At 44.3% G+C, this 72,089-nt stretch overlaps 1 protein-coding gene across 1 annotated transcript; it reads right to left on the bottom strand.

Annotated features, from left to right (window-relative positions):
* Positions 1-14,393: 14,393 nt before the first annotated feature.
* Positions 14,394-40,907, bottom strand: LOC141098322 (uncharacterized). Its single transcript, XM_073585987.1, has 2 exons — positions 39,901-40,907; positions 14,394-14,815 (listed from the first exon to the last, which is right to left on the bottom strand). The coding sequence occupies exons 1-2, from the start codon at positions 40,667-40,669 to the stop codon at positions 14,721-14,723; spliced, it is 864 nt and encodes a 287-aa protein (XP_073442088.1). The 5' UTR covers positions 40,670-40,907; the 3' UTR covers positions 14,394-14,720.
* Between the last annotated feature and the right edge of the window lie 31,182 nt (positions 40,908-72,089).

The following is a 72,089-nucleotide window of genomic DNA, read 5'->3' as shown; positions in this document are numbered from 1 at the left end:
GATTACAATCTATACTTCCCAATATCCTCACCACATCCCAAACGGGCTTTGTCCATGGCCGATTCATCACCTACAATATTAGAACGGCATTAGCCGCTGTTATTCATAGTCATCAAACCAGAGCTAAACAAAAGATCTTGGTTAGCCTTGACGCCGATAAGGCTTTTGACCGGGTATCTTGGTCACACCTCATCCGAACTCTTAAATACAGAATGTTTGGATTTTCCTTTTTCAATTTTATCCAGACAATTTACACCACTCCTCAGTCCTCAATATGGCTCCATGGTATTCAGTCATCCCTTTCTCAATTTTCAGAGGTACAAGGCAGGGATGTCCTTTATCCCCCTTATTGTTTAATATTGCCCTAGACCCTCTACTTAGATATCTGGAGATGATTCCTTCCTTTGAGGGAATTGGGATAGGCCACCTTACACTCAAGTCCTTGGCCTTCACTGACAACATACTACTCATGATAGCCAATTCTAAGGAGTCCATTCCTTTCATAATGGAGGCTTTCCATGAGTTTGGAGAAATCTCGGGATTCCGCATAAATTTTAACAAATCCAAGGCTTTGGCTATCTTCAGGGATGCTCGACAAAAGTGGCCCTTCCCTTTTCCATTTCAGTAGGGGCATGGTTCTTTACGATATCTTGGTATTCTTCTACCTTCCAACCCACATACTATTTACCAACTTAATATCTGCCAATACTCGGGAAATACAATCTTGGATATCTTTTAAAGTATCTTTCGCGGGTAAAGCTCACCTTATTAAAATGGTTTCCTTTTCTAAAATACTCTTCCCTTTACAAACGCTACCTATTCTATTATCTAAAGCTGACGATCAACTCCTAAGATTTTTCTACAATTTATATAGGGCTCAAGGGGGAGATCTAGGATAAGTATTTTTAAATTGCAACAGGCTAAATCTTTGGGGGAGCCTGAATTATCCAAATTTAAGATTGTATAGTCTTGCAGCCATTTTCAGACATTCTCTTGATTGGATGTGGGCCCATAATAAATCTACCAACACCCCATTAGATGAAGCAATGTCTGGACCGATCAGTCTTCCTGCCTTACTCCATTTACTTTTTTTTTTATCCAATACATTTTTATTGAAATTTTCAAAGACAGAAATGATCTTACAGAAAGAAAACCAAAGATCATAATATAGACAGACAAAAATGCAAACAACAATAACAATATCAGACAATGAGACCGTAGGAAAAGGAAGGGAGGGGGGGGGATCCGGTAAGATTCAAGAAATCCTAATCCGATCCGATGTATAGACTAAGTACTAAACTTTATGGGAGATGCCAAGGGGTGGGAAACCCAACCCGCCCAGTTCTTCATTACCCTGTCTCTGACCCCTGCATCTAGTGAAAGAAAGTACTCATGATAAAATGTTGAGTTAAGTCTGACCACCAACTCCGCGAGGGTAGGCGGGAGCGGGGCCTTCCATTTAGCAGCGAGGCTAATCCTAGCAGCCATCAATATATTCGAGACCAAGGGTACGAATTCTAGGGGAAGTGTTTCGATCCCAATGTTTAGAACTGCCAGTTGAGGAGATAGAGGGAAATCAATACCCGTCACAGATTTAAGTAAGTTTGAGACACCTAACCAAAAGGGAGTCAAACTAGGACATTTCCACCACATGTGAGCCAAAGTACCTCTTCCTCCACACTGTCTCCAGCACAAAGGGGAGAAATTCTTTCCAAATTTAGATAAAGTAATCGGGGGATAGTACCATCTAAGATGAATCTTTTTTAGTGTCTCAAGGTGGTTGATACATTTAGATGCCCGCTGTATTGCTTTTATTCCCGCTCTCCACTCTTCATCCGAGGCGTGAAAAGATAAATCCTCCTCCCAAAGCGACATATAAGTTGGTCTTATAGGAAATAAAAGGTTATTACAAGCTTTATATATAGCAGATAAGCCCTTGTACTGGTGAGGGCTGGATAGGAGAAATTTTTGAAAAGAAGAGGGGCATACAGGTAATAAGGGGAAGGAGAGGCGGTGTATTGATGATAATAAATGTTTCACTTGGAAGTGTTGGAAAACCGTTTTCTCTATACCAGAGAAGTTCGAGCATAATTTGGAAAAGGACGAGAAGGTACCCTCCCACAACATATCTCCCAGTGAGTGGATACCAGCCTTCATCCATGGAAGGAGATCAATATAGGGTATGTGAAAGGACAGGGCCTTGATATTTATCAGGCTCGGCGGCAGTGAGATCCAATCTCCCACCACTCGCCTCCAACCTACAAGGGTGGCCTGCATTGTAATTAGCGGAGGGGAATAAGGCGTCGGCCGGAGCGATTCTGCCTCTAGTAGGCACCGTAATGAGGACCCTTCGACAAAGCTCGATTCTATCTGTATCCAGCCCAAATTCTCAAGCGGGGTTGACCACCACTTTTTCACCGCTTCTAAAACAGCAGCCTTATAATACCCGGCTATGTAGGGAACTCCCATGCCACCTTCCGTATATGGAAGATACATAATTTTACCCGCTACTCTAGGTTTTTTATTAGCCCAGATATATCGGTTAGTAATATTTTGGAGTTTAGTGAGGAATTTGGAAGGAATTACAATAGGGAGGGAACTAAAATAATAAAGAATTTTAGGGAGAAGAAACATTTTAAAGGCTTGGACTCGGGCTATCCACGAAAAACCATGTAAAGGGTGTCTAGAGATTTCGGAATTTAGAGCTGAGATCAAGTTTCCCATGTTAGTTGAGGTGATATATTTTGAGCGGGTAAGGGTTATACCTAAGTATGGAATTCCGTCATCCCGCCATGTAAAGGGGAGTTCTGTTTTCAGTCTCTCTTGAAGCGGCGAAGGGACTGCTATGGGAAAAATAAGAGACTTAGTCGCATTAAGTTTATAAGAGGAAATTGCTGAGAATAAGGACAGAGAAGTCATAACAGCCGGTAAAGATTTATGCAAGTCAGTACAAGTGATAATAATGTCATCTGCATATAAGCCAATCAAATGGTGGTGTGAACCTATATGATAACCTGAAATATTTTTGTTAGATCTTATGGACTCAGCCAGGGGTTCTATAGCCAAAGAAAATATAATCGGTGACAGGGGGCAACCCTGACGGGTTCCGTTAGTGATCCGGAAGGGGGAGGACAAAAAACCTGAAGATAGCACCCTAGCATTAGGGTTAGAGTATAACGACAGAATAGCCGAAAATATTGGGCCATCAAAACCGAACTTTTTAAGGACAGAGCTAAGGTATCCCCAATGTACCCTGTCAAAAGCCTTCTCTGCGTCCAATGAGAGAAGCACACCGGGGACACCCATCTTTTCAGCCACATCAATAACGTCAATAATACGTCTAGTGCCATCTCCAGCCCCCCTACCGGCCACAAAACCCACCTGGTCTGGATGAACCAGGGACGGGGTAATTACATTCAATCTAGATGCCAATAATTTAGAAAAAATTTTTACATCACAGTTCAGTAATGAGATGGGACGATAATTTCCCGGGTCCTCTGTAGATTTACCTGGCTTGGGTATAGTGACAATGGTAGCCTGAAGGGAGATAGCAGAGACCGACCCAGACCTTTGCCACGAGGAGAAAGTACGGAGGAGGTATGGGGCAAGAACAGAAGAAAAACGTCTATAATAATCGTTAGGAAGTCCATCTGGACCTGGGGCGGAATGAAGTTTAGTAGTTTTTATAACCTGCTTTATTTCAGATAAAGAGAAAGGAGAGTTAAGGGCCTCAAGTTGGGTCTGCGACAATTTTGGGAGAGAGATGGAATCTAGATAGGTTTGGATATCTGTCTGTGATGGAAGCGGGGTATTCACATCTCCCTCTAAGTTATATAATTTAGAATAAAATTGTGCAAATACCTCAGCTATAGCGATGGGGTTACGTATAAGGGTTCCGGAATGATCTCGCAAGGCCTCAATATGAGCTAACCTTTCCCTCTTTTTGATACGTTTAGCAAGTAATGAACCCGCTCTGTCCCCCATTGCATAAAAAGAATTTTTCATTTTCCTCAAATACTTCTCATGCTGATCTAATAGAAAGGACCTGAGTTGTGAACGGGTTAAGGCCAGTTGTTTAGAGACCAAAGGGGACGGGTTAAGCTTGTTAATGCGTTCCAACCGTTGCAAATCAGCCACTAAGGTCGCTCTAGTGTGCTCGCGCTCTCTTTTAAGTTGGGATGCTCTTTGTATAAAAAGGCCTCTAACAAAAGCCTTGTGGGCTTCCCATATAGTTTCATCAGAAACTGACTGATTATCATTGATGGAGAAGTATTCCGCCAGCTGCGCCTCCACATCCGTCCCCACCTCCTGCCTAGTTAAAACAGCAGGATTTAGTTTCCATTGCCAGGGAGTCCGTGGCCGAAACCCCACAGATATTTCCAAACTGACAGGAGCATGGTCTGACCAGGAGATTGTTCCCACCTCCGCCGAAACACATGCCGGGAGAGTTCCGCTGTCAACTAGGAAGTAGTCAATTCTGGAGTAAGAGCTGTGTCTATGGGAAAAGAAAGAAAAATCCCTCTCTGTAGCATGTAAGTATCTCCAGACATCATGTAAATGTTTTTCCAAACAGAGCTCAGTTCACCTCGACCCACTTTTGAGCGCGGTGAACAGTCTAAATCCCTTGAAGGGACAACATTAAAGTCACCACATATAATAACTCCGCCTCTAGCCTCCACCTCCACAACTTTTAACAATTCTCTCATAAATTTCACAGGGGAGAGGTTAGGGGCATACACATTAACAATAGAATATGCTGAACCATCTATAACACAATTCAGAATAATAAATCTCCCTCCCGGGTCCGCAATCTCATTGAGGAGTTGAAAAGGAGTATCCTTTTTAACAAAGATACAGACACCAGCTTTTTTTGAAGTATTATTGGCAAAGAAGGCCGTGGGATACATGAGACTACGGACACGGTGGTTGTCCCCTTCGAGCATATGGGACTCCTGTATACACAATACATCTGCTTTATTTCGGCGAGCCTCCTCCCACAACATAGAGCGTTTAAACGGCGAGTTAAGCCCCCTGACATTTAAAGAAACAAGTTTCACTGTCATGTGTAAAAAAGGTTTCGAAACTGTGGAGAACACGTCTCACTAGACACACCCAGGGACGACAAAAAGGGATACACATCAAAATGAGGGAAACAAGTAAACAGACAATAAAAAGAACATCTATGTAAACGTAACAGGCAGTATGAATACTGCAATGGGGCAGATAAACAGCATCAGGAGAGGGAAAAAAGGGAAAACCAGGTCCCTTTGAATACACCATTCTCCCACGCTGCATCAGGGAAAGAAAAGCCATCTGCAGACAGAGGCCACAAGAAGAATTTAAGGCTGTGTGCCACCTAGAGTAGTTTTAGGAAGGTCAACCTGCCGTCTCCCAGTCCGCTCTTACTCTTCTCGAAGGCTGTACTCGGCCAGGTTGTGGACTACCCCTCTTTGGGGAGACCAGTAGGTTCCAATCATGAAGCGCTTGTTCCAGCTTTTTAGGTGAGTGAAAAACATATCTTGTCTCCATATGCACAAATCGGATCTTCACCGGAAAACCCCAGTTATAAGGAATGCTATTTTCTCTTAACACCTTACACAGGGGCGCAAACTCTCTTCTTCTGGCTAAGGTCCCTGCCGAGAGATCCGGAAAAACAGCAATTTTTGAAAAGGGCTCCGGAAGGGTTCTCTGATCTCTCATTGCATGCATGAAATCTTCCTTTACCCTAAAAGAGTGGAGACAGGCAAGCACATCCCTGGGAAGAGATTGATTAATGTGGGAGGGTTTGGGCACCCGGTGAATCCTTTCTATTCCCAGGGGCCTGGATTGAGCATCAGGGAGAACCTCTTTGAGAAAGGCCGTAAAGTGATCAGACAGATCAGCCTCTTTAACAGTCTCAGGAATACCACGAAGTCTTATGTTACATCTGCGGGATCTGTCCTCCAAATCCCATAGTTTAAGTTGCTGGGTCGAAAAACGTTCCTCTAGGGCAGAGTAATCATCAGCCAGGACATTATGAGCAGTCGCATATTCCACCATTTTCTGCTCAATATGGTCTGTGCGGTCACCCATGGAAACAATGTCTTGCCTAAGCTCCCCAATCATACCTTTCATATTGTCATGGAGAGCCTTCCTGAGGGAGGACAAGAGGCGCTGCATTGTGGCCTGGGTAAGAGGAATATCTTCTGTTTCCATCGCCACTGTCTCTCTGATGTCCCTAGAGGAGGGATGGGAGGATGCAGAGCCTGAGTGAGATGCCGGTGCCATCTTGGATTGCTGCAGCCCTTCCCTGCTGTAGAAATCTGTAAGCTTTGCCGGGTTACTGCGCAGTTTCGGGGGTCCTCGCGGCATGCTATGTGCTCCCTGGGTCCTCTAGTAGACAAAGGTGACAAAATCAGCCTGCTTGAGCCGCTTGAAGCCGAGTGGTAGCTCGTGTCTGCAGGAGCTCCCTGACTATGCAGCCTGCACCATGAGCTTCCAGGCCACGCCCCTGCCTTACTCTATTTACAACAAAATAGAGTTCCCACTGCAATCAGGGATAATCCTCTGCTATGGTCTGTGGTATTGGCATGGCATCATGCTAGGAGGATCAGCGGACTAGACCCTTATGCCTCAGTTTTCCTTCCCTTTCAAGGTAACCCTTTCTTTTTAGAAGGCAAACCACCCCCAATTTACCGAGTGCTGGGGGAGAGCGGGTGCAGACTGGTCTGTGATCTTCCGACAACTGCTCAATGTCCTATTTCTCTGGAGAGTATTTTCTCCAAAAATTCAATCTTAGTGGATAATATTTTTATTACTAATTCAGCATTACGTTGACTCAGTCTTCCGAGGCATACCAGACAGTGTCAGAATCTGTCCTCTCCATCTCATCTCCCTTGGCGCTCATGCAGGAGTTTATTCGCTAAGTCTTATCTATAAATCAATCAAACCTTCTATTTCATGGTCTTATTCTTCACCAGGCCCGGGCAGATGGGTATCACAACTATCTAATTATAGACTGATCTTTTGAAAGCCACTTTACGTTTAAACTCTTTATTGCCATATGACAGCTACTCAACTATGGCCCTCGTGATTTTCCATAGGGCTTACATCTCCCCGGAGGTCAAATCTAGGAAGATGTCCTGAGGAGATAATTTGCATATTCCCAGTGCCTTCTGGGATAAGTGAAGTCTCTGCGAGCTCAACGATCACTGGATTTTGGCCGTTGCAGCTGAAAAGAGGAAATCGGTAAGCCGCGCGCCGAATTTTGACTCATTTTGTCATTGCTTTGAAATCTCTTTAATAATAACAATATGGAAGAGGCCAGGAGCCATTTGGTGAGCAGCATTTCTTGCTACATGTTCACAGACTTACCAGTGGAAAAGCCAAACTTCACATGCCACAAATGCAAGATTGTATCCCTGTTGGAGGAAAAGTTGCAAAATCTCGAAGAGAGGTTAGCTACATTGAAAATCATTAAGGAAGGTGAAGAGTTCTTAGACAGAGCAGAATTATCTCTTCATGTTACAGAAAGAGAAGAAATTCGAAGTGCACCTGAAGAAACAGAGGAATGGAAAAATGTGACCCAGAGAAGCAGGAGGATCGGGAGGCAGTCAGCACCCATACTGCTCAGGAACAAGTACCAGGCTCTTACACAGGAGAACGATGAAGAAATACATCAGGATCAGACTTTGCCCACAAACAGCAACCTTGTACACCCTCAGAGTCGTCCTGGATGGAGAAAGAAAAATGTGAAGAAGAAACGGAGAGTGGTGGTCATGGGGGATTCCCTGTTGAGAGGAACAGAGACCGCTATCTGCAGACCGGATATAACCTCAAGAGAAATGTGCTGTCTTCCAGGTGCAAAAATTAAAGATGTGTCTGACAGGATATCAGGACTCTTCAGACCTACAGATGACTACCCATTCCTGCTAATACATGTGGGGTCAAATGACACAGCAAGAAACGACCTGGAAACCATCTGCAGAGACTTTGAAAACTTAGGTAAGAAAGTGAAAGAACTGGGAGCGCAGTTGGTCTTCTCTTCCATCCTCCCAGTGGATGGCCATGGAACAAGGAGGTGGAATAAGATTCTGCAAGTGAACAACTGGCCATGTCGATGGTGCCGTCAGCAAGGATTTGGATTTCTGGATCACGGAGTGAATTACCTATACGATGGACTACTTGCGAGAGATGGGGTGCACCTTACGAAGACTGGAAAACATGTATTTGGAAGTCGCCTTGCTACACTCATCAGGAGAGCTTTAAACTAGAACAATGTGGGAAGGGAAGCAAAAGGCCAGAAAAAGCCATACACTTGACGAATGCTATTGAGAACTCTGCTATTAGAAGTGGAAGAACAGTAACCAAACCATGAACTTTCTAGACATTACTTTTTATGTCAAGAATAGTAAGATTTGCACCAAGACTTATTTTAAACAGGTAGATACAAATAGCTATGTCCATTTTAGTAGTAGCCACTACCAGAAATGGCTTTTTAATATCCCTCACAACCAGTTCCAAAGGATCTGCAAGAACTGTACTAGTGATGATGATTTTACTAGCCAGGCTAACATTTTAAAGGAGAGGTTTTTAAGTCAGAAATATCCTAGAAAATTAGTTTCTTCCACATGTGAGAATGTTTTTAAAAATTCTAATCAAGATCTTTTACTGTCCAGAAAACCCACTCCCAAACCCTCAGGTGATAAATTCTGTACCAACTTTATCACCACCTACAGTTCACAACACAAATCTATCAGGAACATCATGGAGGGTCTGTGGCATATTGTCAAAAGAGACCCCATTTTAAACAAAATCATTCCAGTGAAACCTGCTATAACCTTCAGGAAGGCTAAATCCTTAAAAAAACACATTGGCATCCAGCAGGCTCACTATTCCATCTCACAAGCAGAACAATTTCTTATCTCCTGGCATCTATAAATGTCATCACTCTAAATGTAGTTGCTGACACAATATTCCACATCAGACTATCACTTTCTCACATCCCATCACTCAAGAAAAATTCCCCATCAAATACCACCTCACTTGTCTATCCTCACATGTCATCTATATCATTACATGCACTTGTCCCAAAATCTATGTTGGACGTACCACCCAGGCACTTCATTGTCGGTTAAATTCCCACCGACATAATATTAAAATTGGCTTTCAGAAGCATGGTCTGTCACGTCACTTTGACCTTATACATGGTCGTGACATCAAGAAACTGACTATTTACCCCATTGAACAGATACCAGACAATACACCAAACCGAATCCAGACACTTAATAGGAAAGAGGTGTACTGGATTTACAAATTAAAATCTCTGGAACCCTTTGAACTAAATATTGTTTCTGATGTCTTTTATTAAAAGTCCATTTTGTTTTTTGGAGTTTTTTGTCCCTGCCTCCCATGCATACTGAACCCTCCATTGGGATGTTTAGCCTGACCACCTTGTTTTATCCTTCCATTCCACACATTGGTTTCACACAGAAAGCTCTCTCTTTTAACTGTAGTATTCTCTTCAAGCTTCTGACACTTCCTTGAAGCTCATGTTAGCGCCATCTAGTATCTCTTTATAATACTACAACCCCCCTTTTTTTACATTGTAACCATGTTTTGATGATTTAATATATTTAATATTAAAACATTACAGCACTTTATTCCATCAATTTTTTCTTTTTTGCAATCAGTATTTTTTTTATTTTTATTTTTTTTATATAAGTGCCCTTAATCTTCTTTTCTTTTTTTTTTTTTATCCGTTATTCAGGGTACATCTCTTTGGATTTACTCTTTATTCTGGAAGATAATAGATTGATCTTAACATTGATCCAAAAAATCATACCCCATTCCTCACTAGTCACCATGGTCATGTGGATTAAAACACCATACACTCTCAACTTTGGAACAGTGTTCTAGACTCCTTGAGGATGGTTTTATTTCGTTTTAAACATCTTTTTATTGGTTTAACAAAGAGAAATAACATTACATGTGACTGATATGATCAAGCATTATTAGTTTCTTACATTTCCAGTTTGATCTTACTAATCGTATATTCACATCTCATGTATTACTGCTTGATACTTGTTGCTATGCAGTAAATCAGGTAGTATCCGCCTAAGTTTTATTGCTTAAACTCATGAGTCACAGACAAAATCTTTGACGTAGATCCCTGGAAAAGATGTACACATCAGATCAGTAGTAACAAAATAAAAACTTTTAACTGAGTAGAAAGAATAAAAGTTAGATAGAGAAGTAGAGTGGATAGAAGGGGGAGTAATTAAGGGTGGGATGGAGTAGGAATTCCAGTCAGGGGGTGATGTCCATTCGGCAGGGGGTTTTGCCCTATTGTCTGAATGGACAACCAATGTTGCTCCAAGTTTAGTTGGTCTTAGGGCAATTTGATAAATTTTACTAAGGGTTTAGTAGTTTTAAGTATTCATCTGTTTCTCTAAAGAGTGTCCACGGCACCCAGGTCAATCTGAATTTACCTATCTTAAAGGTCGTGCTGGCTATTATTTCTTCTATGTAATATAATTGGTTCACCTTGTGCAACCATTCTGCCAGGGTAGGACAGTCCTGTTATAACCAATGTAAGGGGATAAGCATTTTGGCTGCTGCTAACAAATACATAAGAAATTTTTTATGTTTGTATTGTGCAAGATTGCTTGACCAGTTTAGAAAAATCAATTTCAAGGATGGGGGGTTTGGAAGCTGACAAAGTCTTGTTGCAATTTTAAGCACTTTCCTCCGGAATGGTTGAATATTTTCGCACTGCCACCATATGTGTAAATAAGATCCCCTCTCCCCAAAACATCTCCAACAATTAGAGGGTGCATCAGGCTGCCACTTCTTTCTGGTGTCAGGGGTGGTGTACCTCCTAGTAAGGACTTTGTAAGAATTTTCTTGGACCCTCACACAGCCAGAAGGACCATGCAAGTTTTTATATATCTTTTCAACCTCCCAATCTTGCAATACAACCTCAAGGTCCCTTTCCCATTTCATTATAAATGCTCGTTTAACCGAGGTTGAGTGGGCCAGGAGCATCTGGTAAAGCTTACCCAACACGCCCCTTGGTTTATTTCTCTGAGTCAGCAACTTTTCAAAAGCGGTCAACTCTCTGTGCGGAAGTCCAGATTGTAAATACGATCTGATCGAGTTTTTGAGCCTGTTGTAATGAAGGAAGTTAATATGATAGTGTGGAAATCTCATTTGTAAATCTTGCAGAGGGAGGATCACACCATCCTCCATGAAAGCATCTAGACTTTCGTTTATTTTATGTAGAGAATCTGTGTCCTTAAGAAAAGGGCGATCTAAATAGAGGCCAGGTAGGTCCCCTACTTTTATCAGGGGTGATGGAAGTGGCATTAGTGAGGATGAGAATCTGGCCCAGGTACTGATTAAATTTTTTGTTATTGCATTTGGGGAGAGAACCTTCTTTATAAAACCCGTTGGTGAATGAAGGACAGTAGAGATTGGTACTGACAGTGACTCGCTAGCAATCCCTGTCCAATGTTTGTGATTACTCTCTCTCGTCCAATCGATTAATAGCGACAAAGTTGCTGCTGCGTGGTATTTTTGTGGGTCCGGTAATCCTATACCCCCGTTATGTTTAGGTAGGGAGAGAGTATTATAGCTTATTCTAGGTCTTAAGCCCCCCCATATATACTTCCCAAAAAGAGATTGGACCTTCTGAATAAACGTGTCAGGGACTTTAATTGGTAGCATTCTGGATATATAACTATACTTGGGTAAAATAAATCCTTTGATGAGATTTTTTTCTTCCTATCCAGAAAATATAGGGTGCTCTCCACGACTTAATGGCTTCAAGAGTATCATCGAGAAGGGGTACAAAGTTGAGTGAGAAAAGGGAGTTCCAGTGAGGACTCAGTTTAATACCTAAATACTTACAGTAATATATTTAGAGTTCCATTTTATTGGAAATTTAGCTTTCAAATTTTGGATTGTTGTATGTCGAATATTTATCCCCATCGCCTCAGACTTCTCTAGATTAATCTTAAAGTTCAATAACTCTCCAAATGCCTCAAACCTCTTCAACACCGCCGGAATTTCTTTTTCAGGGTCCGATAGGAGCAAGAGAAGGTCGTCTGCGAACGCTGCTACTACATGTGAGGAGTCAGAGATCTCGATACCCCCTATTGCTGGATGCTGTCTAATACACTGAATTAACGTCTCATTGGTTAGGACAAATAAAGCTGGTGAAAGGGGGCTGCCCCGACATGTGCCGTTTTTGATCTCAAAGGGTGGAGAAAAATCCCCGTTTACACTTACTTTCGCAGACGGTGACTTATACATTTGAAAAATGGCGTCTATAACTGTGGGAGGAAAACCAAACCACGCGAGAGTCTCACGCAAGAATGTCCAGTCCACCCTGTCAAACGCTTTCTCTGCGTCGGTGCCCATTAAGACTAGGGGTTTGTGGTGGCTGTGTGCATGTTGCATCAGGTACAGTACTCTAAGGGAGTTGTCTCTTCCCTCCCTACCCCTGACAAAACCTACTTGCTCAGGTGAGATGAGTGTGTCGAGGATCAGGCCTATCCTTGTGGCTAACATCTTTGCAAATATTTTTAGGTCATTAATAGCGAGATCGGCCTGTAATTACTGCATAGTTCGGGGTCTCTACCTCCTTTGTATATTAAGGATATGTGTGCTTCCAGTGTCTGTCCTGCAAAGGCCGCACCCCCCAGTACATCATTGCACAGCTTCAATAAAAACGGACTCAATGTGTCCTGAAAAGTCTTATAATAGGATGCCGGGAGGCCATCTGGACCAGGGCTCTTGCCCATAGGACAGTCCGACAGGGTAGACTAGAGTTCCCCTATCGTGAAAGGGGCTGTCAGTTCCTGTTGTTGTGTTTCAGATAAGGTAGGGAGGTTTATAGATTGTAGGAATTCCTTTATATTCATTCGCCTTTTTGCTAACTGTTCTACATTCTCTCCCGGTCGCAAATCATACAAGGTGGAATAGTACTCCCTGAAAGCTGAAGCTATCCCATCTGGGTTTGTAATTTTGGCTCCATCCGACCCCTTTACCGTATATATAAGAGACCTAGCCTTACGCTTTTTAATCAAGGTTGTCATAAATTTTGACATTTTGTCTCCATGAGCAAATACCCTGTGTTTCCAACTAGTATAAATTTTTATTGAGTCTTTGTTTAGTAAGTCTGTAAGAGATTGTCTCTTCTGAGACAAGAGCTAAGGCATCAGGGTCCAGTGTCATTCTATGATCTCGTTCTAGTGTTTGGATCTCTTTATAAAGAGTGTCGTTTTTTTCTTTTCTGCTTTTATCCTTATGCGAGGCCATATAAATCAATTCTTCTTTAGGATGGTTTTAGCTACTTTTTTATTGGACCCCGTGTCTATTTAAAAAGAAATATTTATAATTTCTTTTTTATTGTTCTTGAGTATGTATTCTTATAATATTCGGTTTTAATATATTCTATTAAAATACAATTATTTTAATGTGTTTTATACCATTGCCTTGCTGATGTGGCAGTTACTTGTCCTGCCCCTTTTTTTTTTTTTCCACTTTGGATTGTATATAAACTCCTGCATTGCATGCTTGTATCATGCCCTGATGAAGTGAGCTGGGACAGCTCAGGAAACGCGTAGGCACCAATAAAGTTCCTTGAATTATACCTACAGCAGCGCAGTGTATCATTGCACCTTAAAGCCATCTTCACTTACAAGTCTTTGGACCCTGTGCAGACTGCAGCAGCTGTTTCATGCGTTTGTAGGTGTGACTGAAGTTTCACAACCCTATCAGGTGAGTCTCTCCTTGCCTCACCCTTACAATTGTGTTTTAAAAGTTTCACACAGTGGATGTGCCCTGTTTTGTTTCTTTTATTAGAAGTGGAAAGGAAGAACAAAGACAAAAGAATCTAAATAATAAAAATATTGGAGAAAGAGAAACCAATCACAAACTAAAATGTTTCTATACTAATGTACAAAGCATGGGCAACAAACAAGGAGAATTGGAACTACTAACACAGGAAAAGAAATATGTCATTGGAATCACTGAAACTTGGTGGTACAATACACATGATTGGAATACAAGACTAGAAGGATACAACTTATTTGCAAGAAACAGACTTGATAAACGAGGAGGAGGTGTCGCATTGAATGTTAGAAACACGTATATCTGCACAGAGATTGAAGCTTCAAAGGAAAAAGAAAATAGGTCCAGCTTTGCAAATTCAAGTCCAATTTATTGTTAAAAACAAGTCCAAAACAGAGCAAAAAATGGTGTGTTCACATGAGTAACAAGTAGTAGATTACGCGTTTCGAACAATAGCTTGTTCTTTCTCAAAACTACTTCCCCTGGGTGTTACTGCAATATATACTCTTTACACCCAGTAAATTACAAACACATGGTGTGAAGGGAGAGAAAAAAAAAAAAAAAAAAAAAAAAGGGAGAGGGAAACATGTGAGATATAAAAAATAATGTTACAAAGAAAAACACAATTTTTGTGAAAAGAGGGGGGAGCCAAGAAAGAAAAAAAAAAAAATTAAAAACAAAAAAATATAAAAAAATTTTAAAAGTTTTTTTGTGCATAATATATATATATATATATATATATATATACACACACACACACAATTATAATAATAACATCAATCCGGCATTCAATCCATTTGGAAAGCATGTATTTAGACAGAAAATCCAATGTGCTTCGCGTGTTAGAAGACGTTTTTTCAGATCTCCACCTCTTATATGTGGTGTTATTCTCTCAATGCCCATGACACGAAAAAATTCAGTACTTCTTTGGTGTTCATTAATGAAGTGTCTGGATGCAGATGAGATGGAGCGATTAATACTGGAAGGAGATAAGATATCAGTTATATGTTCAGATATGCGAGTCTTGAGCATGCGAGATGTGCAGCCCACATATCTCAAGTTGCATTTGGAGCAAGCAATCACATATACTACATTTTTACTATTGCAATTGATATATTGTTTTATTTTATGTTCATTACACTTAGTACCATCAAAAAAGGAATGAACATTATTAGAATGTGCACATGTTCTGCATCTGGATGTACCGCAGCGGTAAAAACCGCAGCAGTGTAGCCATGTCCGAGATCCAGTTTTAGAGCTATAAAAAACTAGGAGACACTATGTCTGATAAGGTGTTGGCTTTTTTAGCAACCACTCTGCAGCCGTTAGATAAAATGCTAGACAAGACGTCATCTTCAAACAGAATAGGTAGATGTTTTAAGATGAGTGCTTTAATGGTGTTAAACTGAGAACTATATTGGATAGAGCAAACCATCTTATCTGAATTTTTATCATTATTGTATACCTTTGGTAATAACAAATCATGTCTTTTTTTTTTTTGTACAATTTTCTTTGCTCTATCAAGACACCAATTAAAGTAACTCCTCTTGCTCAGCTTGCTGCAGCATGACTCAATTTCTCCTTTCGGGGCATTGTCATCACTGCAATTTCTAGTGATTCTAGTGAGCTCCCCCACTGGTATAGATTTAATAGTGTGCCCGGGGTGGCTGCTAGATGCATGTAAGATGGTGTTACCAGAAAGTGGCTTGCAGAATGTAGCAGTGCTGATGACAGCACCTGCAATACCTTTTAGTTTAAGATCCAGAAACGAAATTACATGTGGATCCGTCATAAATGTAAATTTGAGATTGAAATCATTAAAGTTGAAATATTCTATTAGTTCTGGTATGTCAGATACATCACCACTCCAAATAAGGAGTGTATCATCAATGAATCGGCCATACCAAAAAATGCTAGACAAAAATGGATTATTATCAGAATACAAAATTACCTCCTCCCTGTGCGACATAACAAGATTAGCCACCGATGGCGAATGTTTGCTGCCCATTGATACTCCTCTGCATTGTAGAAAAAAATCTCCATCAAAAAAGAAATAATTGTGAAGCATTAGGAAAAAAATAACCTGCATGATATAATCACACAATTCATTAGTATAGTTACTATATTTATGCAGGTGAAATTCCAATGCTCTGATTGCAACATCTTGAGGAATAGAGGTGTAAAGAGCAGTAACGTCACAGATAATCCACTGAAAATCACTATTCCAAACTACATTAGAAAATTGATGCAATACGTCTTTTGAGTCTCTCAGGAACCCCGGCACTCGTGTAACCAGAGGCTGTAGCAAAGAATCTACCCACTGGCTGAGGTGTTCCGTGAGAGACCCAATGCCTGAAACAATTGGGCGCATAGAGGGTGGTGATATATTTTTATGAACCTTAGGAAGCCCATAGATTGTAGGAATAGTTGGAGAATCAATTTTTAAAAAATCTACCTGAGCCTTTGTCAGAACACCCAATGCTGCCCCCTCTTCAATTAATTTGAAAATTTTTCTTTGAAAATCCTTTGTAGGATCATGAGGCAATTTTCTATATGTAGAACTGTCACTCAGTAGAACATTCATTTGATCTCTATATTGCGCAGTGTCCATGATCACAATCAAGCCACCCTTATCTGCACTTTTGACTGTTATTTCAGTAGTTTTCTTAATTTCATCAATAGCTTTTCGTTGTTTGTAGCTCAAGTTGTTATTTTGTTGTTGAGTTTTGATTGAAGCATCCAATTTTCTAAGTTCACGTTCCATAACGCTCTGAAACTTGTCCATGAATTCTGCTCTGGATTGGATAGGATAAAAACTCGGATTTTTTATGCATAAATGTTCTGCTTGAAAAACATCCTTAGACACAATGTTAGTAGAGTCTAGTTCATTCAAATTTTTCAATGCCATTTGCTCAGAAAAATTAAGACCATTGTATTCATTTTGTGCAGGGATTTTCATAGCAATAGAGTCAGATTCATGTGCAAAAAAATGCTTTTTAACAGTTAGATTTCGTACAAATTTATTTATGTCCAAAAGTGTATTAAAAAGGTTGAAATGTTGATCTGGAGCAAAACTTAATCCCAATGTCAATACCTGAAGTTTTTTTTTTTTTTTTTTTTCTTCTCTTTTTCCTTGGTTACTGCGTGAAGACTGCATGTGGTCCGGGCTATCCACTACACATGCCTTCAGGTGAGCTGGCTTCTTTTTCTCTTTTTGATTGAAGCTTCAGAGACTGGGAGTTCTGTGGAAACTGGGTAAGAATACAAGGACAGAACAATGGGAAGGACACCATTGTAGGCATTTACTACAGACCACCTGTGCAAGCTGAAGATATGGATGAACTCTTTATGCATCAAATGGCCAAGTTCTCCAAAAAATATGTCATGGGAGATTCCAACTATCCAGACCTTTGTTGGGAATCTCTCTCAGGCAAAACTAACAGGTCAAGGAAATTCTTATCCTCTCTTGCTGACAAGTTTATCTTCCAAAAGGTAGGGGAGAAAACAAGGGGATCTGCTACCTTGGATCTAATCCTTATAAACAGGGAGGAAATGGTTGAGGAGGTAAAAGTGGCTGGGACCCTAGGATGTAGCAACCATGCTATTTTAGAATTTTGGATAACTAGAGGAGGAAGACCTGTGAAGACTCAGACGTCAAGGTTAGATTTCAGGCAGATTTTAAGGGATTCAGAAAGAGAATTGGAGAGATCCATTGGCTGGATATCCTTAAGGACAAAAATGTCCAGGAAGGATAGGAAATCTTGAAAAATGAAATTCTCAAAGCACAATTGTTAACAATTCCGAAAAGAGGGAAGAATAGGAAGCTTTTAAGGAAACCAGGATGGATGAACACAGATCTTAAGCACATGCTAAAAAGGAAGAAAATGTTTATAAAATGGAAAGAGGGAGGCATATCTAAATAAGAATATAATGCGGTCTGCAGAACCTGCAGGGCACGAATCAGATTATCTAAAGCTGACAATGAATTGAGGCTTGTTAGAGACGTGAAAAGCAATAATAAAGGATTTTAGGGATATGTCAAAAGTAAAAGAAAAGTCAAACATGCTATAGGATTTTTACAGGATGAAAATGATGAAATGGTAAGACAGGATGTTGAGAAGGCCGAACTTTTAAATTCCTATTTTGCATCTGTTTTCTCTCAGAAAGGAAATGTAACATCAACTATTCTTCACTGTCCTATTAAGGGAATAGAAGCATCCAGGATAACTATAAACAGAAATATAGTGAGAAAACACTTAGCTAACCTAAATGAATTCAAGTCTCCAGGTCCAGATAAATTACACCCCATAGTACTGAAGGAGATAGCAGAAGAAATTTTTGAACCCCTCTCCATAATCTTTGAAAATTCATGGAGAACAGGAGAAGTCCCAGAAGACTGGAGAAGAGCAAATGTTGTTCCTATCTTCAAAAAGGGGAAGAAGGTGGACCCAGGCAACTATAGGCCTGAGTCTGACTTCTATACCAGGAAAGATCTTTGAACAAATTATTAAACAACATGTATGTCAGTACCTGGATAAGAATGAAGTGAATAAACAGAGTCAGCATGGGTTTGTAACTAATAAGTCATGTCAGACTAACTTAATTTCCTTCTATGACAGAATCACTGATTGGGTGGATCAGGGAAATGCTGTAGATATTGTATATCTTGACTTCAGCAAAGAATTTGACAAAGTATCTCACACAATCCTTATTGAAAAAATGACTACGTATGGAATGGACAAGGCAACTGTTAGGTGGATTCATAACTGGCTTCGTGATCGTACCCAAAGAGTGGTCGTAAATGGCTGCACATCCAGTTGGAAGAATGTCTAAAGTGGCGTACCACAGGGCTCTACCCTGGGCCCTGTATTGTTCAACATCTTTATCAACGATTTAGATGAAGGAATTGAGGGTAAACTGATTAAATTTGCTGATGACACAAAGCTAGGAGGGATAGCTAATACTAGAGAAGAGAGAGAGAAGATTCAAAAAGATATAAATAAACTGGAGCAGTGGGTAGCAACTAACAGAATGGTTTTTAACAGGTAAAAATGCAAAGTACTACATCTGGGCAATAAAAATGAAAAAAGCATATACAGAATGGGAGGAATAGGGCTAAGCAACAGCACATGTGAAAAAGACTTGGGTATACTAATAGATCACAGACTGAATATGAGTCAACAGAGTGATGCAACAGCAAAAAAGGCAAATGCAATTCTAGGATGTATTAACAGAAGCATTCAGTCTAGATCACGTGAAGTCATTATTGCCCTCTACTACTCTTTGGTCAGACCTCATCTGGAATACTGTGTCCAGTTTTGGGCACCACATTTTAAAAAAGACATCAAGAAACTGGAGCAAGTTCAGAAAATAGTGACGGGAATGGTGACCGGTCTGCAAACCCTGTCATATGAGGAAAGGTTGCAGGATTTGGGAATGTTTAGCCTGCAAAAGAGAAGACTGCGAGGAGACTTAATAACTGTCTACAAATATCTCAAGGGCTGTCACATTGCAGAAGGATCTTCTTTATTCTCATTTGCACAAGGAAAGACTAGAAGCAATGGGATGAAACTGAATGGAAGGAGACACAGATTAGATATCAGAAAAAACTTTTTGACAGTTAGATTGATCAATGAGTGGAACAGGCTGCCACGAGAGGTGGTGAGTTCTCCTTCAATAGAAGTCTTCAAACAGAGGCTGGACAGATATCTGTCTGGGATGATTTAGCGAATCCTGCTTTGAGCAGGGGGTTGGACCAGATGGCCCAGGAGGTCCCTTCCAACTCTACGATTCTATGTCTCTATCAGCAAATCCCTCTTGTCCCACGTTTTTACACTCTCCAGCTGACATCTTTCATTGTCTCTGGGTTAGTCCGAAGATACAGGAGGTTTGGGATATGCTTCTTTGTCCATCTCACTAACACCTTCAACATTCACTTTACATTATCTCCGGAATGGACGTTATTTAATATTCTCCCACGGGATCAACTACTCTGACTCTCTGGACGTGTTTTAACTATTTGGGCGGCGGCTACCTGCAAGAGTAATCTGCATTTGTGGGCACAGGACGCAACCCCTCCGCTAAATCTAATTTCTTCAAAGTTAACATATTTGTTTAAAATGGATTGGATTGAGTCCATACTTCATAAAGAAAGTCATACGGAACGTTTTTTCCTCACATGATCCTCCTTTATTGATCTGAAGCCACTATCGGTGCATCAAGCATTACATTGTTGCTTTCAATTCACTGATTGGTATATGAGAGCGCTTATATCTGGAAACACACCTATTAGGCTTACCTGATTATACCTGCAGGGTTTCAGACGTGCCTGGGGGGGATGGGGGGAGTTGGGGTCGGGACTGACCGTTATATTGAATAACCCTGTCTTCCTTTGAGTCTTTGAAGCTACACTTTCTGGATATTGTTAGGTCCTTTATCTTTATATGCTATGTATGTTACTGATTCTTATCTTGTTTGCAGACGGTTATAAATAAATATTAAAAAAAAAAAAAAAAAAAAAAAAAAAAAAATAGACTCCTGGGCTTCAAGTCACCTGACAATACAAAGATGACATCAACCCCAATACTATCGCTGCCCTTGCCACTGCACCAAGGCAAGTGGAAGAGTGAGGTTCAGTGCCAGAATTGGCGCATCTTATGGATCGTGTTTCCTGGCCGGCTGCTGGGTTCCAGTGCTCAAGCGCGCTCCCTGGTCGACTTAGGATGCGGCCACACGCGTCCCCCGTGCTCTATGGGCCTGATGTGCCCTAACCCAGAAGTAACTGTCTACCAAAGGTGCTAGTTTAGGCCCCTATTTTACGTCTCTGTACCATTAGCTTAGTACCTGCTTAACCCTGCCTTGCCCTTGTTTCCTCCACAGTGTCTCCCACTGTCCAAATCCCTGGTGATCCCCGGACCCTGCTCCTTCCCTCCAGTCTCTCTCCTTTCGCTCTTGGAACTTGCCCTACCTTGCCTGGATCCCTAATCCCTCTGCACCCATAGCCCCTTTGTCTGATCCACGTGCTTTTTCCCTCTGCATCCATAGCCTCTTTGTCTGCATTTTCCCTCTGTGCCCCGTTCCCTACGAGTCGCCCTTTTGGTACCAGCTGTTGTGGTATTTGAGTCCTCTGGGCTTGCCCCTGATGGTCCCTGTATATGGGTCGGTCCACTAGGTTCAACTCGCCTTGAGGGTCCACTCTAGGTAAGCCCTTCTTCTGAAGCATTTCACATGTTATAATGACATGAGACCCAGACGGGCTTGCCCTGCTCTGGTGATCTCGGAATTATACACGATGTACAGCTAGGACTTAAGGCCTCGTTACACATAACGATGTCCCAGCGATCCAACATGATGGGATCGCTGGGACATCGTTAGGCTGATCGCTGGTGAGCTGTCACAAGACAGCCCCAGCGATCAGGACCAGCGACGCTGGACGCTGGTTTCTAATGTAAACAGCGGGTATCCAGGAGTCGCGCAGCTCCTGGATACCCGATGTTTACATTACAAACCAGCGTCGCTGATCGCTGGTCTCTCGCTGCCACACGCAGCGATGCGTTCTGGCCAGCGGGAGACTAGCGATCGAAAAACGGCCCAGGCCGATCGAGAACGATCAGCGATACCCGGCAGGGGAACCGGTCGCTGATCTCCGTCACACACAGCAATCTCGCTGGCGGGATCGCTGTGGCGTCACAAAATCAGCGAGATCGCTGTGTGTGACGGGGCCTTTATAGTATGTCCATAACTCCGTTATGAATTCCTGGATGGCTGAACAAAGGACTCAGGCCCCATGGCTTGGATCCACAGGGGGTCTTTCTGTAGAAGGTTGCATGCCAGCCAGCTGGTGAGGGGTGTGAATCACTTTGAAGCTGGCCAGGTCTCATGTTACCATAGCACATGCTCAAGGGGTTTTTACAGTTCTAGGCCAAATAGGATACAGTTGATTGACATGGAATTATGTCTCCAATATTCTTCACAGAAGAGTCTGTTGTATTAGAATTATAACTTGAGGGGGGTATTCAAAATAATAGCAGTGTGGAGTTTAATTAGTGAAGAAATAGGTGTGAATCAGGTGACCCTTATTTAAGGGTGATGTCAGGACATGTTGTACATGCATTTCTCCTTCAAAGCCTGAGCCATATGGGTCGTTCAAGACAGTGTTAGGAAGAACAGTGTACTTTGATTAAAAAGTTGATTGGAGAGGGTAAAACTTATAAAGAAGTGCAGAAAATGAGGCTGTTCAGCTAAAATGATCTCCAATGCTTTAAAAAGTAAAGCCAAACTAGAGAGATGCAGAAGAAAACTGAAGACTACCATTCGAATGGATGGAAGAATAGCCAGAATGGCAAAGGCTCAGCCAATGATCAGCTCCAGGATGAAAAAAAAGACAGTCTCAAGTTACCTGTGAGTACTGTGATAGAAGATGCCTGTGTGAAGCTTATCTTTTAGCAGGATGTCCCCGTAAAGTCCCACATGTACTAAAGTGGATACAATTTTCCAAAGAACACATCAACTGGCCTAAAGAGAAATGGAGAAACATTTTGTGGACTGACGAAAGTGAAATTGTTCTTTTTGGGTCAAAGGGCCTCAAACAGTTCGTCAAATGACCCCCAAACTCTGCATTCAAGCCACAGTACACTCTGAAGACAGTGAAGCATGGTGGTGCAAGCATCATGATATGGGCATGTTTCTCTTACTATGGTCCCGGACCTATTTACCGCATACCAGGGATCATGGACCAGTTTGTATATATTAAAATACTTGAAAAGGTCATGTTGCCTTACACTGGAGAGGATATGCCCTTGAAATAGTACATATTGTAAGTTTGTAAAGACAAATGCAGACACTGTTGTTTTTTAGAACTGCCCAATGTTCATTTTTTATTTTCTGTAAAGTAGTTAAAAATTATTTACATTTCTCTTCATGTTTTGAATTAGAAAACAGTGTGCAATGTTCCCAATGCATGGAAATAAAAACTAGTATAAAGATTTTGTGATTAACTCATGGTTTTTAACACACTGCTATTATTTTGATCACAACCGCACATCTAATGTGCAAGAAAAATAACTGAAAGGTAACTTACATGTCCCAGTGGACTGGAATAGTGCTGTATAAGGCCCTTGTGCCCTGACATATGTTTCACCCAAGCTTCACTTCAGGATTCATCCAGAAGTTTTTCTCATCGGTAGGATGGAACTCTCCGGCCATGTATAGATTATAGGAGTCACAACCAGATCACAATTAAAAATTAAAACAAATATCCGTTGCCACTAATCCCGGAATTGTTTGATCGTCTTAGAAGTGCCAGGATCTTCACCAAGCTGGATCTAAGAGGAGCCTACAATCTAATCCAGGCATCACCTGTACAATACAAGGGAAATCCTGAAAACATGACCTGTTGCTGGGTCTTGAGGACTGGAGTTGGGGAACCCTGATCTAATCCACATACACTGAGTATATGCATGGAAGACTGCTTTCAACTGGAAGACTGCTTCAAAATCCATCAACAGCCATCATGTGTACTGAGTTATGCTGTTTGGGCTCAGTAATGCCCCAGCTGTCTTCCTATAATTTGTAAATTACATCTTCCGAGACCTCCTTTTAATCTTGCATGGGCCGAATGATATCCTGGTTTCCTCTACCGATCTGCACCTCTGTCACGCTCGCGCCTTGGCTGATTGGCGCGAGCCGGGGGTTGTGGCCCCACTGTGCCACAGACCAGACTACCCTGGAATGCACGAGACCAAGACAGCTGCCTTGGTCTTCTCTGGAGCCTCCAATGTGAAGTCAAGGTTGTGCGGCAGGCAGCTGCCAGGTGCCACTCCAGGGTGGTGTCTGGCTGTGACTACTGATCCCACTCAGGGACAGGACACCTGGTCAGGTGTGAGTGACAGGCAGGCTGAGACACAGGGCAAGCGGGCATGGCTCGGAGAAACAGGGCAAGCAGGCACAGCTTGGAGACACTGGGCAAGTGGGCACGGCTTGGAGACACAAGGCAGGCTGGAGTGATGTATGACAGAACAGGGTTGGACCTGTTCACACAGGAGGTGCAGATACAGATACAGGCGGGAGTGCAGAGTAGGCAGAGCCGCAGGAGTGCAGAGTAGGCGGAGCCGCAGGAGTGCAGAGTAGGCGGAGCCGCAGGAGTGCAGAGTAGGCGGAGCTTGCAAGAGTGCAGCGCACAGACAGGGAGGACACAGGGAAAGACACAGCAGGGAAAGGAACCACAGACAAGGAGACAGACACAGGTAGGACAGAGAAACAGTACGAGACAAGGTGCAGAGACCAGGAAATACTGCCTCCTGGAGGCGGCAAGACAAAGCTGAGACAAGACACAGAGACCAGGATATTCTGTCTCCTGGAGGGCAGACAGAGAATTACTAGGCAAGGTACCGAGACACAGAGATTAGGCACAAAGCTTCCACAGAAGGCAAGACATAGGACAGAGCCTGGCTAACTCAGCAGCAAGAAACTAACTGAGTCGAGACATTGCACAGGCAATGTTCCAGTGGATGAGGCAGGCCTAAATAGTTGAGGGTTCTAGGTAATTGGTCAGGGACACATTAGCCAGGTGCACCCTGACTCCATAAGAAGCAGAGAGTTCAGGCGCCACCCCTCTATACACACAGTCAGGAAACATGAAGACAGCTGACAGGAGGCAAGGAGCTGGCAGTAAACAGAATTCACAGCAAGACCTGGAGCAGTGAGCAAGTTGGTGAGTGGAGAATGGGAGGCCATACAGCGATGCCAGCAGAGTTGTTACAGTACCCCCCTTTACGGCCCCTCTTCCTCAAGCCTGACAGAATGACCTGAAGAAGGAGTATGGGACCACACACAGTCCAGGCTGACACGACATTCTTCAGGTAGGGAGGAGTATGTGTTCCATCAGGAATCCCAGAGTGCCAAGTTTCTTGGTGCCCGACGGAGTCAGCTTCCAACACAGAGGGTACAAGGACCAGGACCTCCTCCTCCTGGTTAGCAGAAAGTAGGAATTTGGAATCTTCTGTTTCGACCTCTACATCAGCCGGCCACTTGAAAACTGAAGACACCCTCAGAGGGTCCAAATTCAGCCTGATATCCCAAGAAAATTGGACGTCCTCCTTAGGACCAGAGGGAAGCATCTCCGCCCTGGTATCTTCACCAACTGGCCAAATGGAAGCTGAGGGTACCCACACAGGATCCATCCTCTGCCCGTAAACAAAAGAAAATTGGATCTCTTCCTCCGGGTTGGTGACAAACGGAGAAACATAGGTGTTATGAATGGGTCACCGAGGAGAAAAAAGCAAAACAAGCTAAGTCACAGAAAACCAGAGAGGTTGGTAACTATGCAGATTGCAGATCCCTGATCTTACCACACAACTAGCAGTAGCCGTGGAGCGTGCCTACGATGTTCCTAGACACCTTGTCACGGCCAGAGGACTAAATAAGCCTAAAGCAAGAAAAGGGAAAACTAACTGCCCCAGAGCAGACCCCAAAGGAATAGATAGCCCCCACACATGTATTGATGGTGAAACAAGATGAAGGCACAAACACAGGCAGGAAAATAGGCAGCAAATGATGGGGCCCAAACTAACTAGACAGGAAAGGAAAGGAAAGACACTGTCTGCAATCTGCAAAAAAACCCTACAAAAATAATGTCCAACACTTCTGATAGCAAAATTAACCCTGAAGTCACTAGACTTATCCTACTATATCAGCACTCTGAAATATTCTGAGACAGAGCAAAAAGAGACCGAACTAGTAAGGGACAAAAAGCCAATTGGCAAAATACTGATAAATAAGAGTGGAAATTCAGCACAGCCCCCAGCCGGGGCTGGCTGACCACACAAAAAACTGAATAGACCAACAAAATCAAGTGTGAACATTAGCAGCAAAACTTAGCTTTAGATGACTGGAACAGAGCTGAAAACCAAGAGCTGACAAGGAAGAAGGAATCACCAGCAACTGAATAGGGCGTCGGCTGTCTTAAATCCAATCTGAGAATCCTGAGGTCCAATCGTCATCCTCACTCTCAGGTGGCAGATCTCCACTGATCAAATCAGCATCACAACCTCCTGATACCTCCAGAGGGAGTCTGGAAGGGGGACTCACAACTGGTGAACCAGAGAATAAACTCACAACAGTACCCCCCTTTGAGGAGGGGTCACCGAACCCTCATCCACGCCACCAGGCCGATCAGGATGGGTCCAGTGAAAAGTACGAACCAATCTATTGCCAAGAATATCGGAGGCAGAGACCCAAGAATTATCCTCCTGACCATAACCCTTCCATTTGACCAAATACTGGAGTCTCCATCTAACCAAACGAGAATCCAATATTTTCTCTACCTCATATTCCACATTGCCTTCAACCAATACAGGGTCAGGAAGTGCTGCCATAGGAACCACTGGCTCAACAAACCTCTTCAACAGAGATTTGTGAAATACGTTATGGATCTTGAACGTAACTGGAAGAGCCAATCGAAACAGGATTAAGAATTTCCAAAATCTTATAAGGACCAATAAATCTTGGCTTAAATTTAAGAGATGCAACCTTCATACGAATATTCTTAGGACGACAACCAAACCATATCACCCACTTTAAACTGGGAACCAATGGTCCTATGCCGGTTGGAAAATTGCTGGGCCTTTTCCTGAGAGAGTGACAACTTATCCACCACTTGGTCCCATATCTGCTGCATTCTCTTAACCACAGTGTCCACACCTGGGCAGGATGAAGATTCCACTTGCCCTGAAGAGAATCGAGGATGAAACCCAAAATTACAGAAAAAGGGTGACATCAAAGTGGCAGAACTAGCTCTATTGTTCAGTGCGAATTCGGCCAAGGGCAAAAATGAGACCCAATCATCCTGATCAGCAGATATAAAACATCTCAAATAAGACTCCAAGGTCTGGTTTGTTCTCTCAGTCTGTCCATTGGTCTGGGGATGAAACGCAGAGGAGAAGGATAACTGAATTCCCAGATTGAAAAAAAAGGCTTTCCAGAATCTGGAAACAAACTGGACTCCTCTGTCGGACACAATGTTCTCAGGAATCCTATGTAACCGAACCACCTGTTGTAAAAACAAGGGCACCAACTCAGCGGAAGATGGCAACTTTGTGAGTGGTACAAGATGGACCATCTTCGAAAATCTATCACAAATCACCCAGATAACAGTCATTCTCTGAGAGACAGGAAGATCAGAAATAAAACCCATTGAGATATGGGTCCATGGCCTCTTGGGCACCGGCAAGGGCATCAGCAACCCACTAGAACGAGAACAGGGTTTAGACCGAGAACAAGTCCCACAGGACTGTACAAAATTCCTGACATCACGAGATAAGGCAGGCCACCAAAAGGACCGACTCACCAAATCTCTGGTACCAAAAATACCTGGATGACCAGCCAATGCGGAGCAATGAATTTCAGACATCACTCTCTTTCTCCACTGGTCAGGAACATACAATTTTTCCATAGGGCAATGCTCAGGTTTATCCTCCTGAAATTCCTCCAGGGCGCGTCTCAAATCGGGCGAATTGGCAGAAAGAACTACCCCCTCACCTCGGATGGTAGTAGGCTCGGTCACACTAAGAGAATCGGCAAAGAAACTCCTAGAAAGGGCGTCTGCCTTAACATTCTTAGTGCCCGGAAGAAAAGAGACCACAAAATTAAAACGCGTGAAAAACAAGGCCCATCTAGCCTGTCTAGGATTCGAGCGCTTGGCCGACTCCAGATAAATCAAATTCTTGTGATCGGTGAGGACCACAACTTGATGTCTAGCTCCCTCCAACCAATGTCTCCACTCCTCAAATGCCCACTTCATGGCCAACAATTCCTGATTCCCCACGTCATAGTTGTGTTCAGATGGGGAGAACTTTCGAGAAAAGAAGGCATAGGGATTCATCTTAGAAGTCACAGGGTCTTTTTGGGACAAAACAGCTCCTGCACCAATCTCAGAAGCGTCTACCTCCACCTGAAATGGAAGTGAGACATCAGGTTGCCGTAAAACTGGAGCCGAAGTAAATCTCTGCTTAAGCTCCTGAAATGCTGAGATAGCCTCAGGAGACCAATTCAGCACATCAGCGCCCTTCTTGGTCAGATCAGTCAGTGGTTTGACAATACCAGAAAAAAATACCTATAAATTTACGATAGAAATTAGCAAAACCCAAAAACTTCTGGAGGGCCTTCAAAGAAGTAGGCTGAACCCAATCATAAATGGCCTGTACCTTGGCCGGGTCCTTTTCAATAGTGGATGGAGATAAGATAAATCCCAAAAATGAAATCCTCTGTACACCAAAGAGGCATTTCGATCCCTTAACAAACAGGGAATTCTCCCTCAAAATCCGGAACACAGTCCGGACGTTTTCCACATGAGAATCCCAATCACTAGAAAAGATCAAAATATCATCCAGATACATGATCAAAATCTTATCCACAAAGTCACGGAAAATATCATTCATAAAGGACTGGAATACAGAAGGGGCATTAGTGAGCCCAAAAGGCATCACCAGGTACTCAAAATGTCCCTCCGGAGTATTAAACGCCATCTTCCATTCATCCCCGTGCTTGATGCGAATAAGATTATACGCCCCCCTGAGGTCAAGCTTAGTAAACCAGCAGGCACTCTTAACTCTGGAGAATAAATCAGACATCAGAGGTAACGGGTACTGATATTTAACCGTCATCTTGTTAAGGGAACGATAATCAATACACGGTCTTAATGAACCATCTTTCTTGGCCACAAAAAAAAAACCCAGCACCTAAAGGTGACGAGGATGGTCTAATATGACCCTTCTCCAATGACTCCTTAATATAGGATCGCATAGCATCATGTTCGGGTACTGATAAGTTGAAAAGCCGACCCTTGGGAAATTTACACCCAGGCATCAACTCAATTGCACAGTCATAACTCCTATGAGGAGGCAAAGACACAGACTTGCTCTCACTGAATACATCAGAAAAGTCGGCTAGATAATCAGGAATATCATGAGACTGAGGAGAGGTGGAGAAAACAGGAGCGTCCCTAAGAACACACTGACAACCCCAACTCACCACAGACCCAGATTTCCAATCCAAAACTGGATTATGAGTTTGCAACCAAGGAAAACCCAGAACAATAGTATCATGCAAATTATGCAGCACCAAAAATTTACAATTTTCTTGGTGGTCTGAAGCAACTCGCATTGTCACCTGGGTCTAAAACTGAGGTTTATTCTCCGCCAAAGGAGTAGCATCAATACCCCTCAAAGGAATAGGTGTCTGCAGAGGCGTCATGGAAAAACCACAACGTTTAGCAAAGTCCAAATCTATCAGATTCAACGCTGCTCCTGAATCCACAAAAGCCTTTGTGGAAAATGTGGATAAGGAGCATATCAAAGTAATTGCCAACAGAAACTTAGGTTGTTTACTGCCCACAGCAAATGTGTGTGGAAAACGTTTCTCTCGTTTTGGGCAGACAGAAATAGTATGAGAGACGTCTCCACAGAAAAAACACAGCTTATTACGCCTTCTAAACTCCTGATGTTGCGCCCTAGACAAAACCCCATCACATTGCATAGGTTCAAACGTTTGTTCAAAAGATGGCAGCGTCTCCCGTGTAGTTTTACGTTCACGTAAACGCCGATCAACTTGAATGGCTAATGACATAGAATCATCAAGACCAGAGGGAACAGAAAATTCCACCATAACATCTTTTACGGTCTCCGATAAACCCTTCCGAAAGACAGCTGCCAATGCACTATTATTCCTTGTAGTAAGGACCGCCCACTTTCTGAATATTTGACAGTATAACTCTGCAGAATCCTGAGCCTGTTTCAATGCCAATAGGGCTTTCTCAGCTTGATCAATAGCATTAGGTTCATCAAACAACCCCAAGGCTTGAAAAAAATGCAGCCACATTAGTCAGAATAGGATTTTCAGGTGTCAAAGAAAAAGTCCAATCCTGGGGATCGCCACGCAGCAAGGAGATGACAATTTTAACCTGCTGCACAGAGCTCCCCGATGAACTAGGCTTCAAGGCCAGAAATAATTTACAATCATTCTTAAAATTCAGAAATTTAGACCAATCCCCAGAAAACAAATCAGGAGTAGGGATCTTAGGTTCAGCAGCATGTGACTGAATGAGGTAGGTGGAAATTCCCTGCACTTCAGCAGCCAGCTGCTCCACACGATCAGACAATTGCTTTATCTCCATTTGGAAAAAGAAAAAAAAAAAATCATCCTACGGCCCCAGAGAATAAAGAGGAAAGAATATTAAAAAAAAAAAAATTCTGACACTTTTTTTTTTTTTAGCAACTTTTTCCTGCTTTTGAGTACCCTAGAATCTGCGGTATGGCTGGTGATTTTGTTATGAATGGGTCACCGAGGAGAAAAAAGCAAAACAAGCTAAGTCACAGAAAACCAGAGAGGTTGGTAACTATGCAGATTGCAGATCCCTGATCTTACCACACATGTTATGAGTCACCGTAGGAGGAAAAACAGAAATACTAGCTAAGTCCAAAAACCAGAGAAGTTGGCAGCTATCGGAATACAGACCCCTGAACCTAACAACAACAACTAGCAGTAGCCGTGGGGGGTTCCTACGGTGCCCTAGACCCCTCGATCACAGCCGGAGAACTACATAGCCTAAAGACAGAAAGGGAAATCTAAACTGCCCCTGAGCAGACCCCAAAGCAATAGGAAGCCCCCAACATATAATGACGGTGAAGCAAGATGAAAAAACACTCACACAGATAGAAAGATAGGCTGAGCAAATGATGGGGCCCAAGCTAACTAAATAGGACAGAGTAGAAAAGCTGCTGTCTGCAATCCGCCAAAACCCTCTCAAAAACAAGAGCCAACAGACTGATAGGGAAAAAAGCCCTGAAGACGCTAGGCTTCAAAAAGACTATATCAGTACTCAGGTATTATCTGAAGACAGAGCAAAAAGGAATTCAGCTCACCCAGCAGGGAAAGGCAGAAATCCAGAAAAACAAGGCAAAACAAAACCAAAACACAAATGCAAAAAGTAGAGCAGAAAACTTAGCTTTTGAGGAGCAGGAATCAGACTGGTCTCCAAGAATCCCTCAAAGTAATCACCCGCAAGGCAGAAGGGCGTCGGCTGCCCTATATCCAGTCAGCAATCCCAGTCACCCAGTCATCAAAGCTCAGGTGCTTTGTAATCAGCCTCACTACCTTCCTTCACCAGAAGAGGGAGTTCATCAGACCTCAATGGTGAAGGGGAAAATGAACTCACAACAGTACCTTCCCCTTGAGGAGGGGGGTCACCGAACCCTCATCCACACCACCAGGGCGATCAGGGTGAGCCCGATGAAAGGCACGCACCAATCTTTTAGCATGATTATCAGAGGCAGAGACCCAGGAATTATCCTCCCGACCATAACCCTTCCACTTAACCAAATACTGGAGTCTCCGTCTAGCCAGACGGGAATCCAGTATCTTCTCTACCTCATATTCCATGTTACCTTCAACTAATACAGGGTCCAGAGGTTCAACAAACCTCTTCAACAAGGACTTATGAAACACATTATGAATTTTAAATGTGACAGGAAGAGCCAAACGAAAAGAGACCGGATTAATAATCTCCAAAATCTTGTAAGGTCCAATAAATCTAGGCTTAAACTTAGGAGAAGCCACCTTCATAGCGATATTTTTTGATGATAACCAAACCATATCACCAACCTTAAACTGGGGACCAATGGTCCTATGTCGGTTGGAAAACCGCTGGATCTTTTCCTGGGAGAGAGATAACTTATCCACCACTTGGTCCCAGATCTGGTGCATTCTCTCCACCACAGTGTCAACACCTGGGCAGGCAGAAGGCTCCACCTGCCCTGAAGAAAATCGAGGATGAAACCCAAAGTTACAAAAAAAAGGTGACATCAAAGTGGCAGAACTAGCTCTATTATTTAAAGCAAATTCGGCCAAGGGCAAAAATGAAACCCAATCATCCTGATCGGCGGAAATAAAACATCTCAAATACGACTCCAAGGTCTGGTTTGTTCTCTCCGTCAGCCCATTGGTCTGAGGGTGAAAAGCAGAGAAGGACAACTGAATTCCCAGCTTGGAACAGAAAGTCCTCCAAAATCTAGACACAAATTGAACTCCTCTGTCAGATACAATGTTCTCAGGAATCCCGTGCAAGCGAACCACCTGTTGCAAAAACAGGGGCACCAACTCAGAGGAAGATGGCAACTTAGGGAGTGGTACAAGATGGACCATCTTCGAAAATCTATCACAAATCACCCAAATAACAGTCATTCTCTGAGAGACAGGCATATCAGAGATGAAATCCATTGAAATATGGGTCCATGGCCTCCTGGGGACCGGCAAAGGCATCAACAACCCACTAGAGCGAGAACAAGGTTTAGACCGGGAGCAAGTCCCACAGGACTGCACAAAATTCCTGACATCACGAGACAAGGCGGGCCACCAAAAAGACCGACTCACCAGATCTCTAGTACCAAAAATACCTGGATGACCAGCTAATGCAGAGCAATGAACTTCAGACATCACTCTCTTCTTCCACTGGTCAGGAACATACAACTTTCCACTGGGACAAAGCTCAGGTTTGTCCTCCTGGAACTCTTCCAGAGCACGTCTCAAATCGGGCGAGATGGCAGAAAGAACTACCCCTTCACCTAAGATGGTAGCGGGCTTGGTCACCACAGGAGAATCAGCAAAGAAGCTCCTAGAGAGGGTGTCTGCCTTGACATTCCTAGTGCCAGGAAGAAAAGAGACCACAAAATCAAAACGTGTAAAAAACAAGGCCCACCTAGCCTGTCTAGGGTTCAAGCGTTTGGCCAACTCCAGGTAAATAAAATTCTTGTGGTCAGTGAGGACCATGACTTGGTGTTTAGCTCCCTCCAACTAATGTCTCCACTCCTCAAATGCCCATTTCATGGCTAACAGTTCCCGATTCCCCACATCATAGTTACGTTCAGATGGAGAGAACTTTCGGGAAAAGAAAGCACAGGGATTCATTTTAGATGTTACAGGATCCTTTTGGGACAAAACAGCTCCTGCACCAATCTCAGAAGCATCCACCTCTACCTGGAACGGGAGTGAGACATCAGGTTGCCGCAAAACCGGGGCAGAAGTGAATCTTCGCTTCAGCTCCTGAAAGGAAGAAACAGCCTCCGGAGACCAATTCAACACATCAGCACCCTTTTTAGTCAGATCAGTCAATGGCTTGGCAATACTAGAAAATTTTGCTATACATTTCCGATAAAAATTAGCAAAACCCAAAAACTTCTGGAGGGCCTTCAAAGAAGTGGGCTGAACCCAATCATAAATGGCCTGTACCTTGGCCGGGTCCATTTCAATAGTTGACAGAGACAAAATAAATCCCAAAAAAGAAATCCTCTGTACCCCAAAAAGGCATTTCGATCCTTTGACATACAGGGAATTCTCCCTCAAGATCCGGAACACAGTCCGAACATGTTCCACATCAGAATCCCAATCCTTGGAGAAGATCAAAATATCATCCAGATAGATAATCAAAAATTTATCCACAAAGTCTCGGAAAATGTCGTTCATGAAGCACTGGAAGACAGAAGGGGCATTAGTGAGCCCAAAAGGCATCACCAGGTACTCAAAATGTCCCTCCGGAGTATTAAACGCCGTCTTCCATTCATCCCCATGCTTAATGCGGATAAGATTATACGCCCCCCTAAGGTCAAGCTTGGTAAACCAGCAAGCACCTTTAACTCTGGAGAATAGATCCAAAATCAGGGGTAACGGATACTGATATTTAATAGTAATTTTGTTGAGGGCACGATAATCAATACAAGGCCTTAATGAACCATCCTTTTTGGCCACAAAAAAAAAAACCGGCACCTAAGGGTGAAGAGGATGGTCTAATATGACCCTTCTCTAACGCCTTCTTAATATAGGATCGCATAGCCTCGTGCTCGGGTACAGATAAATTGAAAAGCCGACCCTTAGGAAATTTACACCCCGGGCTCAGTTCAATTGCACAGTCATACCTCCTATGAGGAGGCAAAGACGCAGACTCATTCTCACTAAATACATCATAAAAGTCCGCCAAATAGTCAGGAACATCATGCGACTGAGGAGAGGTGGAAAAAAACGGAGCCTCACTAAGGGCACACCGACAAACCCAACTCACCACAGACACAGATTTCCAATCCAAAACTGGATTATGAATTTGCAACCAGGGAAACCCCAGGACAATGGTATCATGCAAATTATGCAACACCAAAAATCTGCAATTTTCTTGATGGTCTGGGGCGACCCGCATTAACACCTGGGTCCAAAACTGAGGTTTATTTTTCACCAAAGGAGTAGCATCAATCCCCCTCAAAGGAATAGGCGTCCGCAGAGGTGTCATCGGAAATCCACAACGTTTAGCAAAATCCAAGTCCATTAGATTCAGGGCTGCTCCCGAATCCACAAAAGCCTTGGCGGAAAATGTGGACAGGGAGCAGATTAGAGTAATTGCCAGAAGAAACTTATGTTGAACACCACCCACAGAAAATGTGTGTGCAAAACGTTTCTCTCGTTTAGGACAGACAGAAATAATATGCGAGGCATCTCCACAAAAAAAAAACACAGCTTATTACGCCTTCTGAACTCCTGACGTTGCTCCCTGGACAAAACTCTATCACATTGCATAGGTTCAGACACTTGTTCAACAGGTGGCAACACCTCTCGTGCAGTCCTGCGTTCACGTAAACGCCGATCAACCTGAATGGCTAATGACATAGAATCGTCAAGACCAGAGGGAACAGGAAATCCCACCATAGTATCTTTTACGGCTTCTGACAAACCCTTCCAAAAGAGAGCTGCCAAAGGCATTATCATTCCAAGTAGTAAGGACCGTCCACTTTCGGAATTTTTGACAGTACAATTCTGCAGAATCTCGACCCTGGCTCAATGCCAACAGGGTCTTTTCAGCCTGATCAATAGCATTAGGTTCGTCATACAACAACCCCAAGGCTTGAAAAAATGCGTTCACATTAGTCAGAATAGGATCATCTGGTTTCAAAGAAAACACCCAATCCTGGGGATCGCCACGCAGCAAAGAGATGACAATTTGTTAAGGCAAGTTAGGATAGGATATGGGTTGAACTAGATGGACTTAAAGTCTCCCTTCAACCTTAATTACTATGTTACTATGTAATTTTAACCTGCTGCGCGGAGCTCCCTGACGAGTTAGGCTTCAAGGCAAAAAATAATTTACAATTATTTTTGATATTCAAAAATTTAGACCGATCCCCAAAAAACACATCAGGAGTAGGGATCTTTGGTTCAGCAGCATGTGAATGGGCAAGGTAGGCGGAAATTCCCCGCACTTCCGCAGCGAGCTGCTCCACACGATCAGACAATTGCTTTATCTCCATTGAGAGAAAAAAAAATTCCCCCTACGGCCTCAGAGATATAGAGGAAAAAATATACACACTTTTTTTTTTTTACAATTCTTTCCTGCTATTGAGTACCCTAGGATCTGCGGTATGGCGGGTGATTCTGTTATGAATGAGTCACCGTAGGAGGCCAAAACAGAAATACTAGCTAAGTTCAGAAAACCAGAGAAGTTGGCAGCTATCGGATTGCAGACCCCTGAACCTAACAACAACAACAACAACTAGCAGTAGTCGTGGGGGGTTCCTACGGTGCCCTAGACCCCTCGATCACAGCCGGAGAACTACATAGCCTAAAGACAGAAAGGGAAATCTAAACTGCCCCAGAGCAGACCCCAAAGCAATAGGCAGCCCCCAACATATAATGACGGTGAAGCATGATGAAAAAACACTCACACAGATAGAAAGATAGGCTGAGCAAATGATGGGGCCCAAGCTAACTAAATAGGACAGAATAGAAAAGATGCTGACTGCAATCCGCCAAAACCCTCTCAAAAACAAGAGCCAACAGACTGATAGGGAAAAAAGCCCTGAAGACGCTAGGCTTCAAAAAGACTATATCAGTACTCAGGTATTATCTGAAGACAGAGCAAAAAGGAATTCAGCTCACCCAGCAGGGAAAGGCAGACATCCAGAAAAACAAGGCAAAACAAAACCAAAACACAAATGCAAAAAGTAGAGCAGAAAACTTAGCTTTTGAGGAGCAGGAATCAGACTGGTCTCCAAGAATCCCTCAGAGTAATCACCCGCAAGGCAGAAGGGCGTCGGATGCCCTATATCCAGTCAGCAATCCCAGTCACCCAGTCATCATCATTCTGCTCAGGTGCTTTGTAATCAGCCTCACTACCTTCCTTCACCAGAAGAGGAAGTTTATCAGACCTCAATGGTGAAGGGGAAAATGAACTCACAACACACAACTAGCAGTGTCACGGTCATGTGTGTCTGGACGCAGATGATACCGCAAGGCGGACTCATAACACACGTGACCCTGGATACAACGCCTCCAGTGGCGAATTTAAATAATAAAACGTGCAGATGGATACGCCGCCTCCACCTGGCGAATTTAGGAATTACACGTTATACATACATTCTGGAAACCCCGCCTCCAGTAAGGCGAATTAAATAATAAGGGGGACCTGGGTAACATTCACAATGGTGGGCCCTGCGATAGGGAATAGGGAAGTGGAGACCTCCTGAGCTCCCCTGAGCCAGTGTCCCTGCACTCCTTACGTTCCCTATACAGGCTCCGCACCTGTCGCCGCACGCGAACCTTAAACCCTTGCTCGCCCGGACCCTAAACCCTCACTAGGGAGTAGGCCGGTGCGGAAACTAATCCCACCACTGCACTAATAACACACATGAGGGAAAGAGACAATACAGGGGGACACCACTTAGCTTTATGCTCTGTGCTTATGCTCCTGCAACAGAGCCCTCCACCTGCGTGCGTCTTCTCCTCCACCCGGATCCATCACCATAACAGGATCCTTCACCATAGTGCAGCCTTGGAGCAGAGTCCACCACCAGTTGCTGCTGCTTAGTAACAGAGTCCCAAAGATGAGTTCAGCTTCTGCCACGAAAGCAAGCATGCTTGAGTCCAGCTCAGCAGCCAAGTGCCACATGGTGAGTGCCACTCTCCATAGTCGCCACTCCACCAGTCCATGCAGACACTTCCTGCCGACACCATCACTGCGACCCCACCACGCCATGCCAGCCCTTCGTCCAGACACCATAGCTGACACACGTCCGCCCTGGCTAAGCTGCGCAGGACTCCTCCTCAGCTCCATCCTTCCACCAGGCTCTCACCAACTCAGAATCAATGAATGAATATCACCAGCAGTGATTACACACCCTGAGACTCATTTATAGAGCCCCACACCTGATTCATAATTATGTGCGCATTAAACCTAAAGTGCGATACCACTAACCACCACCGGGGACAGTCAAGTCACTTTGGCAACTTGCCAAAAGGAAAAGAAGTTCACTCTGTGCCTTTAAAACTGTCAGATCAAATTCAGATCATGACAGCAGTAGCCGTGGAGCGTGCCTACGATGTTCCTAGACGCCTCATCACGGCCAGAGGACTAAATAAGCCTAAAGCAAGAAAAGGGAAAACTAACTGCCCCAGAGCAGACCCCAAAGGAATAGATAGCCCCCACACATGTATTGATGGTGAAACAATATGAAGGCACAAACACAGGCAGGAAAATAGGCTGAGCAAATGATGGGGCCCAAACTAACTAGACAGGAAAGGAAAGGAAAGGAAAGGAAAGACACTGTCTGCAACCTGCAAAAAACCCTACAAAAATAATGTCCAACACTTCTGATAGCAAAATTATCCCTGAAGTCACTAGACTTCTCCCATTATATCAGCACTCTGAAATATTCTGAGACAGAGCAAAAAGAGACCGAACTAGTAAGGGACAAAAAGCCAATTGGCAAAATACTGATAAATAAGAGTGGAAATTCAGCACAGCCCCCAGCCGGGGCTGGCTGACCACACAAAAAACTGAATAGACCAACAAAATCAAGTGTGAACATTAGCAGAAAAACTTAGCTTTAGATGACTGGAACAGAGCTGAAAAGACAAGCCAGAAGTAATCACCAGCAACTGAATAGGGCGTCCGCTGTCTTAAATCCAATCTGAGAATCCTGAGGTCCAATCGTCATCTTCATTCTCAGGTGGCAGATCTCCACCGATCAAATCAACCTCACTACCTCCTGATACCACCAGAGGGAGTCTGGAAGGGGGACTCAACTGGTGAACCAGAGAATGAACTCACAACACATAGGCCTCTGTTCCAACCTCTTCATCCACCTGCCACATGGAATCCGAAGGCATCCTCACAGGGACCATCTTCTGCCCCTGGTCCAGGAGAAAACTCTCAAGCGACAGGGATGTTCCTGAGAACTGGTCACTGGTATGGTCACCAGAGGTGTGCGGAGAGGACGCCACTGCTTTATTTTCTTCAGTGACGTCAGCACAGCACGACTTAATAGCCGTTATTCAATTAGTATAAAATCTTTAAAGCGCAAGGTGCTCGGGTTATACAAACAAACAAATAGAGAAAAAGAAGAGAAGCTGGTGGCTTTAATACTGCCCATCACTTCTAATGCATCCCAGATATATAATTATTCGTTGGGTGCCATAAATCAATCCTGTGCGGCCAAACCACTCCCAAGACATAGGATACACAAATCTCAAAATTATCTCTATGCTTTACATTCAATATTGTGATCAGCCATCACAGTTTATATGGTTATCTCTTATTGAGAGTGCATGCCCAACCGTCTTATAATATCAACATTTCATTTCTAGACTTGTCACACCAATGCTACCCTCCTCATAAAGAGTACCATCTGATTTTTTGGGCAGAGAATATCCAAATTACTGCCACATAGTATCAACCAATTTTCCACCACACAGCTTTGATTACCGCATTTGCTGCAGGTTCTAATTATAATACAGTACACAAAATGTTATTAACATATTATTTAGTAAGAGTGTATCATCATTGAGATATACAATTCCGCATACCATATGTGCTCCCTAATTCAGGGTCTAAATCCAACACATATGCATATATCAGCATATCTTTTCTCAAATGCCTCCTATTTACAATGAGAGCACTATTCTAACACTAAAACAATTGACATAAAACGGAAGTCTCACCAAAATATCAGGGGCACGTTCTGATTTGTCACCATCCCCATGATTGGTGAGCGCGATACCCCCGTCTCCCGACACGTTTCGTCAAATCTCATCAGGGGAGTCGACTGGGGTCATCTCTGTGGTGTATCACGAGTGGCCGTTATATGTTTAAACCGACATCATGTGTAAGTATACTCATGCATACCTCCTTTTGTATGTTCGCGCCATGGCGTCCAGGGAAGCCGACACTTCCGGTCCCTCGTTTACCTCACATCCTGTGGCTGGGCCGCATACGTCATCAGCGTGTTGGCTCTGTAGAGCGCGTCACACGCTGGGGGCGCGCTTAGCAGCCACTGGGCATGCGCTTCATAGTGCCGCCCTCTCTGGAAGGATAATGACGTTCTATATGTTATAGTTGCGCTCGTTGCTAAGGACATAGGTCCTACCCTATACATGCGCCTATTCTTGTCATTCATATAGCAGGAATATATATTCCTGCTCATTGCAGAGATCCTGCTAGAGTCCTTCCAATGTTTATTACTGGAGATAGTCCCATTAGGTAAACGGAATATCTCACACCTTAAATCATGTGCAGATATTCATACATAGGGTATTTATTCCAATTTTCGGGAGTTTCAGCGAGTACACCTACTCTCAATAAGAGATAACCATATAAACTGTGATGGCTGATCACAATATTGAATGTAAAGCATAGAAATAATTTTGAGATTTGTGTATCCTATGTCTTGGGAGTGGTTTGGCCGCACAGGATTGATTTATGGCACCCAATGAATAATTATATATCTGGGATGCATTAGAAGTGATGGGCAGTATTGAAGCCACCAGCTTCTCTTCTTTTTCTCTATTTGTTTGTTTGTTTGTTTGTATAACCGGAGCACCTTGCACTTTAAAGACTAATTGAATAAAAGTTATATTTTATAATTATTCCTATCCATTGGCTGCTAAAATAATTTAAGAGGAGTGGATACACTAGCGCTATTTATTTTGACTTAATAGCCGGCATATCAGGTGGAGAAGGTGACGACACAGAAGACTGACCTTGCAGTAATGGAACTAGACACCTCTGTTGGCTAGGCAGTTCCAAGCGCAGCACCACGCTGGGTCTTTGGACCGGAAGGGGCAGTAGAATACCCGGCTCAGAACGACCGGTGGGCAAACTGGTCAGCAGGTGGAAAACCAACTTCTCCGTGTATAATGCTCCAATTAGGAGCTGTAGTTGTCCCCTCAATACTGGACTGTTCACAAGTAGGGCTCGGCCATCACCAAACACCCTCACTGGATTCTGGAGCTGTGGAGCAGGAACCACGCACAGACTCCGTCTGGCTTGCAGCTTGCATACATCTGCAGGACTGAAACCCCCACAAGGCACCGGAACAGTTACAGACTTTAGCGGAGCGGAGGTACTCTCACAAAGGGCCATCTCTCCTACTGGCCCAAGGTTCTGGAGCTTAAGATCCTTTGAACAGTGGCCGTCCGGGTGTTCCTCACAGCCGAAGCAATACAGTTTACCCTTCTTATGACTGGTTTTAGGCTTCTGCTTTGCCAGCCCACTCTTATCAGTCTTCTTGGGTTCTGCTCGAGTAGCTGCTTTAACTGGAAGAGGAACAAGAGGGTTACGGACGGTCGTGGTCTGACGTGGCGGTTTCCTCACTGGTTTCGCCCATCTGGAGCGCCTCTCGGATCTGGAAAGGGAAGACTTGGTAGGCGTAGATGGACTGGGTATTTCAAAGGCTTTATGGAAGGCCACCAGGAAGGCCTCGAAGTCGAGATGATAGGATCCCCTGCTTCCCAGAGGGGAGTGATCCATATCAGAGCATCTTCGGCCAGGTAGGACAGGATGTATCCCACTTTGACTCAGTTAGAAGGGAAGCAGGCTGCATTCCCCTGGATGTAGAGTGTTACACCTGTCTCCATCCTGGCTCTGCGCCCCGGTCTGCTGCTGTCTCCCGTTCAGGCCACTCACCTCGTCCCTTGCACGCTATCCCTGTGCAGCAGCAGGCTCTCTGTGTCTGTCCCATGCTGCTTCTCCACGTTCTGCTCCCTCCCCCTCCTCCAGCTCCTGCCGTCCGGCCAGCAGCTCTCTAAGAAAAGCTATTAGAGCATGCACGCGTGTTCCCCTGGCTTCTTAAAGGGACAGCGTGCATTTTTCAAAATCTGGTAATTATCCAATAGCAGCGCACTGGCTGCTATTTCTGGCCTCTCCTCCATAGGGAGAGCGCCGGAGCAACGAGTATCAACCATTGCTACATCCGGTTCTGTTGCTAACCTGTCTGCGCTGCGTTTGCAGTCTCTGTGCATTCTCTCATGCTATCTGTCTCCAAAGATTATCTATATCCTGATAACCCTGGCTATCTCTGCAATCATCTGTGCAAAAGCCTTTCCATTCCACCAACAGCCATCTGAGTCCAAGGACTGTGACAAGGTTACTGGAGCCTGCTATCTACCAAATACCCGGATCCAGGATCCGCCTCATTATGGACTCTGCTATTGTTTCTGCTATCCCTTTTGGTTCCGCTGGGACAGCTGTCACGTGTCTGGGGTGTAACTGGAGGTAGCACCTGTGTCCTCCGGGTATTCCATTCTGGTCCTATCTGAGGGACTTTACTACGGGTACCCGGGGCTCACTAGTTACACCCCCTTCGGAGCCCCCCGGGCCATGGTCCCGAGGTTCCACTTTAAAAATAAAAAACGAATGTTAACTTCACCATCTCTGCCTCCACTTCCATTCGTTACATAGAGCAAGCACTGTTCCAGGAACCCTTGGCACTCTTTAGGGTTCCCATAGAATGTAGGTGGGTCTGCAGGTTTGAGCCTTTCATAAGACAAGAGTTGCTCATAGATGGCTTTAGAGACAATGATGGGGTCTGGAGTATTCTCAATCTGAACCACCCTTCGTGGAATAAACTCATCTGGGTGCTCATGCGACCAAGAAAAATGTCCATCATGCTTAGAGAGCACATGGGGCTCAGCGGGGACCATGGCCTGTGCAAACTGTCACGCTCGCGCCTTGGCTGATTGGCGCGAGCTGGGTGGTTGTGGCCCCACTGTGCCACAGACCAGACTACCCTGGAAGGGGCGTGACTAAGACAGCTGCCTTGGTCTTCTCTGGAGTCTCCAATGGTGAGGTCAGGGTTGTGTGGCAGGCAGCTGCCAGGTGCCACTCCAGGGTGGTGTCTGGCTGTGACTGCTGATCCCACTCGGGGACAGGACACCTGGTCAGGTGCGAGTGACAGACAGGCTGAGATACAGGGCAAGCAGGCACGGCTTGGAGACACAGGGAAAGCAAGCACAGCTTGGAGACACAGGGCAAGTGGGCACAGCTTAGAGACACTGGGCAGGCTGGAGTGATGTATGACAGAACAGGGTTGGACCTGTTCACACAGGAGGTAAAAAACTGGATAAAAAACTGGAGTCTATTTGCAGTTTATTTTTTACTTTTTATTTCAAGATATTTGTGCTTTTTGCTTTCACACAGGAGGTGCAGATACAGGCAAGAGTGCCGAGTAGGCGGAGCCCGCAAGAGTGCCGAGTAGGCGGAGCCCGCAAGAGTGCCGAGTAGGCGGAGCCCGCAAGAGTGCCGAGTAGGCGGAGCCCGCAAGAGTGCCGAGTAGGCGGAGCCCGCAAGAGTGCCGAGTAGAATCATAGAATCGTAGAGTTGGAAGGGACCTCCTGGGCCATCTGGTCCAACCCCCTGCCCAAAGCAGGATTCGCTAAATCATCCCAGTCAGATGTCTGTCCAGCCTCTGTTTGAAGACTTCCATTGAAGGAGAACTCACCACTTCTCGTGGCAGCCTGTTCCACTCATTGATCACTCTGTCAAAAAGTTTTTTCTAATATCTAATCTATGTCTCCTCCCATTCAGTTTCATCCCATTGCTTCTAGTCTTTCCTTGTGCAAATGAGAATAAAGTTGATCCTTCTACAATGTGACAGCCCTTTAGATATTTGTAGACAGCTATTAAGTCTCCTCTCAGTCTTCTCTTTTGCAAACTAAACATTGCCAAATCCTGCAACCTTTCCTCATAAGACAGGGTTTGCAGACCGGTCACCATTCTGGTCGCTCTTTTCTGAACTTGCTCCAGTTTGTTGATGTCTTTTTTAAAATGTGGCGCCCAAAACTGGACACAATATTCCAGATGAGGTCTGACCAAAGAGGAGTAGAGGGAAATAATGACTTCACATGATCTAGACTGTATGCTTCTGTTAATACATCCTAGAATTGCATTTGCCTTTTTTGCTGCTGCATCACACTGTTGACTCATATTCAGTCTGTGATCTATTAGTATACCCAAGTCTTTTTCACATGTGCTGTCACTTAGCCCTATTCCTCCCATTCTATATATGCTTTTTTCATTTTTATTGCCCAGATGTAGTACTTTGCATTTCTCCCTGTTAAAAACCATTCTGTTAGTTGCTGCCCACTTCTCCAGTTTATTTAAATCTTTTTGAATCCTCTCTCTCTCTTCTCTAGTATTAGCTATCCCTCCTAGCTTTGTGTCATCAGCAAATTTAATCAGTTTACCCTCAATTCCTTCATCTAAATCGTTGATAAAGATGTTGAACAATACAGGGCCCAGGACAGAGCCCTGTGGTACCCCACTTGAGACATTCTTCCAACTGGATGTGCAGCCATTTACGACCACTCTTTGGGTCCGATCACTAAGTGTCATGTCGGACGCTGTTCACACCACAGCATCCGGCAGGCAGAGGTAGTTCCACCTCCAGCCACTATAGCCTCAGTGGCGCCGGCCTGATCTTCAGGCTCTCGGGGGTTAATCCTGCTGGAGACCAGGTTGGATGGTTAGTCACGCCCACGGTCTTTAAATAGTCATGCTGGCCTATGGGCGTCGCCGATTATAGCTTGTGTTTCATACCAAGTGGTTCCGGTCTGGAGTGGAGGTGTTCAAGAGAGAGAGATTCATATCTGGTGTCGTATGATCCGTCGTTATCCTTTCTCCTTCCCATATTTGTGTTTAGTTGTGCCCTGTTCACATTACTGTTTATTCCTGTGTGTGAACAGGGCACAACTAAACACAAATATGGGAAGGAGAAAGGATAACGACGGATCATACGACACCAGATATGAATCTCTCTCTCTTGAACACCTCCACTCCAGACCGGAACCACTTGGTATGAAACACAAGCTATAATCGGCGACGCCCATAGGCCAGCATGACTATTTAAAGACCGTGGGCGTGACTAACCATCCAACCTGGTCTCCAGCAGGATTAACCCCCGAGAGCCTGAAGATCAGGCCGGCGCCACTGAGGCTATAGTGGCTGGAGGTGGAACTACCTCTGCCTGCCGGATGCTGTGGTGTGAACAGCGTCCGACATGACAGTACCCCGTCTTCTACGAGGGACCCCAGGGCCCTCAAGACTCATAGGACCCGGCTTGACCACCGCGCCTGCCGTTTTCCAACATTTTATTAATGATGTCTTTGCTCATGTCCTGGGGAGATTTGTGATTGTATACCTGGATGATATCCTCATTTATTCTAGCGATCGGGACACTCATTTGCAGCATGTTAGGCAGGTGTTACAGTTGCTCCGGGAGAACCAGCTCTATGCTAAGCTGGAAAAATGTTTATTTTTTGTCCAGGAGTTGCCCTTTTTGGGATATATTGTGTCCGCAGCTGGTTTTAAAATGGACACCGCTAAGGTGCAAGCGGTGTTGCAATGGGAGAGGCCGGAGAGTCTGAAAGCACTCCAGCGGTTCCTTGGGTTTGCGAATTATTATAGGAAATTTATAAAACACTTTTCGACTGTCGCCAAACCGCTCACGGACATGACAAAAAAGGGTGCCGATCTGGCGAACTGGCCTGAGGTGGCTATACGTGCATTTGAGCGTCTGAAGAATAGTTTTGCTTCAGCCCCCATTCTGGTGCAACCAGACGTGTCTAAACCTTTTGTGGTAGAGGTTGATGCGTCGGAGGTGGGAGTGGGGGCAGTACTGTCTCAAGGCTCGTCCTTGAGCGAGATGCATCCATGCGCCTACTTCTCCAAGAAGTTGTCGCCGGCCGAACGGAATTATGATATCGGCAACAGGGAGTTGTTGGCCATCAAACTGGCTTTTGAGGAATGGCGACACTTCTTGGAGGGGGCGGCTCACCAGGTCACAGTTATCACCGACCATAAGAATCTGCTCTACCTGGAGTCGGCCAAGCGTCTGTCTCCTAGGCAGGCTCGCTGGGCATTGTTTTTTACTCGTTTCAATTTTCTTGTGACGTACCGTCCTGGGGCTAAAAACACCAATGCTGATGCTTTGTCTAGGTGTTTTCCGGGGGGAGAACCTCGGGAAGAGCCGGTACCCATCCTCCAGAAAGGGGTAGTGGTCTCGGCTCTCACGACTGAGGTAGAGGCGGAGATTGCCGAGGCCCAAGAGGAGGTACCACCAGGACTTCCCGCCAACAAATCATTTGTACCCCTGCATCTTCGGCCTAAGGTGTTGAAGGAACACCACGATTTGGTACTGGCTGGTCACCCAGGGGTGAAGGGCACCTTAGAGCTGGTATCGCGTCGTTTCTGGTGGCCCAAAATCCGGCAGGACGTGGTCTCGTACGTGGCAGCTTGCATCACGTGCGCTAGGACTAAGTCACCCCGAACCCGTCCTGCTGGCACGTTACAGCCTCTGGGGGTACCCAATAGGCCATGGACAGAAATCTCCATGGATTTTATCACCGACTTGCCAGCCTCGGCAGGGAACACGGTCATCCTGGTGGTGGTTGACCGTTTTTCAAAGATGGCGCATTTTGTGGCGTTGTCCTCTTTGCCCAATGCTAAGACGTTGGCTCAGGTATTTGTGAAGGAGGTGGTCAGACTCCACGGAGTACCATCTGACATAGTATCTGATAGGGGTACGCAATTTGTGGCGAGGTTTTGGAAAGCTTTTTGCTCAAGGTTGGGGATCAAGTTGTCACATTCATCGGCGTTTCATCCACAGTCTAATGGACAAACTGAGCGCATGAACCAAAATCTAGAACAGTATTTACGATGCTTTGTGTCCGACAACCAGGAGGAGTGGTCTACTTTCCTTCCTCTGGCCGAATTCGCATTAAATAATCACCGCCAAGAGTCATCAGGAGAGTCTCCATTCTTTTGTGTGTACGGTCAACATCCTCAGTTTTGTACCTTACGTCAGGGTGACTCCGGGGGTGTCCCGGAGGAGGATCAGCTAGGAGCCCAATTGTCATCAGTCTGGAGGCGGGTGAAACAGCGTTTGTTGAGCATGAGTGCCAGGTACAAACAGGTGGCTGACAGTAGACGCGTGCCAGGTCCGGACCTGTGTGTGGGTGAATGGGTGTGGTTAGCTACGAAGAACATAAAACTCAAAATCCCTTCTTTAAAACTGGGTCCAAGGTTTATTGGGCCTTTTAGGATTTCTGCCATTATTAACCCAGTGGCTTATCGGTTGGAACTTCCCGCAGTGTACAAGATACACAACGTGTTTCACAGGGCTTTATTGAAAAAGGTGGTAGGCTCTGTGGACACAACGCCGATGCCACCTCCAGTCATGGTGGATGGCGAGTTAGAGTTCGAGGTCGCCAAGGTAGTGGACTCTCGAGTAGTACGCCGTACTCTTCAGTATTTGGTGCACTGGCGGGGGTATGGTCCAGAGGAGAGGTCTTGGGTTCCAGCCTCAGACATACATGCGGATCGGCTGGTCAGTTCTTTTCACCGTCGTCATCCGGACAAGCCGGGTCCTATGAGTCTTGAGGGCCCTGGGGTCCCTCGTAGAAGACGGGGTACTGTCATGTCGGACGCTGTTCACACCACAGCATCCGGCAGGCAGAGGTAGTTCCACCTCCAGCCACTATAGCCTCAGTGGCGCCGGCCTGATCTTCAGGCTCTCGGGGGTTAATCCTGCTGGAGACCAGGTTGGATGGTTAGTCACGCCCACGGTCTTTAAATAGTCATGCTGGCCTATGGGCGTCGCCGATTATAGCTTGTGTTTCATACCAAGTGGTTCCGGTCTGGAGTGGAGGTGTTCAAGAGAGAGATTCATATCTGGTGTCGTATGATCCGTCGTTATCCTTTCTCCTTCCCATATTTGTGTTTAGTTGTGCCCTGTTCACATTACTGTTTATTCCTGTGTGTGTGCGGCGCAGTGCAGTTTAAGTTCTCCCTGTCTGTCATTATTTGTGTGGGAGCTTTGGTGGTGACTTCTCACTGGGTGGAGGGTGGAGGGTTAAGTGCAGGGCTGAGCAGGAGATAAGGAAAGGTCGGAGGCTCAGGCATTTGCACCTTCAGCAAAAACCCTGGGTTGAGGGTCAGACAGGGTTTCCCCTAGTAAAGGGACACCACAGGGGCCCCGGGTATTTCAGCCTTAGTTGAACTAAGCCCCCGTGACACTAAGCCAGTTATGAACCCACCTAACAGTTGCCTTGTCCATTCCATACTTAGTCATTTTTTCAATAAGGATTGTATGAGAGACTTTGTCAAATGCTTTGCTGAAGTCAAGATATACTATATCTACAGCATTTCCTTGATCCACCCAATCAGTGATACCGTCATAGAAGGAAATTAAGTTAGTCTGACATGACTTATTAGCTACAAACCCATGCTGACTCTGTTTAATCACTTCATTCTTATCCAGGTATTGACATACATGTTGTTTAATAATTTGTTCAAAGATCTTTCCTGGTATAGAAGTCAGACTCAGGCCTATAGTTGCCTGGGTCCACCTTCTTCCCCTTTTTGAAGATAGGAACAACATTTGCTCTTCTCCAGTCTTCTGGCACTTCTCCTGTTCTCCAAGAATTTTCAAAGATTATGGAGAGGGGTTCAAAAATTTCTTCTGCTATCTCCTTCAGTACTCTGGGGTGTAATTCATCTGGACCTGGAGACTTGATTTCATTTAGGTTAGCTAAGTGTTTCCTCACTGTCTTTCTGTTTATAGATATCCTGGATTCTTCTATTCCCTTAATAGGACAGTGAATAACAGTTGATGTTACATTTCCTTTCTGAGAGAAAACAGATGCAAAATAGGAATTTAAAAGTTCGGCCTTCTCAACATCCTGTCTTACCATTTCATCATTTTCATCCTGTAAAAATCCTATAGCATCTTTGACTTTTCTTTTACTTTTGACATATCCCCAAAATCCTTTATTATTGCTTTTGACATCTCTTGCAAGCCTCAATTCATTTTCAGCTTTAACTAATCTGATTTGTGCCCTGCAGGTTCTGCAGACAGCATTATATTCTTCTTTAGATATGCCTCCCTCTTTCCATTTTATAAACATTTTTTTCTTCCTTTTTAGCATGTGCTTAAGTTCTGTGTTCATCCATCCTGGTTTCCTTAAATGCTTCCTATTCTTCCCTCTTTTCGGAATTGTTAACAACTGTGCTTTGAGAATTTCATTTTTCAAGATTTCCCATCCTTCCTGGACATTTTTGTCTTTAAGGATATCCAGCCATTGGATCCCTCCAATTCTCTTTCTGAATCCCTTAAAATCTGCCTTTCTGAAATCTAACCTTGACGTCTGAGTCTTCACAGGTCTTCCGCCTCTAGTTATCCAAAATTCTAAAATAGCATGGTCGCTACCTCCTAGGGTCCCAGCCACTTTTACCTCCTCAACCATTTCCTCCCTGTTTATAAGGATTAGATCCAAGGTAGCAGTTCCCCTTGTTTTCTCCCTTACCTTTTGGAAGATAAAGTTGTCAGCAAGAGAGGATAAGAATTTCCTTGACCTGTTAGTTTTGCCTGAGAGAGATTCCCAACAAATGTCTGGATAGTTGAAATCTCCCATGACAACTATGTCATATTTTTTGGAGAACTTGGCCATTTGATGCATAAAGATTTCATCCATATCTTCAGCTTGCACAGGCGGCCTGTAGTAAATGCCTACAATGGTGTCCTTTCCATTGTTCTGTCCTTGTATTCTTACCCAAACAGTTTCCACAGAACTCCCAGTCTCTGAAGCTTCAATCTCTGTGCAGATATACGCGTTTCTAACATACAATGCGACACCTCCTCCTCGTTTATCAAGTCTGTTTCTTGCAAATAAGTTGTAGCCTTCTAGTCTTGTATTCCAATCATGTATATTGTCCCACCAAGTTTCAGTGATTCCAATGACATCATATTTCTTTTCCTGTGTTAGTAGTTCCAATTCTCCTTGTTTGTTGCCCATGCTTTGTGCATTAGTATAGAAACATTTTAGTTTGTGACTGGTTTCTCTTTCTCCAATATTTTTATTAATTAGATTCTTTCGTCTTTGTTCTTCCTTTCCACTTCTAATAGCAGAGTTCTCAATAGCATTTGTCAGGTGTATGGCTTTTTCTGGTCTTTTGCGGACCCTAAGCGGAGCCCGCAAGAGTGCCGAGTAGGCGGAGCCCGCAAGAGTGCCGAGTAGGCGGAGCCCGCAAGAGTGCCGAGTAGGCGGAGCCCGCAAGAGTGCCGAGTAGGCGGAGCCCGCAAGAGTGCCGAGTAGGCGGAGCTTGCAATAGTGCAGAGCACAGACAGGGAGTACACAAGGAAAGACACAGGAGGGAAAGGAACCACAGACAAGGAGACAGACAGAGGTAGGACAGAGTTCAGAGAGAGAAACAGCACGAGACAAGGTACAGGGACCAGGAAATACTGCCTCCTGGAGGGCAGACAGAGAATTACTAGGCAAGGTACCGAGACACAGAGATTAGGCACACAGCTTCCACAGAAGGCAAGACATAGGACAGGGACTTGGCTAACTCAGCAGCAAGAAACTGAGTTGAGACATTGCACAAGCAATGTTCCAGTGGATGGGGCAGGCCTAGATAGTCGAGGGCTGTAGGTAATTGGTTCAGGGACACATTAGCCAGGTGCACCCTGATTCCATAAGAAGCAGAGAGTTCAGGCACTGCCCTCCTATACACACAGTCAGGAAACATGAACACAGCAGACAGGAGGCAAGGCAAGGAGCTGGCAGTAAACAGAATTCACAGCAAGACCTGTAGCAGTGAGCAAGTTGCTGAGTGGGGAATGGGAGGCCATGCAGCGATGTCAGCAGAGTTGTTACAACCTCTCATTGAAGGAACATTGACCAAGTCTTGCAGAGACTTAGGGAGAATCGCCTATATGCTAAGTTCGAAAAAATTTTCTTTGTACAATATTATCTGCCTTTCTTAGGATATATAATCTCAGACACACAGTTGAAGATGGATCTGATAGGAGGCAAGTTCTGCTGTGGGGGCACGCTTCAAAAGGTGGTTGGTCATGTCGGTCAGAGAAAAACTTTGCTTATCTCTGGGTTATTATTGGTGGCCTACCATATGAAATGATATTATGGATTTTGTTTCAGCCTGTCCTTCCTGTGCTCCTAACAAGACTCCCAAGCAACTCTCATCTGGGCGACTTCTACTACTCCTGTACCTTCAGCTCCCAGGTAGCACATCAGTATGGATTTTATTATGGTCCTCCCTGTGTCCTCTGAATGCTCTTTTGTCTGGGTGGTGGTGGATCGCTCCTTGAAGATGGCTCACTTTACTCCATTGCCTATACTTCTGTCTGCTCCTTTTCCACTTAAATAAAACAGAACCTATACATGTTTGGTATCTGTGAACTCGTAATTACCTGGAGAATCAAAAAAGCAGATCAGTTTTATATAAGTTAGTAAACATAGTAAAAAATAAAAATAATTGTTGAATTGCACTTTTTTTTGCAATTTCACCTTATTTAGAATTTTTTTTTCCGTTTTCCAGTACACGATATGGTTAAACCAATGGTGTTATTCAAAAATAGAATTCATCCCACAAGAAATAAGCCCACACACAGCCATATTGACTGAACAATTAAATTACGGCACTGGGAAGAAGGGGAGCAGAAACGCAAAAACGAAAATCCTCAGGGTTGTGATGGGGTTAAAGACACTCTGGGGCAATTAACGACGGACTTGTATACTAAATCGACAGACCAAATTGTCTATTGCATTTCAAAAGTATTCATCCTAAAGCTATGTTTCAGTCACAATTTCAACGAGTCAAACATATTGTGAGCAATCCAGAATTATGTACACAGAGATTATCCTCTGGATTTATTATAATGGTCTTCGAGTTCTACTCAACTCCCCCATTACTGATCGTATTCCATCTCTTCATACTTACCACCCTTTTGCCTACATATTCCATAAAATCATTTAGAATATGCTTCAAATGGTGTATCTATCTATGAGGGACTTCCAACATCCATTTTATCCACTTTTCAAACATGCACCCAACCTTAAAGATTCTTTAGTAGATGCTAATTTTGGCACTGCACATCCTTCTAGCAGGCAAAGATTCTTGCAGACCCATAAAACTGACACTTTTTCATGCCTTTAGTTTCATCATTGCAGTAATCTACTAAGAGTCAATTTAATATCTCACCCATATACAGGTAAAAAGTAATCTTTCAGGGACTATTCTACATGTGACATCTTGTATGTTGTTTATGTTATCAAGTGCCCTGTGGACCCTTATACGTAGGGGAAACAACCCAACCCATTATAGACCGAATATCTAAACACAAATCGACTATCAGAGATAAGAATCTCCTATTTCCTCTACCCAGTGTTGAACTGACCCACTGGGACAATGGTGGAATGCCCGGTGGGCCCCAGAGAGAGGAGGAGGAAGAATAAAAAAAATAATTTAGGGATGTGAGCTCTTAAAAAGTGCAGGAATCAGAGACGCACGCTGGCACGCATGCAGACCTGACCTGCCGCCACAACAAGAGTGGTGGCACCACCCGGCGAATCCAGGTAAGTGCTAGGGCCCTGTGCCCGTGAGTAGGAGGAGCTTGACACCAGCGCTGGCTTTGGACCCCCCTCAAATACTCACCTCTCCTCATTCCCAGCAACTGCAGTGTCTTCAGCGCCCTGTGACTCTGTGACCAACATCTCAGGGCAGAGGGTGCAATGATGTCATCACAGTGTGCTCAGCCTCACTGTCCTGAGCACTGCAGAGTGAAAAGAGACGCTGAGTATACCGAATCTGCGTTGTGAACGGGAGAGGTGAGTATTTGATTTTTATTTTTTAATGTATGCAGCATTCTATGGGGCTCATGATATACTGCATGGAAGAGCATTCTATTGGGGCCATGACATACTGCATGGAAGAGCATTCTATGGGGCCCATGGTTTACTGCATGGAGGAGCATTCTATGGGCCCCATGGTATACTGCATGGAGGATTATTCTACGGGACACATGATATACTGCACGGAGGAGCATTCTATGGGTCCCATAGTATACTGCATGAAGGCACATTCTATGGGACCCATAATATATTGCATGGAGGATCATTCTTTGGGACGCATGATATACTGCATGAAGGAGCATTCAAAAGGGCCCATGATATACTGCATGGAGGAGCATTCTATGGGGCCCATGGTAAACTGCATGGAGGATCATTCTATGGGACGCATGATATACTGTATGGATAGAGAATTCTATGGGCCCATGATATACTGCATGGAGGAGCATTCTATGGGCCCATGATATAATACATATAGGAGCATTCTATGGGGATCATGATATACCACAAGGAAAAACAAACATTCTATGGGGCCCATGATATACTGCATGAAGGAGCATTCTATAGGACCCATGATATTCTGTATGGAGGAGCATTCAATGGTGCCCAAAATATATTTTAATGGAGGAGCATTCTATGGTGCCCATGATATTCTGTATGGAGGAGCAATCTATGGGGCCCATGATATACTGACCATGTGAGGAACCACCCCCTATACAGGGAGTGTCAGGGGCAAGACCAAGGGAGTGAGCCACCACGACTGCTGGAACCAGACGGCCGGCTCAAATAGACACTAGGTACGAGTGTCTGACGACAAAGGACGTGCAGGAAACAAGACAAGACAATACGTGAATTCAAGGTATCTTCATTAAGGCAAATTCAGGATAACATTAAGTGCAAAACGTGATAACAGGCAAACACAGCAAGGTGCGTGTGTGGCACGCCAAGGTCCATGGCATGGTATGTGCCAGAAGGTAAGCCCGGTTACCTGCAAGGACACGATGGCATCGGACTCCGGACAGCTGGCAAGGATCAGGGCATCAGGCTGCGGACACCAGCTCCGGACATCAGGCCGCAGTCTTCATGCTTACGATCTCTGGCAGTGATGGCAGGTTCCGGGAATCCAGCAGGCAAACCAGGGTGCAGGCAAGGAGGCACGACAGATCTCCAGACATGGTGCGTGTTAGGGAACACGCCGAGGTCCAAGGCAAGATTCCAGGCAAGGTCCTGTGCGTGCTGAGGGACACGCCAGGGTCAGGGTTCAAGGCAAAGTCCTGCGTGAGCAGAGGGGCACACCAGGGTATAGGCTAGAACCTGTGCATGCTAGAGGGCACGACAGGGTACATGGCAAGACCTGCGCGTACTTTTACAGAAGCACGGGGAGGTATGCCACGGGGCAGGCGAAGGCCTGCGCGTGCTAATAGAGGAGCACGCAAACACAGTGCAGAGACAGCATGGGTGCAAGGAAGCACAGACAGCATGGCTGGGGCATTGGCTAGCTGGTCGGGCTGCAGCACAGATAGGCGGGCAAGACTCCAGCGAACCTGGCTGGGGCATAACAGGCAACACAGCTGTCACTGGCCGACGAGCACGGCTAAGGCACAAGCAGGCGGGCACGGCTAGGGCGGGCACGGCTGAGGCACAAACAGGAGGCTAGGAAGGCCAGGCGCATGCAAAGAGCACACGAAGAAACAAGGCAAGGCAACGCAAGAAACAAGGCAAGGCGAGAAACAAGGTAAGACAAGGTACAGGGCAAGGAGCAGAACGTAGACAGAAACACAGAGTCAGGTCAGAGCGAGAATAGAGCTAGCAGCGGAGCGTAGGCCGAAGCCCAGAGCCGGGTCAAGGGGGAGACCTTGAGACTAGCCCCGGAATGTGCCAGAGAGCACAAAAGGTAAGAGAGGAGGAATGGTGCGTGTGCCAGGAGGCACAACAGAGCACCATAAGTAAAAGGAGAGGAATGGTGTGTGTGCCAGGAGGCACTACAGTGCACCATAGGTAAGAGAGGAGGAGTGGTGCATGTGCCAGGAGGCACAACAGAGCACCATAGGTAAGAGAGGAGGAATGGTGCGTGTGCCAGGAGGCACAACAGAGCACCATGGGTAAGAGCAAGGAAGAACAAGCAAAGACAGAGAACATAGGAAGGACCACAAGGCAAAGCATAGCAAAGGCAAGACATGGCAAAGCAGGCAAGGCAGAGAACACAGGAAGGACTACAAGGCAAAGCACAACAAGGACAAAACATGGCACAAAGGACAAACACAAGACAAGGCACGGGACAAGAGGCAGAGTACAAGCACAGAGCGTGTGCAGAGACGCACTACAGGGCAGAGTGCAGGGGTACAGAATACAGAGAGCGACCGAGCAGACCAAGCAGCCATGCAGGAAAGCAACACGATACTCAGGCCCCGACCATAGGAAGGGGCGGTCTGATATAGGGCATTAGCACCTGCACTTCCGGGTCAGGACCAGGGGAGAACTTCCGGTTCAGATCCTCCAGGATCATAGAGAGTGTTGCTAGATCAGACTGGGCTGGACCATAGAGAAGGTCACATGATCAGGGGCTCCACAAACACTGAGAGGTTAGCTGGGTCAGGCAGTGCTGGAACATAGGAAAGGTCACATGATCAGGGGCTCCAGGAATACAGAGAGGATTGCAGAATCAGAGCAGAGACGGATGGTTACCTAGCAACGGCGTGCAGCCATGAGGTAAGGCGCGCGTGCACACCGCTCCAGGCATCTTGCAGCACAACAGTCACGAGGTGCGTGTGCACACTGCTTCCAGGGATCTTGCAGCATGAGAAATAACGGGCATGAGAATTCAGTGCACGTGCACACTGCTCCAGGGGTCAGGCGGCACAACAGACATGGGCATGACAGGCATAACGGACATGGCGGGCATGACAATATGGGCCCCATTATACTGCATGGAGCAATATATGTGGCCCATAATACTGTATGGAGGACTATGGGGTTCCCATAATACTGTATGGAGAACTATGGGGTGCCCATATACTGTACCATAGCTGTATTTCTTATCTGTGCATCATGAATCGTGTTGTGTTAAAGGGGCTCACTAAAGGTACTGTCACACTTAGCAATGTACCAGCGATCCTGACCAGCGATATGACGCGGTCAGGATCGCTGGTACATCGCTACGTGGTCGCTAGTGAGCTGCCACACAGGCAGATCTCACCAGCGACATCGCTGGGGACGGGGGTCGCTACTTACCTGTCACACCAGGCGATCCTGCGTCCTCCCGCCCGGCTCCACGCTCGTCGCTCATCTCTCCACAGGAAGCCCCAGCAGGAAGCTGGACGTTCTCGCGCGATCAGCGATAACCAGCGGGGGAGCGGACGTAGGCAAGTATCAGACACAGCGATATCGCTAGCAATATTGCTATAACGTCACAAGTTATAGCGATATTGCTAGCGATATCGCTTAGTGTAACAGTACCTTAAGACTCTTTCGCCCGAGGCCCACGAAAACCTGGAGCCGTCCCTGGTGACAACGCACATCAAGATGAATGCCGGCTGCAGCTGTGACAGGGTGCTCTGAGACAGGAAATGCGTCAAAGTCACATAGCAGTTAAGTTAAATTGCTGCCAGCCTGTCAGAGGCTGCAAGCTGACTCCTGCAGCCTTTGCTGGCCTTTTAATGCTACTGCTATGTGATGTCAGCGCATGGCGTGTCACAGAGCTGAGCTCTGGGGGATTTTTTAACAATTTTTGGGAAGGGGATTATAGTTATAGTCAATAAGGTGAATAATAAAACATAATAGTGATCTAAAAGTTGTTCAATTAAACAAGTAAGTGAGAAGATATATTCAAGGAAGAATCAACAGAGAAATAAAGGATAATGCAAGAGGAAAAGAATGTGGAAGAAAAAGTTAGGAAAGGCAGAGGGGAAGGGGCCGGAAAGAAAAGGGCATAGGAGGAGGTTGGATCAGACAAACATGGAGAGTATGGACAGGGGAAAAGAGCATCCTTATTGAAACAATATTTATAATAAAACAGTTTTCAATTTGCTTTGATAAATATGTAATTGTACATCTTGGAATATAATAAAGCTTTTAACCTAAAACGGGGCATATTGACTTCAGGAAAGAAATAGGTTTCAATTTTGGCCAAGTGGAATAGCATTTTTTTTTTAAAGAATTGTTTCTTAGAGCATAAGAATGTTCAAAAGAATTATGGGTAGACATTCTTTTCATTATTTCTGAAATGGAGGGAACATCTGTTGATTTCCACTTAGATGCTATAAGTAGTTTTGTTACAGCAAATAGATGGATTGCGAGATATTTAATTTTGGGGGGGGGAAGTCAATTTGAATCAAGCGAGAACAAAACTAGTTGAGGAGACAATTCAACTACAGAGTTGTTAATATTGCTCAATAAATTTAGCTACTTCTTTCCACAGGTCGATTATTTTAGGACATGACCAGAATATGTGTAATGCTGGGGTCAGACTAGCGTATGGCATCCGATGCGAGATGCTAATGACCCTCGGCTCCTGCTCTGCTTTGAGCGGGAGCCAAGTGTCATACTACTGTGCTCCGATCCTCTCACACCGAATTTCTCTATCTCCTCCAGTGCCGGGGTCAGCGTATATCGCACAGCACTCGGATGATGTGTGTTGTCTCACTCGCACCCATAGGCCTATATGGGTACGAGTGAGCTGAGACTCGTCCGAGTGTTGGTGACAATCGCAGCATGCTGCGATTTCAGTCGCACGTTGAAAATGGCCGAGAAAAAAAAACTCTGATGGGAGCTGCCCCATAGATGAATACTGGTCCGAGTGCTATGCGATGTTTTATCGCATAGCACTCGTCCATATTCCTCTGGCCTAATATGTTAGCTTTTTGAGTACAGTTCCTCCAGCATAAGTCCGATCTGTCCTAAAAAATCTACTTTAATCTGACAGGTGTATAGAACCAACGAGATAAGATTTTAATAATTCTCATGAATTTTAGCATTTACATTTGATTTCCATGTTATTTCAATTGCTTCTTTCCATGACTCAGGCGAAAAACATATATTCATATCTTCTTCCCACTTAACCATGTGTTTTGATTTTTCAATAGTTACGTCTCTATTGAAGATACAGTCTTCCGTGGGGGAGGACAAAAGGGGGGCCCTGTTACTGTGCAGGGCGGCACCATGTCTCTTTTTTCTTCATTTGACGTATCAAAGTCAAGGAAACAAGGAAAAGAGTGGGGAATGTGCTCTGGAGGTGGTTAGCTACAGATAACTGTGTCTTATATTCTGCAGAGAAGAGACCTGGCTGGAAGAAGATATGGCGGTCTGCACTGGATGAAAATGAAGGACTTTAGCTATAGACATCACTGGTGAGTCAGTGTGTTACCTGTACACTGACTCTATATACACTGTGTTCCAAATTATTATGTAAAAAATAATATTTCCTCATATTTTCTCTAAATTACCTATATGAATTGCAGTCATTATTTTCCAGTCATATAATATTCTAGTATAATTGCAATGTTTTTGAACAAACTGCCTATGAAAACAGTATATTTTTAAAAATAAGAAACACTCAAAATGCATGTTTCAAATTATTATGCACAGCAGAGTTTTCAACCTTTTTATTTTTATTTTGAACAAAAAAATGGTCAATTGTGAAATTATAAGCATTATCAGCTTATTACAAAATGAAATCAAACAGTTTTCAAGTCAAAACTTTATTCTAGGTGATGTTACATTTGCACATAGGACCCCTTGCTCGAAAGAAGCTTCTGAACTCTCTCGCCCATTGAATTTGTCAGTTTTTGGATGGTTTGTGCTTCAATTGTTTTGCATGTGGACAGAATACCCTCCCAGAGCTGTTGCTTAGATGTGAACTGCCTCCCGCCATCATAGACACTCCTTTTGATGATGCTCCAGAGGTTCTCAATGGGGTTGAGGTCAGGGGAAGATGGTGGCCACACCATAAGTTTGTCCTCTTTTATGCCCATAGCAGCCAGAGATGCAGATGTGTTATTTGCAGCATGAGACGGTGCATTATCATGCATGAAAATGATCTTGCTGCGGAAAGCACGGTTCTTCCTCTTGAACCATGGCAGGAAGTGCGGTTTTAGAAACTCCACATAGATTATGGAGTTCATCTTTACCCCTTCAGGGATCCTAAAGGGGCCGACAATCTCTCTCCCCATGATTCCAGCCCAAATCATTACTCCACCTCCTCCTTGTTGGCGCCTTAGCCGTGTTTTCATGTGGTGTCCATCAACCAGCCATCCTTCACTCCATCCATCTGGACCATCGAGCGTTGCACGGCACTCATCGGTGAACAAAATAGTTTGGAAGTCAGTCTTCATGTATCGTTTGGCCCACTGGAGCGGTTTATGCTTGTGTGCAGTGGATAGAGGTGGTCGACAGGATGGCTTAAGGACAGCTGCAAATCTCTGAAGGACCCTGCATCTTGTTGTTCGGGGGACGTTGGAGGCACCAGCAGCTTCAAAAACTTGTCTGCTGCTATGACAAGGCATTTTTGCAGCTGCTCTTTTTAACCTGTCGCAATTGCCTGTTGGATAGAGTCCTCAATTTTTCCTTATCAGCACACACACATGTGTGCTGGGAATCAGCTACATACTTCTTGATTGTGCGATGATCACGATGAAGTGTCTTGGCAATGTTGATTGTAGTCATGCCTTGACCTAAATACTCCACAATTTGTTGCTTCTCAGCAGCCGACACATCCTTTTTCTTTCCCATTTTGGCAAAAAATGTAGGCTGCTTAATAATGTGGAACAGCCTTCTTAAGTAGTCTTGCCTTTATTTGGACACACCTGCCAAACTAATTTGCACAGGTATCTGCAATTGCTTTCAGTGATATAAAGAGCCCTGACACACATCACCATCAATGAGTTTAAATGACAAACAAAAAAATTCTAACCTTATCACTCCTAAACTCTTTTTGCATAATAATTTGGAACACAGTTTATTGTGTGCAGCGCACATTTGTATAATGTCACCGGTGGTTACTGTATTACCTGTACACTATATACTGAGCTCCTGTGTATAATGTCACTAGTGATCACTGTATTATCTGCACCCGATACACTATATACAGAGCTCCTGTGTATAATGTCACTGGTGATCCCTGTATTACCTGTACACTGACACTATATACAGAGCTCCTGTGTATAATGTCACTGGTGATTACTGCATTATCTGTACACTGAACCTATATACAGAGCTCTTGTGTATGTCACCAGTGGTAATATTAGTGTTATTAGTATTGTGAGTTTTTTTTATTAATGATCAGTATTGTAGTATGTGGTGGTAATATATGATCTGGTCATAATGTGGTGGTATTTCTTTCTTGTGTGTGGTATTATTCAGTCACTATGTGGTGGTAATATTTAAACATGTGGTCTGGTCATAGTGTGGTGGTATTTGTCCCCTGTATGTGGTATTATATGGTCACTATGTGGTGGTAATATGTAGTCTGGTCACGGTGCCACTGTATTTGTCCTTTGTATGTGGAATTATTCAGTCACTATGTGGTGTTAATATGTGATCTTTTCATGGTATTTGTTGCTTGTATGTGGTATTATTGATCTTCGTATAAGGGATTGTATTTTGTATGGAGGTCACTTGCTTTCTCGGATATCAATAAGGGGAAGATTCTTGATTTCCAATAGAGATTAAATACTTGGATGCTTAACCCCCCCCCCTGTCCTGTGACTATTACACAGTAGCAAATATGTACTTACAGGGGCTCTATGGTGAAAACAAGTAATCACCTATCCTAAGGCCATGTTCACACATTCAGTATTTGGTCAGTATTTTGTGTAAGTATTTATAAGCCAAAACCAGGAGTGGGTGATAAATTCAGAAGTGGTGACGTGTTTCTATTATACATTTCCACTGATTGTTCCACAAGCCTCACGATGACTGCCGAGATGTGTTAACATTCTTTTTGACACATTTCCTAGCACTTATCTGCATTTAGTAACACCGCATACCCGATTGCTCAGCTCTATAGTTTGATCCCGCCCCCGCTTACTTACATCCAGGATTTCCTCTGAATCACGTTATCAGCGGTGGAACGCATGTCTCTGGTCTTTGAGACACAGACGGTGCACATGACAATTTGTAAACCACGCTTCTGTCTGAACTCCTACCTGTGATGTTAGTCACTACTCACGGTCAATCTGTGAGTCAGAGTGGTCAAGGAGTCCAAGGTCAGAAGCAAGGAGGGTACGTCATAAACAGAAGGAAGAGACAAAAGTGTAGTCAGGTAACGTTCCAAAGTCAGAGTACTGGGAGGATAATGGATCGGAGCAGAAGATGTTAATCATGCGGATGGTCAGAACAAAGTCCAAGGTCAGGCAACAGATCAAGCATACAGAACTCAAAGCACAGGGAAGCACGAACCTCACAGGCTGAATGTACGTCTGTCAGAGTTCTGAGAGAGACAGCTCAGTTAAGAAGCTTGGTGATTACCTGGAATAGTGAACACCTGGAGACAGCCAACACCTCAACGTCTCAGATTGGATAGTAGGGCTGTCAATCAACAAACTGACAGCTTAAGCACACCCCTATACCAGATTGAATGGCCAAGCTGTCAATCAAAGCGAATCCCAGAAAATGCTGCAAAAGCCTTAAGATCAGGAGGTTGAACCCAATCAATTATGGCCTGCACTTTCCCAGGGTCCATCTTAATCACTTCTGCTGACAAGATCAACCCGAAGATAGAGATCTCCTGCACAGAAAAAAAAAATACATTTCTCTAATTCAGCAAACAGAGAGTTCTCACTCAATCTCTGTAACACAACACGGACATGTTCCTGGTGAGTGTCCAAGTCTGGCAGAAAACTTAGTATGTCATTGAGGTATATTACAACAAAGCTTCCAATGCATTCAGAGAAAATATTCATAAAATTTTGAAACACACCAGGTGCATTAGATAATCCGAATGGCATGAAAAGGTTTTCAAACAGACCCTCAGACATTAAAAATGCCGTTTTCCACTCATCACTAGTGTTGAGCATTCCGATACCGCAAGTATCGGGTATCGGCCGATACTTGCTGTATCGGAATTCCGATACCGACTTCCGATATTTTTTCAATATCGGAAGTCGGCATCGGAATCGGAAGTTCAGTTGATTGACGGCCTGACGTCATCATGATGCGCGGTGTGTGCGCATCATGATGCGCCGTCATTTCGGGCCTTCCGGGGGTCTCTGCCGGCCTGCCGGGGGGCTGTGCCGGCCTGCCGGGGGGCTGTGTGGACTGCCCGGGGTCTGTACCGGCCTGCCGGGGGGCTGTGCTGATGTCCGGGGGTCTGTGCAAGCATCGTCCGATGGGACTACAAGTCCCATCGGGCGATGCCTGCTACCATGACAGTGATTGACACATTAGCCAATGATGGGACAGTAGTAGTCCCATCATCCGGCTAATGTGTTAAATGTTAAAAAAAAAAAAAAAAATATACTACATACATACTACATGCATGCTACATACATACTACATATATACATACTGCATGCTACATACATACTGCATGCTACATACATACTGCATGCTGCATGCTACATACATACTGCATGCTGCATGCTACATACATACTGCATGCTGCATGCTACATACATACTGCATGCTGCATGCTACATACATACTGCATGCTGCATGCTACATACATACTGCATGCTGCATGCTACATACTGCATGCTGCATGCTACATACATACTGCATGCTGCATGCTACATACATACTACATGCATGCTACATACATACTACATGCATGCTACATACATACTACATGCATGCTACATACATACTACATGCATGCTACATACATACTACATGCATGCTACATACATACTACATGCATGCTACATACATACTACATGCATGCTACATACATACTACATGCATGCTACATACATACTACATGCATGCTACATACATACTACATGCATGCTACATACATACTACATGCATGCTACATACATACTACATGCATGCTACATACATACTACATGCATGCTACATGCATGCTACATACATACTGCATGCTTGCTACATACATACCGCATGCTACATACATACCACATACATACTACATACATGCTACATACATGCTACATGCTACATACATACCACATACATACTACATACATACTACATGCTACATACATACTACATACATACTACATATATACTACATGCATGCTACATACATACTACATATATACTACATGCATGCTACATACATACTACATATATACTACATGCATGCTACATACATACTACATGCTACATGCATGCTACATACATACTACATGCTACATACATACCACATATATACTACATACAATACATTCATACAATACATACATAGACATACAGTACATATAACATAGAGTAACATACTTACCAATACTTGTCACATTGTTCCCCGAAGCCATTGTCTTTTCCGGGATAAATATTAACATAACAAACCACAAAAATACTCACCCACGATCCGAAGCAGTCCACGAGTGTGTCCCACGACGATCTTGGGTAGAGAACTGCAGCATCAGATGATGCTGCCGTTCTCTACGGGCTGCAGGAATCCAATGACGGAAGGTAGGTATCCTTCCGCACTGTATTCCTCCGCCACTTAAAAAAAAAAAAAGTCCCTAGTCTCACTTTATGCCATTGCTGCGTGGGAAATTCCCACGCAGCAATGGCATAAAGTGAGACTAGGGACTTTTTTTTTTTTTTTAAGTGGCGGAGGAATACAGTGCGGAAGGATACCTACCTTCCGTCATTGGATTCCTGCAGCCCGTAGAGAACGGCAGCATCATCTGATGCTGCAGTTCTCTACCCAAGATCGTCGTGGGACACACTCGTGGACTGCTTCGGATCGTGGGTGAGTATTTTTGTGGTTTGTTATGTTAATATTTATCCCGGAAAAGACAATGGCTTCGGGGAACAATGTGACAAGTATTGGTAAGTATGTTACTCTATGTTATATGTACTGTATGTATTGTATGAATGTATTGTATGTATGTAGTATATATGTGGTATGTATGTAGCATGTAGTATGTATGTAGTATGTATGTAGCATGTAGTATGTAGCATGCATGTAGTATATATGTAGTATGTATGTAGCATGTAGTATGTATGTAGCATGCATGTAGTATATATGTAGTATGTATGTAGCATGTAGTATGTATGTAGCATGCATGTAGTATGTATGTAGCATGCATGTAGTATGTATATGGTATGTATGTAGCATGTAGTATGTATGTGTTATGTATGTGGTATGTATGTAGCATGCATGTAGTATGTATGTAGTATGTATGTAGCATGTAGTATGTAGTATGCATGTAGTATATATGTAGTATGTATGTAGCATGTAGTATGTATGTAGCATGCATGTAGCATGTAGTATGTATGTAGCATGCATGTAGTATGTATGTAGCATGCATGTAGTATGTATATGGTATGTATGTAGCATGTAGTATGTATGTAGCATGCATGTAGTATATATGTGTTATGTATGTGGTATGTATGTAGCATGCATGTAGTATGTATGTAGTATGTATGTAGTATGTATGTAGCATGTAGTATGTATGTAGCATGTATGTAGCATGTAGTATGTATGTAGCATGCATGTAGCATGCAGTATGTATGTAGCATGCATGTAGTATATATGTAGTATGTATGTAGCATGTAGTATGTAGCATGCATGTAGTATATATGTAGTATGTAGCATGTAGTATGTATGTAGCATGCATGTAGTATATATGTGTTATGTATGTAGCATGTAGCATGCATGTAGCATGCATGTAGTATATATGTGGTATGTATGTAGCATGCAGTATGTATGTAGCATGCATGTAGTATATATGTTGCATGTAGTATTTATGTAGTATGAATGTAGCATGTATGTAGTATGTAGTATGAATGTAGCATGTATGTAGTATGCATGTAGCATGTAATTTTTTTTTTTTTTTACATTTAACACATTAGCCGGATGATGGGACTACTACTGTCCCATCATTGGCTAATGTGTCAATCACTGTCATGGTAGCAGGCATCGCCCGATGGGACTTGTAGTCCCATCGGACGATGCCTGCACAGCCCCCCGGCAGGCCGGCACAGCCCCCCGGCAGGCCGGCACAGCCCCCCGGCAGGCCGGCACAGCCCCCCGGAGCCTGCACAGACCACCGGCAGGCCGGCACAGACCACCGGAGCCTGCACAGACCCCCTGGCAGGCCGGCACAGCCCCCCGAAAGGCCCGTACAGACCCCAGAGAGGCTGTACAAGGGCAGGAAAGGGTTTTTCTTATTCCGATACCGGAAGTCCCATAGACTTGAATGGGACTTCCGGTATCGGAATCGGCGATACCGATACTTTTTTTAAAGATCGGCCGATACCATCCGATACGATACTTTGAAGTATCGGACGGTATCGCTCAACTCTACTCATCACCCTTCCGGATGCGTATCAAATTGTAAGCCCCTCTAAGGTCAAGTTTAGAAAACCCCCTGGCCCCCAGAAGCTGATTATATAGGTCAGGGATGAGTGGAAATGGGTAAGTATTTTTAACCGTGATCTTATTTAGTTCTCAGAAATAAAGGCAAGGATGGAGACCCCCAACTTTCTTTTTAACAAAGAAAAATCCAGCAGCTATAGGGGAGGAGGAAGGACCGATACGACCCTTCCATAAACTTTCGCTAACATTCTTTCATGGCGGCCCGTTCAGGCTCCAACAAATTGTAAAGGCGAGCTTTTAGCAACTTGGCGCTAGGAATAAAGGTCAATAGCACAATCATAGGGTCGATGGGGATGTAGTATCGCCACCTCTTTTTCCGAGAAGATATCTCCGAAGTCCTTCAGGTGCTCCGGAAGACCCTCCAGACTAGCGGAGGATGTTTGTGCATTCTTTAGACATTTCTTGTAACAATTGGGGCTCCATTTCACAATGTCCTTCTGACACCAATCAATAACTGGATTGTGAATCTGCAACCATGGAAACCCCTGTACCAATCCAGCAAGTAAATTATCCAACACAAACCAAGAGATGGATTCAAAGTGGAGAGCTCCCACTTGGAGAGTGAACACCACCATTGCTATCTTGACCAAATTGTGAGCTAATGGTGCCTTATCAAGGGCGATGATTTGAATGGGTCTTTCTAAACTAACTGTCCTTAAGCCTAACTTCCGAACCAGTCCCGAACCAATAAAATTAGCAGCAGATCCACAGTCAATGAACGCTAATGCTGATGGCACCTGGTTCTCAAAGGAAATAATCATATTTATCAGTACTTTATCAGAGGACTTAAAAGGTACCTGGGCGTCTGGGTGACCTCCTCATTCACCACCCAGACTCAGACGTTCTCCCGATGATTCTATAGCTTGATGACTAGTTGTGCAATTCTTAAGAAAGTGTCCAGAGAAACCATAATATAGACAGAGTACAAGATCTTGTCTCCATCTTCTCTCCTCAACGCGAAGACTGGCAACACTAACCTCGGATAAATGGACCTGCTCTGGGGAAATATAACCTGCAGCCTGCTGTTCACCATGTTTCTCATGGATTCTGCGGTCCATTCATATGGCCTGAGTCATGGCCTCCATCAGAGAACAAGGTGCGTCATTGAGGACCAGCGCATCCTTGAGTGTCTCAGAAAGGCTTCTTTGGAACTGGCACCTGAGAGCAGCATTGTTCCATAGAACTTCGGTGAACCACTGCTGAAACTCAGTACAATATTCCTCAGCTGTGCGACTCCCCTGTGCCAGGTTCATGATCTTAGCCTCAGTGACCTGGATTCTGTCGGGTTTGTCATAGATCAGACCTAAACTGTCAAAAAAGGCATCAACAGAAAACCATTCTGGGACTTGTGGGGACAAAGAAAATGCCCAGGTGGGAGGACCCCCCTCGTAGTAGGGACATGATTATTCCCACCCGCTGGAACTTCTCCCCTGATGACCGGGGATGCAGGGTAAAAAATAACTTACAGCTCTCCCTGAAAACCCTAAACTGGTCTTTCCCTCCCAAAAAAATTGGTCTTTCCCTCCCAAAACATTATCAGGGAGGGATATCACAGGTTCAGGAGAGACGAACTGTACATCAGAGGGTACTGACGTCACAGCCACTGCCGGCAGTGTGGGGCTATGGGAGGGTCTTCAGCAAGTTATTTACTGTATCTAACCATGCAACTGACATTGCGATGACTCCAGACTCTGGCAATCCTTTGCCAGATCCTAAGTCATCTGCATCAAATTCGCCACCTAGTCACAAAGCATAGGATCCATTCCGGTGAATAAGAAAAATGTATGGGCCAGACGTAATGTGACTTTAGTCACTTCGCACGGTCAAGCCGTGAGTCAGAGTGGTCAAGGAGTCCAAGGTCAGAAGAGACACACCAAAAGCTATGGAAAACGTTTAAAAAAAAGAACAGCTGTCAAAACCATCGAAAAAGGATTAAGGAAATGACCAAAGAACCACCAGCATTTCCTGAAGCATCTTCCTCTTGAAAAGCTCATTTGTGTCACCTGTCTGAAAAGACGTCGTCATCTGCACATATGCTTAGTCAGAAGGATCTGATATTGGGATTTTTTTCTCCTTTGTTATAAACCACTTGATCCTGGTTTGAGCTTTCTTACAAGCTTCTTATTAGAAGGTTTATATGTACAGAAGCTGATGGAGCTGTTGCGTTGTTTGCAAACACGACTTTAGCTTGGATAGTGGAAATCCTACCCTGAAACATTCTTTCACACTGTCTAAAAATATATAATCATGATATAAGATATGACAAGCCTGCTTTCTCCAGACATTTTTTAGACAAGTAATTTTCCACTGAAGTGTGTGTGACACCTGAAGCATTGTAGATGCAAGTATACTGTACAATGTAACTGTTATCACAAAGATGTGTCTTCCTTTAGTCAGTGAATAATGTACGCCCATCATCTGAACTTATCCAACAAATGAAACCATATAGTGACAGTTGTAAATGAACTATTAAGTCCAGAATCCACCTATGGTACCACAGACTTTAGAACTCAATTATTATGGCGAGAGTGACACCTGCAGGTGTCATCAAGAAGGTGAGTAAAACTCAAAACGCACTCATTTTATTAGTGCTTTCACACTGTGATTTCTACTGCCTACATTATAACTGATTGTATCAGTAATATCTGTGTAAAAACTCAGAGCTGTCTCAGGACTGAATATTTACTAACATTCAGAAAGCAAAACGGGATGTTTGAACACTACCCCTAGGAACGTTAATGAACATTCCCAGAATGACCAGAAATGCTCCAAAACTACCAATTTTAGTGCAGTTTTGATATATAGTTTTTCATCTCACTGTATATACTATTTTTGATGTTTGTATACGCATATATATATATATATATATATATATATATATATATATACACACACTTTCACTTTATGTGATATATATATATTCCCACAGATCACTGTTGGGTAATGTGCATATTGTCACTTGTATGGTTTTATTTTGCACTCTTTAACAAGATTTGATTATTATTGGTTCTTCATAACTTTTATATTTATTATATTATATGCACTTGCACTTTAACAAAAAAAAATAATTTTGTGCTGTATATATTGGTCCATCTTACTATGTAGGCAACAGATTCATTAGTGGTGTTATTATATGACTGGCACCGCTGCCTGTACATAACATGGCGTCTTTGTATGCTGGGCGGTATACAGACCTGGGATATCATCAGTGTGCATGTCCCCAACACGGACTGTGACAGCGGCATCACTTCAGGCCCCTTATAGTGACGTGTGCGGGCCATTGACGTAAATCGGTGACTTCCCCGTGGCCCGCACCGACATTTTGGCGCTGGAGATGATGCGATAAGCGGCGTCCAGATGTTCAATCACATGCGCCATTAGGGGTGATTACATGCAGCCGCACACTCCGGTCCCGAGTGCCGGCAGCAGTGCCAGGTATTGAAGTGCAAGACTCGTGTGAGTTTCTCATAAGTATGACCCCGGCCTTAAACGCAATATCTGTTTAATTTATAAGAAAAAATATGAAAAAAAATGGCATGGACTCCCATGAAATTTTGTGCGCCAGAGAGGGAAAGCCAGCGACTGGGGACCGATGTTTATAGCCTAGGAAGGGGTTAATACTCATGGATCTTCCCAGGCTATGAATATCATCCCGCAGCTGTATATTTAACCTTTACTGGCTATTAAAATAGGGGGACCCCCCAAAAAAGCGACGTGGGGTCCCCCCATAATTAATAGCCAGAAAAGGCTATGCAGACAGCTGTGGGCTGATATTAATAGCCTAGGAAGGGGCTATGAAAACTGCCCCCCCGGCTACAAATATCAGCTCACAGCCACCCCAGAAATGATGTGCCAATTCCAGCACTTAGCCTCTCTCTTCCCACTGCCATGTAGTGGTGGCATATGGGGTAATATTTTGAGGTTGATGTCACCTTTGTATTGTAAGGTGATGTCAAGCCCGGCTTAGTAATGGAGAGGTGTCAATAAGATACCTATCCATTACTAATCCTATAGTTGGTAAAGGGTTAAATAAACACAGCCAGAATAAAGTATTTTAATGAAACAAAACACTAAACACAGTTTCCCATCTTTATTATTACTCCTAATTCCTGCGATGCCCTTGATCACCTGTAAAAAAAAAATAAATAAATAAACCAACAGTATACTCCCTGTTCCAACGTAATCCATTTAATAACGAGTGTCCCACGATGATCTCCCCTATAGAGCAGTCACATCAGGAGATGTGACCTCTCTACAGGGCCTCCAGTGACACACTGACAGGAGATAGTGATAACACTGCAGGAGCCATTAAGAGTTCCCTGGAGTTCATGCTCTCACTTTACGGCACTGCTGCGTGAGAATTTTCCCACACAGCAGTGCCGCAAGTGACAACCTGAAATCCATTGACCTTTGACAGCTGAGTGATACACTGCGGGAAGATACCTGCTGTCATTGTATCACCGGAGGCCCTGGAGAGCGGTCACATCTGCCATGTGACAGCTCTCCACGAGAGATCATCGTGGGACAATTGTTATTACATGGATTACATCGGAACAGGGAGTATACTATTGCTCTATTTTATTTTTACAGGTGATTGAGGACATCAGGGATTAGCTGTATGATGAGTATATACTGTATATGTTTGGGTTTTGTTTTTTTTTACACTTGAACATACTAGCCGGATAATGGGACTACTACTGTCCCATCATTGAATCATAGAATCATAGGCTAGCTGTCACTGTAGCAGGCATAGCCGAATGTAACTAGTAGTCCCATCGGACCATGCCTGCTATATACAGAACCGCACACACAGCCCCGCAGACTCCCTCAGGCACCCGCACACACAGACACCCGCAATCAGACCCACACACTCTTCCTCCTCCCCATCTGCAGCGTTTCTCACATGCAACTCCACAGAAAAACCGCATATCTTTTTAAACCTGCGGTTTTGCTGAAGATTTGCCTCACTCAATGGAAGTCAATGGGTGCAGATCCGCAAAATGAATTAACATGCTGCGGAAAATAAAGCGTTGCAAATACAGGCATATTTTTCCACAGCATGTGCACAACAATTCTCAATTTCCCATAGATTAATATTGATGGTGCACTACACTGCGGATTTGATGCAATTCCGCGCGTCCAAAAACGCTGCAGAAATGCATCAAAATCCGCAACGTGTGCACATAGCCTAACACAGTCTTCATCACAAGCATAACCCACCTCTTCAGCCTGTCACTAACAACTGGTGTCTGCCATCCTGATTGAAACATACCTCGATCACACCCATCCTCAAAAAGCCCACCCTTGACCCATCCTCTGTGTCTTCCTATCGCCCCATATCTTTTCTACCCTAGGCCACCAAACTACTGGAACAACATGTCCATTTTGAACTGTCCTCCCACCTCTTCTCTTTCTCCCTCTTTGACCACGTACAATCTGACTTTATTCCACTGAAACTGCCCTGACTAAAGTCACCAATGAACTACTAACCCCCAAATGAAAGCAACCCGAGGTTCTCCTCCTTCTTCTGGACCTGGCATCTGACTTTGACACAGTGGGCCATTTCCTCTTATTACAGATTTTCTGAACTGTTGACATTACAGACTTGGCCCTTTGTTGGATCTCCTTGTACCTAATAAACAGGACATTCAGTGTCTCCCACTCAAACATCACCTCCTCATCTCGCCCCCTATGTGTCGGTGTCCAACAAGGTTCAGTTGTAGGACCGGGAACTATGCTTAGATGGCACACTCGCTCCCTCCCTCTTAAAGGGAGTGCTCGCATCAATCTAAAGTATTCCCAACCTATATCTGGGTGACACCTTCTATTTAAGGCTTCTCCTCCAATATGCAGGCACCTGAGCTACATTGATAGTTTGTCTTGCATGTTCCCCAGGTACGTGTGTCTGCTCATCTACCCTGTACGGGTCTGTTCTTACCTGTCCAGATTGTACCTGCAAGCACCCATCTGTCTAAGACCCCGTCCAGCCCACACCTGCCAGTACTCTTCTGTTCCTCAGCTGGTCCCATCTGCACCCATTGTTCCAGAGTCCCTACAGTGCGCCTGCCTGCATTTTTCATCCCTCCTTTGGGCCTTAGCAGCTTACCCGCTATAGGGGGTCAGTTGCCACATTCTGGAAGTCAGCCATGGAGTAGCACCTGGTGCGACCTCTTTGTACCTCCTTGGGTCGCAGTGCTGCCATTTGTCCGAGTAGGAATTTGGTAGGCCACCTAGTTACACCCGTTCCAGGCTTTCAGATGGATATGGAACAATGATTCTGTAACAAGGTGGCACAGGGTGGTAGTCGCAGGCGAGTCCACTAAGCAACAATCAGTGAGCACCTCGGCCCCTTGCACATAAAACAGACAGGACAGAAGCAACCCCAGGTGATTTACCTCTTCTCCACAGTCATGGCAGCAAAGGCAATCATGATCCAGGAACGCAGTTCTAATCCAACAGGGGAAACTATTTATTTTTGGAATAAACGAGGTAGGAAAAATGTAGAAAAAAAAAAAAATTGTTGCAGCAAATCTCTTTCCCTATTACTCTTCACCACCATATCAGCGGCAGCAACAGTTACAGTCACAGTCTTCAGTGACAGACCACAGAAACAGTCCGCAGAAACAGTCCCCAGTTCGATTTCTGGACACTTAAAGTCCTTGGTGGTACACCATGCAGTCTTGTGCCCACTTCACTGCCCCGTGAGTCCGGGCCAGCAGTCTCTGTCCCCTCCAGGGGTCCGGCAAGTTCCCGGTCATTGCTGAGCGCCTGCCCTGGGCAAGCATGCCCAGTGCACTGACTGGAAGCAGGTGCTTCCTGCTGCCTTTTCTGGCTGCTAATCTAGCCCACACCTTAACTCTTTGCTGTCCCTAAGCTAATGCAATACATAGAAACAATTTAAAAGGAACTCCACACAAGAATACATTACAGACATCGCACATCACAGTAAGACATTAAGACACAGGTACACCATCCGGGTACCGCATAAACTGCACAGGATCAGCACCTAGGAGAGAGGGGAAGCAAAGAGGTTCTCCACCACTGTCACAATAATGTAAATATGATGTATGGTTTTCTTTATCACCACTCCTTTCTAGAACGTTCCATGGCTTTTCTGACACACACGCTGCAGATGTGACCCCCCCCCCCCCTCACAGCCCCCTGCACCAGAGGAGCTATTCTTCACACTATGCCTGTGTGTAATCCTATACTCCTTCCTCAGGAATGTGCTGGGACATCAGAATACGATCCTTTGTCTGGAGACATGTGCTTTTTGTGTATGTGAGAGGGCATATCTTGACCCCAATTAGTGATATAGGTGTAAAAGTTACATATTTAGAGCTTACACCAATAGAACCACACCCCATTTACTTTTCTAAGCTCAAGGACCAGCAGAATCCAAGTAGTAGATTACTACTTAACCAATGCACGTAGCCAAGCCATTTTTGGATTTAAATGAACACTAACGTCATGCTGAGAAAAATGATACTTTGTTCGTCACTCTGAGGTTCCCTCCCTGAAATATGATACTTATGAGTTTATTAGGTATTTCTGAAAAGGGGAGTGCTTCCATAGCTCTGCCGACATCAGTGATGTGAATTTGTAACATCTTTTTGTATATTTGTAAACACTGCCTATTCTTTTTGGAGTAAAATATAAAATTACTAGATTAGTTTCTCTTTCTCTATAACATAACCCCACGACCTCCGTGCTAAATTAAGCCAATGCTACTGAT

This window comes from Dendrobates tinctorius, unplaced genomic scaffold (genome assembly GCF_039654945.1).
Source record: "Dendrobates tinctorius isolate UK_male_01 unplaced genomic scaffold, ASM3965494v1 ptg000090l, whole genome shotgun sequence".
Taxonomy (NCBI): Eukaryota; Metazoa; Chordata; class Amphibia; order Anura; family Dendrobatidae; genus Dendrobates; species Dendrobates tinctorius.
This window is presented reverse-complemented; position numbering and strand designations above follow the sequence as displayed.

Excerpts from the sequence above, each read along its gene's own strand:
- LOC141098322 (XM_073585987.1), bottom strand. The coding sequence starts at position 40,669 with ATGGATCACTCCCCTCTGGGAAGCAGGGGATCCTATCATCTCGACTTC. Across the intron at positions 14,816-39,900 it reads TCTAGTTCCATTACTGCAAG|TATTAATCGCTCCATCTCAT; the intron begins GTCAGTCTTCTG and ends ATCTCCTTCCAG.